Source organism: Tetrao urogallus (assembly GCF_951394365.1).
Source record: "Tetrao urogallus genome assembly, chromosome: 12".
Lineage (NCBI taxonomy): Eukaryota > Metazoa > Chordata > Aves > Galliformes > Phasianidae > Tetrao > Tetrao urogallus.
The window spans coordinates 16,609,170-16,681,258 of record NC_136825.1 but is presented as its reverse complement, the minus strand read 5'-3'; the positions used below and the strand labels follow the sequence as shown (position 1 = coordinate 16,681,258).

The 72,089-nt window shown below is 38.2% G+C and overlaps 2 protein-coding genes across 2 annotated transcripts; one reads left to right on the top strand and one right to left on the bottom strand.

Annotated features, from left to right (window-relative positions):
• Positions 1–26,769: 26,769 nt before the first annotated feature.
• On the bottom strand, positions 26,770–44,344 carry PLA2G15 (phospholipase A2 group XV; the record flags this gene model as incomplete). The annotated part of the gene is made up of 6 exons (XM_079541524.1): positions 26,770–27,281; positions 30,753–30,977; positions 32,344–32,438; positions 33,950–34,072; positions 36,636–36,792; positions 44,209–44,344. 6 exons carry the CDS (start codon positions 44,342–44,344, stop codon positions 26,770–26,772), a joined length of 1,248 nt encoding a protein of 415 aa, XP_079397650.1.
• A 16,210-nt stretch (positions 44,345–60,554) lies between these two features.
• LOC306951113 (leukotriene B4 receptor 1-like) lies at positions 60,555–61,562 on the top strand (the record flags this gene model as incomplete). The annotated part of the gene is made up of 1 exon (XM_079541531.1): positions 60,555–61,562. One exon carries the CDS (start codon positions 60,555–60,557, stop codon positions 61,560–61,562), a length of 1,008 nt encoding a protein of 335 aa, XP_079397657.1.
• Between the last annotated feature and the right edge of the window lie 10,527 nt (positions 61,563–72,089).

The window sequence follows — 72,089 nt, the reverse complement described above, 5'->3', positions numbered from 1 at the left end:
GCATAAAGCTACAAATGAAAAATAATTTCTATATAAAATGTGGTAAAAGCACCATAATACTGTGGCAGCCCCACAGTGAATGTTGCCCTTTCATTACTAACCTTCCAAGCATGACGTACAAAGAAGCTGACCAGTCTTCAAACTTCCATTTGGCTTTCATTTTACAGGAAAAAAAGCATATACTGATCTGTCTGAACAAGGGCATAATTGTGTTGGGAACTGAACCCCGCTGATGGGCAGTACATTGCAGCATGTTTCTCTAAAAATAACAGAACTCAAGCGATTTACACTGGTTATAGCCACAGAATTATGACAGGAGTGTGAGGTTATCTTTAGATGATGTTTTCCCAGATTCTACTTTGTAATTTCAGAGTCTCGTTATGTTTTAATAAGGGTTGTTTTGTTTTAAATACATAGGAAACTTCCTTCTACCAAAATGACAACGTAAATCAGCATGTGTGTATTGAGGGAGAAAAAAGTCTGTATTTTCAGACTGCCACAAAGTTGTTTGCAATGCAAAACCACCTGTAATTTCAACATCAAATACAAGCCTGATTATTGTGTTTGAGGGAAAATTATTTTTGAGTGTTCGTCCTCCTTGAGTGATACAGTAAGATGTGATACCAAAATAGATGTGGTTAGTATGTTAGTTGCCTAACTGTACTTGGAACACCATGGGCTTTTTTGCCTGTGTTAGTGGATAAAAATATGTTGTACTGCTAGAGTATTATTCTAGACTGAGCATCTACCAGAAATAAGAAAATCTAAGTTAAGAAAATGAATGCAGCTTTAACTGTTTAACCACAGTTATTTTTGTATTGCATGTGGAGCGAGGTGTTAAAGTACATGTCAGAAACGAAGATAGGAAAGAATAAAATGTTGAATTGAAATGCTGAACAATGAGATTTGTTATGCCATGACTATCTGGCCTTACCCTGTAGAAGATTAAGCAATCTAAAGAAAAAATGGCTGATATGGCAGAAACAGATAAATTCAGAGTTAGTTCAGAGGTGAGATTAAAATATGAAGAACTGAAAGCATATAAAGGCATTTTGAAGGCAGCCATGGCAACCGTATAACTTCTCTGTCTTGCAATTACAGTGTTATTTAAAACACTGTAGGCTTTGGTCTGGTCTCAGTTTAGATGAAATTGAGTTCTAAACATTTATTTATTTTCTAGTGAGAAAAATAACATTTTGTAGTATGTCCCAACACTTGTTTCCTTGCTTTTATATAAGGTGTCTGTAAAGATTACTTTCCATTGATTGACCAAATTGTTTCCCTACAAGATCTTCCGTTTGGAAAGGAGGGGCTCTTTTGTTCTTGAGGGTAGATTTTAGAAGAAGTACATGGTCAGTTCTTACTCAGTGAGCATCCTGCATAGGATTTATGCATCAGACATAAGGATAGCTTAAAAGTACTCTACCTGCCAGATTCCTGCTCTAGTGATTCCAAGCTGTTCCAGAATCTGTATGAAATACAGATCTAATTTAAGAAGTTTTTTAGGTTGCTTTTTTTTTTTTTTTGCAAGTTTGCATCACAAATACCATACGTAGGTGAATCCTAGGTATTTATGTACAGATCTAAAAATACATTTACTGGGGACCTATGCTAGTAGCCTAGAAAACTCCAAACCTTGAGCAGTAAAGCATTCACAATAAGAACCACTGTACAATTAAAAGTTATGCTTGCAGTACACAGCCACAGCATCTGCAATTGCACAAATAAATTTGCATTTTGGAGGCTGAAATCTCAGCTCCTTCATGGAGAAAGGACGTAAAAAAGAGAAAAGACCAGTAAGTTAAGGAGGTACCAACACTTAATTACTGGGTAGCAGGAATCACTGTGTGTCTGTTATGATACATCTGGTGCATTTAAATGATGTACAAATTATTTCTGGTGCGCTTTCTGTTCTCTAAAGTGAAAAAACTTTCTTAAAGTGCCAAAATTCATGTGTTTACAATGTATATGATATTATACTTGACTTGCAGGCTTTACCTATCAAGAGTTTATGAGTATTTGTATTATATGAGCTAACTGAAGCATCACTTGAAAATAATGCATGCTTAGCTTTTGAGCTTTTCTGATTTATTTTTTTCTGTAAGTAATCTTTCCGTATTTATGAAAAAAATAAATCTAAATATTGCAGCTCGACTTATGGGCTTAATAATTTTTAGTATGAAAAAGTCACAGTGTTGCGATCAGTTTTGAGTTCCAAATTCGGTAGTTATGTTCAGTACTATAAATTGTGAGTTAAAATAATGTTTTGTATAGGCTTGCATCAGCTAATGTAATAGATGTTTAGTGTACCTTCAAGTCTTAGAATCATTTGAGTTGAAGGGACCCCGAAACATCATCTAGTGCAACTCCCCTGCAGTGAGAAAAGACACGCACAGCTCCATCATTGCTCATTCACTGACCTTGGGTGTCTGCAGGGATGGGGCACCACCACCTCTCTGGGCAATGTTTTCCAGTGCCTCACCATACATAAAAAAAAAACTTCTGCATTAAATCCAGCGTAAGTCTCCCCATTTCCCATTGTCCTATCACAGCAGACCCTGTTAAGGAGTCTGTCCCCTTCTTTCTTATTTTCCCTTTAGATACTGGAAGGCTGCTCACAGGTCTCATGGAGCCTTCTCTTCTCCAGGCTGAACAGCCCCAGCTCTCTCAGCCTGTCCTCATAGGGGAGGTGTTCCAACCCAGATTGAATTCATTTAGTGGTAAGCTGAAGAGAGACATCTATCTATGAATATTTTATGACATTCATTCTCCAAGGATGTTTTTCAGAGATTGACCTATTGGATTTTCTACTATTCAGCCACACATGAAAAACAGAAGTATCTTTTAAAAAGAAGAGAAGGAACGAGTACGATAGTATAGCTCTGTTGATTTAAGCTTCTTGAATGACTGCTCTGATATAGTTCGCTTACACTTCATTACACATTCTGTGGTGTGGAATGCCACCTAGTGTTACATCTCCCAAAGGCAGCAAAACTCTGCAAAGTTATGAAAGCAGCTTTATCAACACGGCAGTTGTATAGTTAGTGGATTTTCTGATATGTTAAGTGCTTAGGAATACTGTGTGTACTTACAGGGGAGTGAGGAGATGGTATTTATTTCTGTTTCTGCTGAGCATGTAACGCCTCCTGTTTTGTTATGTTGCCCCACAGTGTCAGAGGTGGGATATTGGTAGGGGTTGAACATTCCCACCAGTATTTCATTACACATTGCTGTGTGACAGATGGCAGCAGAGGGGCAGTCGGATGTGGAATTGTGTGGAATTGAATTCCTCCCTGTGGAAAAAATGGCACCATAAACACTCATTGAAGCTCGCTGAACACTTAAGGAGACCAGGCAGTGGATGGGAGCACACTGAGGTGGTGGAGTAGTGCATTTCAGCAGTGGTGACTGTGGGTCTCCTCTGGTGGTGCAGATTTTTACAAGCACAACATGCAGGGTGTTGTAGATTGCTGGCAAAAATACATAGCTAACTGTGTTCAATATGTTGGTAAATAATGTTTTGTAGCTGAGAGTTTCTCTATCAGATAGTGCCGAATTTCACACTTGCTCAAAGTGGAAGGCTATGCTTTACTTGTAAAGCCCAGGTAGGGGCTGAGAACTGATCACTTCATTGGAGTCTCCGTAAGTCATAGAAAAGTAATTTTGCTGGGACAATTTTGCAGCAGCTATTATTTGCTGCATAGCAAAAAAAAGGAATCATGAATGCTGGTGGCTGTCTCTCTGCCAAACTGGTGCTATTGACCTGTTCAGTGGACAGTCCTGCAGACGTGCTGTTATACTCGTGGTTCTGAAATATTTATTAAGTTAGCATATTAATTTAGTTCTCTCGCATTTAGTTTTGCTGAGATTTAAAACTGTTACCTTACAGAATTAGTTTTTATGAGATCTATAATTGGAGGAACTGTGAAAGAGTGAATTGTTATGTTCTGCCTGTAGATGGTTAGAAAATGTCTGCAGAATTCTAATTTCACAATACTTATTAGTAATGGTGACGTAAGTATTATGTGTAGCAGAAGGAGCTCAGCTTGACTGTTCAGATCGCAGATGGAAGTGTAGCTATTGGCAGTTTAGAAAGTCTATATTTGACTTAAAAATTCCTGGGGATGCTGATGCAGAGAAGTAATTGTGGAACAAGAAGAAATTAGAAAACTGGAAATGTTACCTTCCACTTCAGTTGAAGTTTTCTTGATGCTGCCAATGTCTGACTAACAGTTTGAAATGTCAGATAAACTACAGGATGGCTTCCAGACCTAAGGATGGGATCCTGTTTGTGCTTCAATAAGTATTCAAAAGAAAAAGCAAACGTGAAATATCTACAAAAATCTAGAATAAAATCGTAATGGACAAATGAAAGGAAGGAATTAAGTAAAGAAATTTCTGGAGTACTGCTACACTGTCCCTGTCCTTGGCTACACTGTACTGGGGTGTAAGGGTTATATTGTATCGGTTTATGTACAGCATCAGTTACATAAGGCATCCTGCTGCTGTACGTGGCAGGAAGAAATGAACAGTTGAAATTGCTTAAATATTTTTGAAAGAGCAGATGAGAATGTACCTTTGAAGTTCACTCACTGTATGGGACAAAAAGCAGTGACAATATCTATTTAGAAAAAATGGTAGTGTTGGAGGTAGCTTTATAACTCGTTACTAAGAATGCTGATGCCACGTCAGTGCGTGTTACAAGGGTGTGGGACAGTATCCAGGGCACATCTTGTCATTCATTTTCATTTGACACACCAGTTAAGCTAAGAGAACTGCCTTATGAGTGATATAAACCTATCCCCAACCAACTGTGCATAAGATTATCGTCTTCATACCTAGATCACCTCGGATTATTTCCATACAACACTACATGGCATCTGCTGTTAATGATGAATTGCTGATTTGAGTGATTTGGTTTCCTATGCAGTGGCCTCCTTTCTGCCAGGCATGCTGTACTGAGGATCTGAAAATAAAGCAGGGAGAGTAGAATTGACTTTGAGGGCAAACAGACATTTCTTTTCATGAGGGAAGAGACTGTCTGTTGGCTTTTGAGGAGATAGGAAGAAGAAATTTGCATTCATTTTATTGAATGAAAATACCGATCTTACTGTAGTTCTGAACACATGGAGGCCTCCCTGTTGGAGGAGTTGTGCATAGCTCTGAGGAAAGGTAGGCTGCATAACATACAAAGGAGGACTGAAAGTCATGAAAGAAATTTACACAAAGAGAAGAAAGAGAGGCATTCAATGGAAGGAAGTATTAGCATTAAAAATGCATTTATGTGGAAACAAAGCAGAAAGGGAAGGACTTGATAATAAGACAGGAAATTACAAATGAAAAGTAAACAATATTAAGATGAGGGAAAAAAGTTCTTACGCCCTTGAAAGACTGTAGCCATGAGCAAGTAATACTCTGTAGAGTCCTTTTGAATGCGTAAAGCAAAGTGATCACTGCAAGAATCTTCTGTATCAGTTAGCCTTAAGCTTTGGTGTGTTTGCTCTCCACTCTAACGTGTACAGAAAGGATCAAAAACTGTGCTTTTGTCATGTGTCATTGCTTAGTGATCTACTTCTGTTGAGAGCCTGTTCCCATAGCAACATTGCTATTGTATTACAGGCTGGGTATGTAAGTTTAGCAAGTTGAAATTACATTTGTGTGTACATACTTTATCTGATTTTAAACATTACACCCACATTATGCTGGTATTTTGATGGTGTCCTGTATGTACGTTTAGGAGTCCAGGATATGGGGCTGATATCCTTTCTTACCCTGAATTAAATATGAGGACTGCTCCAAAAGTAATGCTTCTATCTTATGTTGGCCCACAGTGTCAGAGGCAGATGGTGGTGGTATGGCAGTAAAGGATGAGTGTTCCCACCAATATTCCATTACATTTTGTAGCTCTGTGACAGATGGCAGCAGAGGGGCAGTCTGACAGAATGGCAACTGACACAGAAGCCTGTAGGAAGCAAAGGTGTGGAAATGAATTCCTCCATGCAGGACAAGAAATGCACCCATTGACGTTCATTGACAGTTGCTGAGTGTTTGTGGAGATCAGGCAGTGGATGTGAGCACGCTGACGTGGTGGGTGGTGTGTTTCAGCAGTGGTGACAGCAGCAATAGGTCACCTCCATTGGAGCAGATTTTAATGAGTGCAGCATGCTGGCTCTTGTTCATCACTGACAAAAATGCATAGCTAGTGGTGGTGACTGTTGAGAAACAGAATTTTACAGCTGAGAATCTGATCTATCAAATAATGTTATTGTGTACTTTGTATCCTTGTAGGTTCTATGGAAATAAATAGAAGGCATTGCTTTGGAAGCAACCTACATACTGTAACTTCAGGAAGAAATACATTTAAGTAATACCACCAACCCTAAAGTTGGAAGATATACAACTATGGATCAAATTCATAATTAGCTATATATTTTAAGAGGTTTCAAAACATTATTTGAAAAGAAAAAATATTCTGTGGAAGTAGATAATGTATTGCAAATCTGGAATTCTGTCTCTTAAAGATTAACTTCTGGCTTAGGTAGGTATAAGCTGCGTCTGAGCAACTGTTGTGCTAACCTGATTTCAGCTTTGTACAGTACTACACACTGGATTGATTGCTTTAGTGGAGAACTAAGCTGTTCTGTGATTGTGACTTGTAAGCACTGTAATTAAGTTTATTTCTAAGTAATCTGTCCATGCCTCTCTCTGCAGTCAGTGTAAAGACCACTGTCATTTTACCTACTTGAAAAGGTTATATTGGGTATTTCAAAAGGTAAGTATAGTGACTGGGTTTTGAAACTAGAATTCTAATGAAAGGTTCTGGTGGAAATGCAAGGTGTGTGTAACAGTTCCTGGTCTGAATTCTAGGATGCAAAACCAGCAAACAAGAAATTAACATAGTAAACACACAGTGTACATAGAGGGCAAAAACTAAATTTTATACCAACTCTCTTCCTTCATATATTGGTCAAAATGTGACATGCTACTGCTATCTCGTGCTGAATTACTTGAATACACCACAGCTGTAGCTCCACATCTTTTCGAGCTCTTTCAAAAAGCTGAGTGTTTTCATGCAAGTGTAGCAGCTGCCCAGAAACTAGTAATTCTCAATTTTACCCTGCAAAACAGGCAGTTGTTTTTCAGCAGCTGCAGAGAGTGGAGAAACAATCAAACAAAAACAAAAAACCACATTGTTTTCTCCCGGGTGAGTATTGTGAAGTAATTAACTAATCTTTAATGGAGCTTTGCAATTTCCTGCCTTCTAGTTGGTCTTATATAACAGTTTTGGATGCTTTCAGTGTTCTGTACTTCACACAGTACTTTGAAATACGCTCTGTATTACCCTTTTAGAAGGACAAGGTAAAATTGTAAAATCACAGTATATGTCAGTTTATTAAGGCTTAAAGCTTTCTGCACCTAGTCAGTGCAGAGTGTTATGATTGACAGCAGTCATGCTAATGCATATTTAGCAGGTTAAGTGGTTTTCTGACTAGTATTCCTGTACTCATTTCCCCTTCGTCAGTATCAATTAAGGACCTGCATTTCTCACAGGGTAGGAGACTTGCTCTTTGCTTCAAGCTTCAGATGGTGTGGTAATACTCTTTTGGTATGTACAAGGCAATAGTGAGAGATTGTTTTTGTGTACCTACTGGAGAGAGGACAGGACTTTTGTGTACTTTTGTAGCAATTAGGAATTACTTTGGTATAAAGCTTTTTACTTGTAGCTAAATGTGAGACTCTTAAAACAACTGGAATCTATTGAGATAGACCAAACAAATTTAGTAGCTGCTAAATAGTTTAGGATAGTTTAGATGTGTGTGATCTGTGCTCTTTGCCAGCGGAGTCCAGGAGATGTGTGTTTCTTGTCACTTCCCTAGCCCTGTTTTTCTGTTGTTCTGAAGTGTTGTTTTAGACTGTATCCCACCACCATATTTTAGTCCAGGCACAGTAGCTGTGGTGCTTAACAGTGCTGATGCAACGTTTCTCTGTAATAAGTACTTTTCTTTGAATTGGAAAGATTAGCTTTTTCATGAATTTCTTTTTTTCTGTAAAGGATTTTTGTTTTACTAACGAGTGTTATGTGTTGCTGTCTTGGTGCTGTTCTTTCTTTCTTTTTTTTTTTTTAACTGTGTATATACATTCTTTTTTTTAGCCATTGACCAAGAAAGAGAGCCTGAGATGAAGCGCCCCAGAAACAATGAGTGAAGGAAGAACGTGGAGTGCTGCAAAATGTTTTCAAGGTAACTTTTTTAACAACATTTTTTAAAAGATGAGTCAAGTATAGTAGGAGACTCCTATAAATACTCAGTTCCAAGTTGAAGGGTTACAGGGAATTTACTTTTAGAGATAAATCCAACAGATTTTCAATTATGATTACAGTTCTTATTGTAGTTGGGCTGCAAATTGAACATTTGAAACTAGTATTCTAAATAGCATTCAATAGTATTCTGAATTCTAAAAAGAAGTTTTTATTGTACTCCTGTCTAATGCCTTATTTAAAAGGAAAGAAGATGGCTGGCAGGCTTTATTAAAAAGGATCCAGAAAACAATAGATGTGAGAAACTACTCTCATCTCACTAGAATCTTTTTGATTTCATATTGCTCTGAGCAGCCAATGCTCAGGTGACCCTGCAAACCACCTGATATGAATAAACATTGTAAAATATTTTAACTTATTGCCAGTCCAAGCACATCATAAGCCTTATAGTAATGATTAAGACACATAACGAGCAAGTAGTGCTACTTAATATGAAGTGGAAAGTACCTGCTTTGACTTACTGGGTTATCTGTTTGCCATTCTGTGGGGTATCTCAGTGTGTGTCTCAAACATGTACTGCTAATAGCTTAATCGAATTCATAGAAAAATCTTTCAGCAAGTCTGTAAGAAACTTTTTTAAACCTACCATTGAAGTTTGAACACAGAAGTATTAAACTATATTTGAAGGAAGGATCTTTGTTTTAGGATGGTTTAGTTCAAAGCAAACCACACTGACTGCTCATGTTTGAAGAAGGATCACAAAGCAGCATAATTTTTTTGACTCTTAGTATTATTGCAAACTAGATAAGTTATGGGGTCAATTTAAAGGAGTCTATGACTATGTGAAGCAAAACCATCTCTTACTGCATAAATTGTTAGAAATGACTTGGGATTTTGAATAATTTGCTCTACAGACAGATTATGCTACAGAACAAGCATGTGTATGCAAGTTGATTCTAGCAGTGTAAGATGTAGTTATGTGACTGAGGTAATATTTCCATGGGAATCTCTGTATTTGTGCTCCAGCAAAGGAATGAGCCAATTTTGGAAGGAAAAACGTACAATCAAAAAGCACGAATAACACAGTATTGAATATACATAATGCTTACACTTAAGCAAGATTCAATCCTCAGTTTCCAAAACATTAACATTTCAATCTGCATGCATTTTTGAATATTGCAATGCTTGATTTATTAAAAACGTGCAAAGGTTCAAAACTACAGCATACTGCAGTGGAAACCAAGCTTAGTAATGTGTGATGAATTCCTCTAAAGTGTGCCGCATTAGCTGAGAGCTTTTTGCATTGCAATTCTTTATTTTAATCAAATAATAAAGAAAAGAAATTATTGCATATGTAGCAATAGTAATTGAGTAATAACAGACTCAAAGCTGCATAACAGTATTTCTCATGCCAACTTTCTATGTAAAATTGCATAAAACATAACTCTGCACTTCTCTCCCTCTTTGTCCATCTGTATATGCTGTGCTACCTTATGGCTTATCTTATGGCTGACTTGACTGTAGGTCAAAATTGAACAAATCTTTGCTTTTCCTGAAATAAAGGGAGCAGGATCTCTATTGATTCCTAGGGGAACAGCAATTGTATAAATGCTAATTAGGTACCCAGACCAGATTATTTTCATTTACAATTTTCCATACGAGAAACTTGCAGCCAGGGTTTCCTCTTACGTGCCTGGCTGCATTACATACCTGAGAACATTGCTGTAGTAAAGAGCAGGTTGCACAGATCCAGATCAGATAGCTTACCTTGAGGCGTGCACCTTGCATTGTATAACAGTATTACCTTCCTAAAAGAAATGAGATGAAAATCCTATTGAAATCTGGAGCTTTGTATTAAAAGAGTTAGAAGATTATTTCTGCCTTTAAGGTGCCTGCATCAAATCAGCCCTGATCTGACAAGCACACGTTGCTATGGCAATGGAGACTATTGGATGTTAATACCCTGCTTCAGCTTTCTGACAAATATGAGCTCTAAGAACTGTGATTTTCATTTCTTAAGGCACGTGTCTGCTATACTTTCCCCTTAAATAGTTGATGGCAAAGAAACATTTTTTTTCTTACAATACTTTTGGGGGTTGCAGATTAACTTTAGCCTAGCATCAAACTAACACACAATGTGTTTATGAATAGAATTACTGAACAAAAAAAGAAAAGCACTGTAGTACGCAGGATGCTGGTGTATTGACATTCCTGTTAAGCTTCCCCTGTTTAAGTACTCTCATGATCAGAATCCTTTGTATAACTAGTGTTAAAAGGAAGCAAAGTTGGCTTTACAGTAATAATTTTAAGGGTTTTTTTTGTGTTTTCTAAAAACCCACATTTGTAATGTCTGTCTATGTGCATTGTTTAAACATGCAGCAAAATGAAAGCTAGTTAAAGTCAGCTTGTCCTTTTAGCTTTTGCATTTTGTGATAGGTAATTCTCTGCTAAATCAGAAAATGAGTATTCATAGCAACAAAAACAGAAAGTTACCTTCATGTAAAGTAAGCATCTATGTTTTTTGTTTTCCTTGCCAATTTTGCAGGACGTACCTAAAAAGGCAGGAAATTTTGGACAGCAGTTCTCAAGAGTGTAATTCCCCTCAAACATCATATAGGAAATGCTCACAGATAAAAATATCTGCTTCTACAACTGCTCTGCATCCTGCAGTGAGAGGATGCACCTCAAAAGGTCCAAGAGCCATAGGCAGGTTTTTCAGTTCTTACCAGAGATACATTTGTACATCATTATTTATTTAACCTTACTGCATGTCATAAATCTTTGGCAAGTGAGCTGAAGATGAGTTTTCCGCATGTTTTCTCAGGAATTGCTTTGTAAACCATGAAGTACAAAGGTCACAGTGATGTTAGTTACCACGAGCTTGCTGTCAGACCTAATCTAGGGCAACTACAGCTGCAAACAGAAGGGCATCTTGGTTCAAAGATGATATTTATTAAAAAAACAAACAAACAAAGCTATGCTTAAATATGTAAAAGTTAATGGCAATTTCTACAGGTGTTACACTGGTACAGTGTGAAGCATATGGTATGGTGTAATTCCGTTCTCTAACAAAAAAAATTAGATCTGGATTTACACCTAATGTATACACACTGATTTCAGACAACTTTCCTTCTTCCTCCCGCTCCCAGTTCTGCTGCACTGCACAGTTACTCTACAGACTAATGACTTCCTCGATTTCCTTTAGACCTTGTAAACATTTTCTATTGCAAAAATAATGTACCTTTAAATCTCAAAGGGCTTTACTACAGCACACCAATAAGGATTAATATTGCTTTGAAGTTTCTCAGTAACTGCTAGAGGTTTACCTTCATGCCAAAGAAAAAGAAGAATTATATGAAATACGCATTAAAATAGTTACATTTTCTGCTTTCAGTGTTTAGACCACTGCTGAAGTGGAAGTGGCTTTGTAAATGAAATAAAATTTCCCTCCTTACTATTTAAAATTGTTGTAAATGCTTTGTCTTAGAAGTTTAGAGTGTTTTTTAGCAAGTATTTCAAGAAGTATTTGCATAATAGGCAACCAGCTATGCTGAACGGACATCTTCCTGATGCAAAATGTTTTTGCAGGGATCCCCCTTAAGTAACTAAATACCCATTTGAATTGCCTAGTGTTTGTAATGGTATATCTTAAAAATACAAGCCTTCTGAAGATAAGCCTAGCCTGTATCTGATTGAAGGCTGTTTCATATGATGTTCTGAACTTGGGTGTGAATTCAGAGAGAGAGATCCAAGTAAGTCAATCTCAGATGCTTTATTAATCGTTTTTTTGTTTGAGAGTTTTGTGGACGCGGGGCAAAGCAGTTGTTTATTTTCCAGGACATGATTTACTTTTATCTAAAAATGAAGATAAGAATCTGATCATTAGTCAGCCTTGGGAGTCCTAAGTGAACTTGTACAGTGAGTATATAATTAAGAATTTCACAACTCTGCATTCTGTTCTGCAGCAAAAGCAGTGAGCTTGCTTATTTCTTAAGCATGTTTACTGTAATAGAAATCAAATAGGGAATTGGTAGCTTTCTTATTTCACCTTACAACTGCAGAAGCTATTAGTACCACTTAAATATGGAAAATAATTTGTAAAGCAAACTTGAAAAATAGATTGTCTTCATACTCAACATGTCTCAATGAAATGCATTGGCTATGCCAGATCATTTGCTAACTGACAGATTAAAAAAAAAAAATCAGTCCCAAAAGAAATCTTAGTTTCCATGGAGCTACTCTGCTCCTGGTGGATGTGTTGAAGGTTAGAACTGTACTGTAGATCATAAAAGCAGCACTGAAATAAATGGAGGCAGGCTATGTGCAGAGATTTTAGGGAGTTAAAAAAATAATGAAGAATACTTAAATGCTTCTATAATATTTAAGTTATTCTCCCCTCAGCATTGTCAAGTAGATAAGCAGGCATCTGTACACCCTAATGTATTTGGAATAATTGGGTCTCCCTTGTAAATCCAATTATAAACAACATTATCAGGTGCTTATTGAGAGTAATTACTGGTTTTGGAAACATCTGTGACAAAACAGTGCATTCTGGAACTGCTGTTTAAAGCCACAAGCTAATTTTAAAGTATCATGTAAATAATTACTTCTGAGATTTATTAAGGCAGAAATTTTGTCAATTACTAGAAATGGACAATTCAGTATCAAGTTGTGAGTTATGGTTTCTTTTACATATAGCTTATTATTTAAGTGCAAATCTTACTCAATGAACAGAAATCCATAGCAAAGCTAATAAAAACTTAAGTGTAGTAAGCTGAGGTTTCAATTTTGTGTAAAAATAAACACACAGATTTGCAATCAACTGTAACTGCCTGAGGTTGCAGTGATCACTCAGGATATGAATACGAAGGGCTAGGCTTGATGCTTTGCTGCTCTAGAATCACAGCTGTCTTCCCCTTCTATAGCTGCCCAGCATTGGAATTCATATCCTATTTTTCCAGATCTCAGGTGCTTCTAACACACCTTTAGATTCTAGGAAGAAAACTTGTGCCTTGTGGGTTATGCGTGATCTGTAGATTGCATTATAGATTGATATGAATAGATCTTTGATAGGACAAACAGGCAAAAATGACTGTAACAATGCTAGTTGAATGAAGCAAGCTTTTTCATACATTAACGAAGATGATGGGTTGATGCTGCATCTCTAAGCAAGGTGCAGTTTTAAAGCCCTACTCTGCATTTCTGCCTTAATACATTGAATAAACTCTGATAAAATTTTCATAGAATCATAGAATCACCAAGGTTGGAAAAGACCTAAAAGATCATCCAGTCCAACCGTTCACCCATTCCCAATAGCTCCCACTAAACCATGTCCCTCAACACAGCATCCAGCCTTTCCTTGAACACCCCCAGGCTCGGTGACTCCACCACCTCCCTGGGCATCCGTTCCAGTGCCTGACCACCCTTTCTGAAAAGTAATACTTCCTAAATTTGTCACTGTTACCACCTCAAGGCCTAATTGCTATAGTACTCATTTCTACTTTCTTTATGAGAACTGTAGCTTTTCCAGTTATAGTTACTAAAGCTTGCATAAAGCACAAAAGCCATACCCATTTTTTCACCTTTATTTTTTTGTGTTGACCCCTACCTTGTTTTTTTGCTCATGTTTCAAATACATAAGCTCTTCTGCTCTTTATTCTTTCTTCTGTTCCGTGTGATTTCTAGTGATTTCTAGTATGTGCCAGTCTACCATAAAATACAGATGTTTTTCAGCTAAGCTGTAATGGAATTGTACATCTTAATGAATTCTGGATAGCAACTGACAACTGCAAGCTTTGAGTTGCTTTGGGAGCTAGTTCATCATCTTTCAGCAAATTTTGTTTGTTAAATTTAAAGAGAAGAGGAAGTGGGAGTAAAGACAGGTTTGCATCAATAATGTAGCACTTCTATTCAGCCTTGAAATAACTCTGTAAAGAAAGAATGCTTAGGAGGTAATAATTGGAACAAGTAATTGAATACGTAAATAAAGAGCAAGAAAATTTTCAAGTGATTCAGAACCTTCCTCTATTCTAAAGTTTACCCACCCACTCCTACATACCACCTCCTGTGGTCCAGGACATTTTAATGCAATGTGGGAGGCTAGCATGCAAATTCCTACTGATTACATTTGTGCATTGCTTCCTACGCACCTTTTGAAATAGGGTCCCTTATTTAGAAAAGTTAATGAGTGTTGTAGATACGTCCCAAACTACAAATGCAGTCCGTTGACAATGGCATGTTACATCCATTTGTAATTACTTGGCTTTTTTTTTTTTTTTTTTTTTTTTTAAACTTTGTTACTGAGATGTTGGTGCACCAATCAGAAGCAGTCATAACTTGTGCAAAGGTGATGTTGTGCTGAGGACTGGGAAGACAGATGCTGTATCTTGAAACAAGTACCTTGCAAAAGAGCCTGTCCAGTGAAGTTAAACATGTTTGGGTGTTGAACTACTGCCTGCGTGGATCATAGATGGAGCTTAGCAGAAAACAGACATATCTGCAACAACTCCATAACAGTAGCAAAGATGACGTAAGTCCACCCTGAGGAAGCAGTTAACAGTATAGCAGTACAATTTAGTGATGAATCTTAAGAGCATATGTGCTTTGGGCCAATTCAGTTCTTTTTCCGTCGTACGAGATGCTAACCCCTGTTTCCTGGAAGTACCCAGATGTTCTGATCTATATCTGGCAGAATGTATTCCCATGACTCCCATTTATAAGAAAGGTCGTAAGGAGGATCCGGGGAACTACAGGCCTGTCAGCCTGACCTCGGTGCCAGGGAAGGTTATGGAGCAGATCGTCTTGAGGGAGATCATGCGGCATGTGCAGGGTGACCGGGGGATCAGGCCTAGCCAGCATGGGTTCATGAAGGGCAGGTCCTGTTTGACCAACCTGATCTCCTTCTATGATCTAGTGACCCATCTGGTGGATGAAGGAAAGGCTGTTGATGTGGTCTACCTAGACTTCAGCAAAGCCTTTGACACTGTCTCCCACAGCATTCTCCTGCAGAAGCTGGCAGTCAGAGGCTTGGATGGGTACACTCTTGGCTGGGTAAGGAGCTGGCTGGAGGGCCGGGCGCAGAGAGTGGTGGTGAATGGAGTCAAATCCAGCTGGCGACCGGTCGTGAGTGGTGTTCCGCAGGGGTCGGTGCTGGGGCCTGTCCTCTTCAATATCTTTATTGATGACCTCGATGAGGGCATCGAGTGCACCCTCAGTAAATTCGCAGATGACACCAAATTGGCTGGAAGCGTGGATCTGCCTGGGGGTAGCGACGCCCTACAGAGGGATCTGGACAGGCTGGAGAGCTGGGCTGGAGCCAATGGGATGAGTTTCAACAAGGCCAAATGCCGGGTCCTGCACTTCGGCCACAACAACCCCAGGCGACGCTACAGGCTTGGGGCGGTGTGGCTGGAGGACTGCGTAGAGGAAATGGACCTGGGGGTATTGATTGATGCTCGGCTGAACATGAGCAGACAGTGTGCCCAGGTGGCCAAGAAGGCCAATGGCATCCTGGCTTGCATCAGAAACAGTGTTGCAAGCAGGAGCAGAGAGGTGATTGTTCCCCTATATTCAGCACTCGTCAGGCCACACCTCGAGTACTGTGTCCAGTTTTGGGCCCCTCACTGCAAGAAAGATATTGAGGCCCTGGAGCGTGTTCAAAGAAGGGCAACGAAGCTGGTGAGGGGTCTGGAGCACAGGCCATATGAGGAGAGGCTGAAGGAGCTGGGAATGTTCAGCCTGGAGAAGAGGAGGCTCAGGGGAGACCTTATTGCTCTCTATAACTTCCTGAAGGGAGGTTGTAGTGAGCTGGGGGTCGGCCTCTTCTCTCGTGTCATTAGTGATAGGACCAGGGGGAATGGTTTCAAGCTACGCCAGGGGAAATTCAGGCTGGACATGAGGAAGTATTACTTTTCAGAAAGGGTGGTCAGGCACTGGAGTGGACTGCCCAGGGAGGTGGTGGAATCACCGACCCTGGGGGTGTTCAAGGAAAGACTGGATGTTGCGTTGAGGGACATGGTTTAGTAGGAGCTATTGGGAATAGGTGAACGGTTGGACTGGGTGATCTTCTAGGTCTTTTCCAACCTTAGTGATTCTATGATTCTATGATTCTATGATACGCAGTCAGAGCTCAAGGCAGCTAGAGTTTTCAGGACTACTTGTGTAGCAGGTTCCTGGTTCACAACTGGGGCTCGATGCTGTTAAACTGGTAGAATGTAAGGACAGGTTTAAACCCACAGTCTCTCATTATTTATCATAACTTGTTTAATACCAGCAGTTGAAATACAATCCTTCTTGTTTTCACCCTATCACTTTTCTGCAAAAAAGTAGTTTTCATATGTCATGTTAGTGCATTACTAAGAAGTCAGCCTGAGCCTGGCCCTGCCTTCTGCTGATTAGTGAAACTAGAATAGTCAGTTTAATTTCTTAATTTATTAACTGGAGTACAGAAAATAGAAGCAAAGAACAAATGATAGCAAATTAAATTGTTTCCTCCTCTACTGATCTGAAACATTTGAAAAAAAAAATAAAAAAATAAAAAAAAAATCAACACATTTAGCATTTACAAAAATCTTTCCAAAGGGAACATGCTTATGCTGTCTTATTGTAATCCAATGATGTATCCTGCTTCTTATATGCCTGATGCTAAGTATCTATTCCAAAGAACACTCCTAGAGAAATCTGTTTCCATTGTAAAGAAATTTGGTTATGTTACACCTTAAGAAGCATTACAAAAGCAATCTAGTTGAAAAACTAAATACCTGTGTAGTCTACTTACTGGTAGGGAAGGATACAAGTTTTACCATAATTATATACATATAAACTGCAAGCTCTGAAGATAATTCTGGAACTTTGGTTAAGTTTTAGATTCATTTTGATTTATATGGAAATATTTGATAACATAAAGGTTCTCAGACAGCTGCAGGCTTTATGTTAGTCAAGCCAACATCAGTATTTGCTGGCCAGAGTTTTTTAGTTGAGAGCTCAGAGAGCTTTAAATTAGCTTGCTAAGTAAATTTTGGTGTAGTCCAGTCAAATTATAGTAACTGCATTCTAACTAGCTACTAGCTTTTTCCTCATCTCTGGGAGAGTCAGAATTTTCTTTCTGCTTTGATGACATACATTTTAAACACAAATGCATCATACCTGGACAGACATTGCTCGACAGCCCAGCCTCCCATCTCTTCCTCCTGCTTTTCTGACACTAAAATGACATTTCTTTCTCTTCTGGTTTCATAGCATCCTTGAGCTCTGAGCTGAATTCTATCTTTGCATATGCTTTGCTTTTGCAACTCTATATTTCCCTGCTAAGAAAGCATAGGTTTTTTGATCCTTGTTTATCTTTAATAAAACATTTGGTCTCTATCCAAAAAGAAACTGTATAATCTTTGTAATCTATTTGCTTCTGTCTGCGTGGAGGATTTTCAGGTAGTGTTTGTCTTTAGAAGGTTTATTTGAGCTTAAGATGTTGAAATGTTGCTGTGGAGAAAAAAAAGCCAGGGCTCAGTGACAAGAACCAAGTCAGAAGGGCTACAATCAAAGCCAGGGGGAGTGCTCTTGCATGGTAGGATTAGGAACCAAAATTAAATTGAAGGATTTTTAAATGAAGAGATGGTTTTAGCTTTGTCTTTTATATTCTAGTTATACTTTTCTTTATTGCATCATAGCCTGTCATAGAAGTACAAAAGGACATATTGGAAACAAAATACATGAACACATTCTCTACAAAGAAAACTAGATAGAGCTGGGAATTAACATGGAGAATAGGAGGCTCCAGGGAGACCTTATAACTATTGAAAAGCTGCAGTAAATCTCCTCTAAGAAAGATAGAGAAAGACTTTTCACTAGAGCATGTATTGATAGTACAAGGGGTAAAGGTTTTGAACTAAAAGAAAGTAGATGTAGATGACACATAAGGAAGTTCTTCATGTGGAGGTTGGTGAGGCACCAAACAGATTACTGGAAAAATCTGGATGCCCCCTCTCTGGAAAAAGAGGGTGAATGAGGCACTCTGGATGGGTCTTTGGGAAGCCTCGTCAAATGGAAGGTATCCCTACCCATGGCAGAGGAGTTGGAACTAGATAATATTTCAGGTCCCTTCCAACCCAAACAATCCTACGTTTTTATGAAAATGTGAAATGGCATATACAACAATACCTGTAAATAGATGAAAAATCAATGATGTGTTACTTCAGCAAAACAAAATTGCTAACAAGGAACATTATACAGAAAATACATTCATTCATATATTTTCTCACATATTCTTTTCTCAGTTGAAGCAGAGCATACCAGCTTTGCCATTACTCTCTAGCAGATGATTTGTTCTGTAGGCCAAAACTGGTTCAGTGAGAAGACACTAACTTTGGAGTTAAAAGAGCAATTCGATTCTGGCTAGATGAATTTGAGCAAGTTATCTGTGTCTTTGTGTCAGATAGGAACAGCAGCGCTTCTCTGCAACATTGAGAGAAATTGCAGGACCTAAGCATGTACAACTGAAGCGGGGATCTCACCTAGGGAGAATGACGTTAGTTGCTATATTATTTTGCCCTCACTCAAACCTCTTCACGTATAAGTTTCTTCTTCCAAAGATTCTTGCAAAGACCTGAATTGCGTAAAACAGCGGTAACCAGTTCATGTCTTGTGATCTAATTGTACATATTTTTGTTTTGAGCATATTTGGACCGTGGAACTGTCATACAGATAGGAAGAGGTCCCTTACTAGCCTTGTATCCCAGATCCATTTTCAGATTCTGCTGTCATCTTTACTCTGCTAGGGTCATTATCTCAATGAAAAAGACATCTACTAGTCTCCATTTACATTAGAACAAGGGAGATACAACAATAAGCAGCCTCCAAATAATGATACCCACTCAGCTTGGCAACAAATCACGTTTCAGCTATGAAGTGCCTACTTAGAGTTTGTTGACATTCTGTTGGACTGTCACTAGTTTTATTTGCACATTGGAGATACCTCCCACTATTTCTTCAAGCAGGGCATTAAGAAATATATCAGACACCTTAAATCTGTTCCAAGTGTGGCTGTCGGTCTTGCTGGTTCTGCAGTTTGATCGCTTCACAGCAACTGAGCACCCTTCCTTCCTCTTCCATTACTATCCACACACATTTATACATCCATCACCTCCAGGTAGCAGCTAAAAAAAAAATACATCACTTGAACTACAGCAGCCAGAGTCAGAAAAACAAAGCAAAAAAGCTGCTTACCTTAGAAGGACCTCAAGTATGCAGGGATCTCCAGCAAGATACTCTCACCTCCACTGCCAACCCATAAATGAGGTCTGGGAAGGGGTGGATCCTGGCTCCACCCCTTCTGATTATTCAGGTACATTGCTTGCACCTGAGCTGCCTTGGGTTGGCCCTGCCTTCCCATCAGGCAGGTGCTCAGTCACTGTTTCAGACCATGACTCAACATTTCCACTGCACATGCAGAAATAGATTTGGATACACATGTACACAGAGATGCTGTAAAAAAGAAAACAAACAAATTAAAAAAAACCAAAACACCTCAGTTTAGTTGCATCATATGCTTTAAAACAAGAACTGTTGTTACTTATCCAGGATGACAGCTGTTTGTTGAAATGTGCATAACAAATAGCATTGGCTCTCCTGCCGTATCTTGATGCTGTTCGTGTAAAGAAAAACACTGCCAAGTCACTTGTAGAAAAATCTTCTTCTCGTCTGGGCGAAGTTTAAGTATTTAATGAGATTTCTTCTATCTTATGTTTTTTTATATAGGTATAAAGACTGCTATCACAGCTAAGATAGAATAACAGTCTTCTTGGCTCAGCTTGTTTGGACTGCTGAGACCTATACTACAATCATTGTTTGACCACCTCAGATAAAGCAGTTTTAAAAATAATAATAGTGATGAAAATACCTAGCCTGTAAGCCTTTCATGCAGCTGAATTTGATGTCTGGCTTGATGATTACAGATACTTTACTCACATGAAGTGACATTTTTAGTTATATGTGTCAATTACAGTTTGGTCAATAATTCTGCCCTCCCAGAAATGCTGTTAGGTATGAGTCAGTGACTCATAAAGTGAAAAATGTAAGGTACTTAGATCTGTCTGTTTTTCAGCAGCAGAGTAATAAAACAGATCCAGCAGTGTTATTAGATTTATTTATTTTTTAATATATGCTCTCTTTTCTACTTTATACTGAGTATATACACAATTCCATCTAGTTGTTCAAAAGGAATGCATGTTAGGGAAGCACGTGCCCAAATGACAAGATCTTAAAAATTCAGTAGAGTAGCTGCACGCTCTGTTGTTGGCGAATCACATGTTAAATCACACAGTTGTTATTTAATGAGTGTGTAGAAGGGAGTGGACAAAATTCATGCCTCACATTCTTTTAATTCAGTTTGTATCAACTTGAAGGGTCCTGCCTTTCGCATCTAGATGGAATAATGCCAGCCCAGCATTATTAAAGTTCCTCTAAAAGCAAGATGCACACATGGACAAGTATTCAAGGATAGGAAACATTTCACGGATTTCAAATCTACTTTTCATGTGACTCTGAATTTCTCAGGTGAAATGAACATGTAAGCCCTTCAACCAAACTTATGTACTGCCGCCCTCTATCATACTTTTAATATTAACCATAAATGTATGCATGTCATTCTTAAATTTGCAGAGACAAAAGTGTAAATCAGGTAGAGTCCAGAAAAACTGGAAAATTTGAACTTCTCTACGTTTCGTGACGTATTCCCCAGGCTGATTCATGATTTCATTTCGCAGTAATTCACCCACAGATCTACCAGAAAGCTGCCCCAAAGTATAGTAACTAGTAAAATACTATAGTAAATTATAGTATAGTAGATACTGTCAAGTCCAAACTTTTCTAAGGTTCTTTAAACCAGCCCACCTGCACAGCAAAGCTGTAAACCAAAATGTGTTAAAAGATCTGCAAGAAAAATCACAGTGTATCTGAACCAAATTAATCATTAACCAATTCGTATTCATGAATTCTCCCATCTTCCTGCTCCCAACTACATTTAGAAAATTAGATCACATTCATTTTAGAATAGTACATTCCTCAGCTCTAGATGCTTGATCAAACACAAGTCTTTAAGATCAGTAAAAAACATTATAGATTTGAAATATGCACTGTAACTACTATTAATGCCTTGTTATATCAGTGAGGACCAGACATCTCAAATGCTATTGACTTCTAAAAAGCAACAAGTGCAGGGCTGTAAACAACTTTTTTCCATGAAGGTGTCTTACTAGTGAAGCTGACTTACATCCAGGGCAAGTGTCAAAAGAAACTGCTAATCTCAGAAGAAACTAAGCTCTTAATTCAGTTCCCCAGGAACTGAAGTTTTGTTTCAGTGTAGGAAAGATTTCTGGGGGACAGGAAGCATTTCAGACTTGTTGCACCTTCCAATACTTGGAAAGCTTCATGCATACTCCCTTATCATCTTTTTCAGAGAATAGAAGGACGGAAGTTGAAATATAAAGTACTGTGTATTTCTCAGTAAAATTTATTAGATTAAGGTCAGATGATAACTTCCCTTGGTTCTGTCATTTTCACTTACACTAGCACCACCGAGCTTCATCACTGATCGCCAGGATGCTCCAGTAAACGTTTGTGGGGATACTGCTCCCTCTAGAGGCTATACTTAAACCACAACACCAGAGCAAAAGTTTACTAAAAACGGCCTTCTGTTCATCTTGACAGAAACGTGCTTGAAATCTTGTTATTCATTCCCAGAAGAGAAATTAACACTGATTTTTATGGCATAAGAGTCCTTGGCACACTATTTTAATAGAAGCACCAGATGCTGCAATTCTAGATACTGTTGCTGAGGTCTGAATTCTAATCCTAGTTATTTCCACACAGAATTGAAGTATGTTCTCTAAAAATTTCCATGGGAGTCCAATGAAGCAGTTACAGCCTCACAATTATGCTGTCACTGAGTGATAACTCCTTCCCCCCAAACTAAAATCCATTCTAAGCCTTTACAGTAAAACACGAGCCTTAAAAGAACAAACACAAAGAGCTCAAAAGCCATTACCCCCTGGGAATAGCATTTCTTTTGTTGCAAATGCAGTCTTTGCAAGCAAGCTTCATAACTTCACACAGTTGGAAGAGTTGAGAAATTTGTGATTTTTGAACATTCAAGTACACCAGTGTGTTCTGAAGAACAGTGCAAACACTGAGTTAGTGTAGCCTTGATGAACAGATGGCAGGAAAAGTAAAACTGATGGTCAAAATCTGCTCAAAGCATAAAACAAGTACCTGTAATATGCCACATATTCTTGGGTTAAAAACTAAATTTTAAAATTTACTCCTGTACTCAGATTGTTCTAAAAATAACGAAGATCACATTCTGAGCACATAGCTGAGAGCAGCACTCATCTTCATCAAACACCTTTAAGTGCTCACAAAGTGCAAACAGTGCTTTAAGTGGTAAGATGGGCTTGAACTGATAACGCTAACTGCAACCTGCAAAAGTTCTAGAAGTACTGGTGTGATAGCACTGTTTGTTTCTGCTTCCACATCTGCTGGCCCCAGGAGAAGAAATTCAACTGTTTGAAAATTAACGCTAAAGCCTAAAATGAATGGGCCTTGTCAGATCATTTCACACAGAACTAGTGGTCACCAGTTCCGTGAACAGGAAGGGATAGCAGTATTGGGAGAGTCTGTTTAGGTACAAAAGAAAGCAGCCTTAACATTAGCAAACAGTTAAGGCAATCTTAACAGCAGTATTGTGAGTAAAATATTGTATACGAATCTTTGATTTCTTCAGCTCATATTGCAGTTTACTTTTGCCTGAAGAATGTTGAATCAAAATATTTCAGCTTCAGAATGTACACAAGCATGGAGCATTCTGAGAATACTTTCTGCATACAGAACAAGCAGAAAAGAAAGCAAAAAATGAGCTGAGTAATCTCAGCCTCATATCTTCTTGAACAGGAGAGTTTCTAATGTAGAGCAGTGGAAGGGAATAACATCTAAAGACAGTAGATTCATTTGAGTAACGAACTAAGAAACAAGTGTGAGAAAGTGAGACACCTCAGTTTTCTTACCCAGCTGACATTGCATCTGAGGGGCGAGACAGCATTTACAACATAGCAAGTTCTGTTAGATCAACTTTATTATGTTATCAAAGTACGACAGTAAAATATTCAAAATCTATTGACCGCATCCATACACAAAAAGGGCATAGAAAATGCTAGGTCTCAGAACATACGTTTCATACAAAATACTGTTAAACGTAGAGCAGCAAAGTCTTTGCCAAACATTCCCTGAATTTAAGAGGGCCTTGAACACACTGTGTTCCAAGAACTACCTTAATACCAAACATTCCTTCCTTTGGTCTGCTAGTCCTTTGCAATTATTGCTAGTTATTGAAGCCTTTTGTTTTTAAACAGAATCACACAGTGACTCTGAGCCTCCTCAGAAGTATTAGGATAAAAGCCCCTTCAGCGTTTTCTGTACATTTAGTCAAAGTGAAACACATTTGGTCCTCAAGACTAATTTTGGTTTCTAAAAACATTCTAGAAGAATAAAACCAAGTGAACGTTACGGAAAGAAAGAGATGATCCACATGTGTTAGGTACAAAAACATGTCAGTAAATTCAAAGATGTCAACTGTGCAGCATGGCAGAGCAGCCAAGTTACTCCTTGTGAGTAACTGGTGCATGTCCCTCTTTCCTTAAAGATATAATGCATCAGAACACTAACTCCCCACAAGAGTCTTTAGTGCTTGAGCACACGTGGCTCTGGCAGGCCTGTAAAGTAATGCTAAATACTCTTGCCTTTTAGAGGAATGCCTCAGTTACCTGGTAAGCACTTCTCAAGGGGCTGAGTAGAGTGGTTCAGTTTCAGCAACCTGAATAATGTAACTTACTTGCTGCATTCCCTTTACAAGGGGAGCTCCATCCTAATATGCAAGAAATTGAAAATGAAGAGGCTGAAGATGGTCAAGTAGAAAAAAATCTCAAATTGTGGATGTAAAACAAAACTGTAGTCTGTGGAATTATCAGGTCAGACTCTTGCCAGAAGCACTGGTTTGCACTAACACATGCACATTCTCAGACAACATAGTTTTATAGTAACAAACAATAAAAGACAAAACCAAGACCTGAAAAAACTTTGTTTTGTACCAGGATAACAGACAGGTTTAAGTAAACAGACTATCAGACTTATCTCCTCATGGACAGGTAAGGATAAATATAGATTAATTGTTCACAAGCTTTCAAGTAAAAAGATGTAGTTATCTGCTCAGCATGAGGTTCCCAAAATTAGAAAAGAATGTTTCTTTCTGTGCCCCCCCAAAAATACTGAAGTTTTAAAAAGACTCTTTTGTAATGACCTGTTTTGGATCTTCAAGCTAAACTCATTGTCTGAGACTGAGAATGTGACTGACTGAAGTGGTAAGACTCTAAATGAAGCTTAGATACATTCTCCAGATCAGGTTAATAACAGTTTGCATATGCTCTTCTCATCTTTCAGCCCTTTATGTCCATGTTGGTGGCACCAATTAAGCTTTCAGCTCTGTTCATTTGAGTGCTTATTGACAGGCATTCTCTTTCAGCAAGAAAGATTATTGAAAGGCTGTTGTCAGTAGTTTCTTTCTGTTGCAAGCCAGTAGTGTAGCAATTTATTAAAAAAATAGTCAGACCACAGGAAGAGCTTTGTCTTTGAGCAGTCTTGGAACACACAGCTAACAGCCCTGCACATCATAGAACACTTGACTAAAAGACTTGTGTGCTTTCCCTGCGACCCTCTTCATTTCAGCAGTAACCAGTTACAAGTGGCTTGGGACAGCACAGTTATTCTCTAGGAAAGTGTAGACAATATAGGTGCTGAACTGGGCAGCTGATGACATGACAAACAATTCCTTTTTAAACATCAGGAAAATGCAGCATCATTTACAAGACGCAGGGAGAAAGCAAAGCTAAATAAGCAATTACAAACCTAGGAAGACACTTAGCTTATTTAGGACTCCAGCTCAAATTTTTTTTTTTTTTAGATTTACAAATGATTTCTGAATTACAATTTAAAGCTTTAAGGCTACCTCCTGTGCCAAAGTATTTGCATTTTACAAGAGGAGTTCAGACCTGTCATTTAAAAGTACCTTAGTCTTACATGTGATGGCAGCAAGGATTTTACCAAAATAGTTATATAGTTATAGTTTTACCTTTCAGAGAACTTCAGTTCCTTAAGTAATGAATTCTCAGTATTTCTGATGAGTTTCTGAAATTAAGCCATTTTTCCTGGAGGATCTAGCATTTTGAAAGCATTGGAAATTCTCTTCTGAAAAAGTGCAATCTAACTGTGTGACTAGTTTTGAACCAACAACAGAGAATCTTTCAGTGAAGCTATTTCTCCCACAGTTGTACATGCCGTGGCCCTTAGGCTATTATTTCTGTGGAGTCCAAAGCTGAAAGATGTTTTTCTAAACATTGAAAACAGTACTGTAAGAATGTAACATGTTATGTGTTTGATTATCTACACATGTAAGGAACAATACATCTCAACTTCCTGAAAATGCAAACCTTACTTGGCCAGTAATTGAATTAGAGGTTAATTATTTGAGTGCGAATGAGGTTTGTATTTCATACTGAATTACACTGGTTTCCACTCCCTGCCCCAGTTCAGGAAGGTCACTTCATTTTTCATGAATACTCACCGTCCATTTCTACTGATGGTCATTTTCACTCAGAATTGCAATCCTGCACTGTATGCATCGTTTGCCAGTATTCAATTCTATTAGCTTTAATTTACGTGCTACTCCACACAGCAAAGCATTAACCACAGTTCAGCTTCTTTCCCTCATGGAAAATAAAACACTGTGAAAATCCCTTAGGCTACAGATTTTAAGTCATCAGGCTTTCAAGGTCAACAAACAAGCCTTTTTTTCTTTTTTTAAGCTATAAGTTACCTAAAATAAGCTTAAAATAATTCAGACATCATTGTTCCCCCCCCTAAAAACCATAACAAAAGCAAGAGTGGATATGACAAAAAGATAGTACAGTACCAGACAGACCTCACACCCATTTTACCTAGCAGATACAAACATTTAGAAACTAAGTTAATGGGCTGTGGGATCAGAATACACAAGACCTTTTGGGAAGAATTTGTATGGACTTCCCAAATTGTTAATATCCTTCCCTTGTTTTATGGGAGTGAGATTGTAATGCTTTCACCCTCCCACTCCAAACCCTTCAAAGATCACAAAGAAAATTATAAAGTATGTGCACGGGGCTGCGCAGTCTCCAAATGAAAGCTCATATGAATACTGGACAACACTGGAGGCAACAAAACGCGTATTTGACCAAGTTTTCAGAATATGAAAATACTATGAAACTTCATGAACACAAATCAGAGACAAACAACTGTTTAGGACACCAACCAAATCCTTGAACATAGTTTAAAAAACAAAATAAATAATTCAAATATCTAAGTATCAACAGATCAAAAGGCATTCTCCCATACTTAAGGGAAGGCATCACAGGTGAGGAAAACAACTGTCAACAACATCACAAATTAAAAAGCAGCTTTTTCACGTATGAAATAGTAGTATCATTGGATAGCATTTGAATGTGTTCGTTTCCTGAAAGCTCAAATACCACCACTTCCTGTTTCTGCATGTCCACCCATTTTTGACATTGCAAGGCACTCTGTAAGTTCACTGTACCATCCCCATCACTGTAAATAATCTTGGGCTCTTTGTCAGGAAAGCTTTCGTAATGGAAGGAATCAGGTGTTTCCACACCAGTACCATAAAGACAGTGTATGCGTACGCCAGGTGGTATCATCTGGTAGACCAGGGGTTCAGTGTCTTGTCTCATGAGCCAGCCATCTTCAAAGTCAATGTCCCTGTAGAATTTTCTGTAGTCTTGTAGCGTGTAGTTAGCTGTAGGTGTGCTTACAAAGACCTTATCTGGAGGCCACGTGTAGTTGTAGGGGAGCATCCAGTTTGTGGAAACAGCTGATCTCTGCTGGTCTCGAATTTTGAGTGAACTGATGACTGGTATTCTATTGTTGTCACCTTAAAAAAAGGAAGAATGTTATTACACACAAAACAATGCATGGATCTTGTGGCCAGCAGCAATTAGTACCACTCAGCAACAACATGAGTAATCACTTTTTGCTTACAGTGAAAGTTTGAGGAGTTCCTCATTTATGACCACCTTAGTGATCATCTTCTGCAGAGTAATTTCTGATAACTTACAATTTTATATAAAACTTAGTGGATGAACGCCTGACAGACAAACTGAGAGTACTGCTTCTATTCTGATAGACCCATGTAGAAAGGACAAAATACTTCCTGTACTGGTCAAGTGAGAAATCAGCATTTCTTAGGAATTCCAGCATGTGAAAGTTTTATTTTAAATGTTATTCCAGAAGTATGTTTTATAACTATTCCATACCTAGACCATGGTTTCACTGAAAGAAAAGATTACTATTTTAGACATGTAATAACTCTTGAAGAGATCTTGCAGGCTGAACATTTTTAGGTTTGCACATTCAAAACAAGCAGAGTAGTATATCATTCAGAATAGCTATTAACCATACAGTGACTTTTTCTACAAGTTGGTGCAGAGCATTTTAACATGCACGCCCTCTGTAAAGAGATCTACCAGGACATGTCTACAGTTGAAGGAAAACAGGAGATGCTTGTAATATAAAGCAGAGTCAATAATTCTTGCATTAAATACTATTGAGTATACTATTATACTATATTGAGAATACTATTGAGTAAGAATTCTAAGTTCCACAACTAATTCAGTCTCCTTGCCTATCATGAGTCACTGAGTTGATACTTCTTAGCATCTGGGAGAGACCATGGGACACCACCGATACCAGCACCTGAACAATTTTAGACAGTTTAGGCTTAAGACATAACTGTTTGACCAAAAAAATTAAGAACAAAATATCCTGTAGATATGAAGACTGTACATTTTCCTTGGCAGTTAGTGAATAAGTTATAGTTTTTACCCAAGTTCCTTCATATTTTAACTATTCCTCTTTCCCCATAAAAAACAAAGCCATTTATGCATAGCACATACAGTGATTATGGAATTACTTAAGACTGACAGTTGTTCATGGTGACTGGCTGATCAGACTTATTCTCCATAATCACAATTGCTGGCACTCTTCAATTCATTTACTAGCTGAAATTGAATCAGGTTATTTCATTATTAGGTCCAGGGGGCTGCAACAGGTAGCAATTCAAATCAACTATATTAGAAAAACTCAAAGAGTCTCAAAACCAAAACCACTGTTCCTGAAATGGCACTAAAGTATGTATGTTTCAACTCCATAAGGTGGCACTATTGGTTCAGCAAGAGGACCTGAAGTACAGTTTAGTCTTCACTACCATTTTTAGAAGGACTGCATGGAGACATTACAATCATAATCCTGTCAAATGGACAAAGATGAAATTTGAGAGCACAGCAAAAAGGGCAAACATCCTAAGTTTGTTTCACATTACTGTGCTGTATAAGTACCTAACTGTGCACACTCAAATTTAGCAAACACTATTTGCATGTTTTCCTCAAAAAAAAAAAAAAAAAAAAGTAGGGAATCTGCAGCAAGTTCATTTAATTCCTGTGGAACGATAAGTACAAAACCTGACTCTTTTCCAGCCATTTCTTCCAGAACAGCTCATCAATGCTTAAGTCCTGTACTTTTCTCCTGAAGTGCAGAAGTACTGAGGTCGGTATCACACTTCAGTCAGCAGGCACTGACATTGTAGTGTATGAAATACTAGGTCTAAAGAAAAAACACTGTTAGCATCCCAAGCTGGCAACCAGAGAAAAGAATCATTGAACTCTGCATATGTGTCTGCCAGGGAGTGGAAAGAACAACTTTACTATTAGCAATAGAATTGTTATAAGCTCTGATCCTGTGGAGCACTTGAGTACGTAGCAATAAGCAAAACAAGATCCAGAGAGAGTAATTCCACCTCCTTACCACTTTAACAAAAACTGCAGCTTTAACAAGCTCCTGGTCATTTATATACTATAAACAGGAATAGGAGCAGGGAGAACATATTCCTGCTTGAAACCTTGCCTTGTCTTTCTAGCAATGCAGTAGTTTTTGCTCAAGTAACAACCCCTCTACATACTAGCACTCTTATAATTTCACAGCCTATAACTAGACTATCATCATCCGAACATGAACACCTATGGTGATTTTTTACCTATGGATATTTAAGAGACATAACTAGCCTAAAACTGCACATTCTGATACAATATTCTGCCCACTTCAGTTTCCTATATCATTCTTAACTTTCTGCTCCAGAATCTGGAGTAATACCACAGACATGCAGATTAAGATTACATTTTACCCTAAATCTAACTATTCATTGTATATTTGCATAGCTGGCCATCTTGGATGAAACTCATAATGGATAAAATATCAGGCACAAAAATTAAATCCAGAAGAAATCAGACTGGAATTGTGTAGTCTTTTGGAGTTTTATGAAGGCAATTTTAATACTGCTTACTTCCTGCCATTCCCCACAGGCTTCATCTGACAAGTGTGTATGCTACAGAAAAGGTAAACCAATTTTTGACAGTGCCACTGCAATTGAATTAATAATGTATAACTCTGTACAAATGCCCAGTTTAAGTTTTTGGATTTTGCATTAACTGAGTTGTGCACTCCTATTCAGAATCAAATTCCTTTGCTAAGCAAAGCATTCTTTTGATCTGTCCATGCATGTCTGGCAACTGCCACGTGCTCTGCATTTTAATGAAGTCCAGTTGCTGATTTCAGCTTTGGGAAGGAAGACTGATAAACAATGCTAATAAATCAAAAGCAAATCAGAAATCAGACAACACAATTTAAATGCCAAAGCACAAAACATAGTGTTTTGCCATGAAATAATTACGGTATTACATGATCCACGTTATGTGGTAAGCAAGTTTCTGTTATTAGAGTTGCTTGGCAGAACATACTTTTCCCTATTAAAGTCAAAGGCATACCCAGCATTCTAAATGTAAGATCTCAGATTCATTTCCTTTTTCTGCAAACCTTGAACTTCAGCAGGCATCTGTGCTGTGGGCAGCACACCACTTCATCATTGCATCCACACGTTTCCCTTTATGTTCAGCAGCTGTGTGATATTTAATCAAAGGGAACTATTGAATGATCTGCAGTTTGTGTTGGCTCAGCAAAACTGAACGGAGAACAATCATGCTGAAGGCAGAAGTGACAGAAACAGAAGGCACCAGGCCAAACAGCAGCTTGTCTCATCTGCTGTAAAGAAGTTAGGAGAATCAAGAGGAAGCACACAGCTCATCATTAGAGGATGTTAAGGCTTTGTCAATTCCATTCTTGTCCAAGACAGACAGTCAGGTTAAAGGGCTTGAAACCATAAGGTGCGATCACATAAAGACTGCTGTTTTTAACTTCATATTATCTTCAACTTTCATCCTCCATTTTTAGTATCATCCATGTTTAGTATCTTGCACTATTAAGAAAATACATTGCAAACCCTCACATTACATACCTGAAGCCAGCACACGGAGAGTTTTGGCCACTCCTCCCCATGGAGCACCTAATGACACGTAGTCTTTTATGTATTTGTCTTTCCATTCCTGAGTCTGATGATTGAGGAAGTACAGGGTATACATATTACCCATGCTGTGGGCAATTAAGACAACAGGACTTCCATACTGCTCATACATCAACTCTATCATCTTGCGAAGGGCCACAAAATAATCTCCATTCTCATCTAAATAAAATACACATTACATGGTTATAATCACTAAAGGTCAATGTTGTCCTTCAACACAATTCTTTACAAGGTTATATTCTGAAGATTCAAAAAAACCCAATGCTTCTTTACATCATTAGTTTACAAAAGGGTGAGTCTTTAAACCCCTTTTGTTTCCCACGTCTCTGAAACAAGTATATTTGAAAAAGATCTCCAATTTCTCCCACTTCTAAAAATAAATTTAAGCCCAGATTTTTCTCAGAAATATTCCATGCTAATGGAATAATGCTAATATTCTCCCACAAAAATCCATCCATATTCTCTAGAATCTACATTTTTTTCACCCCAAAAAAGATAGGAAGTTGACAAGTCCAGAAAGACTTCTGAGTTGATGGAAAACAGAAATAAAACTTGTTAGATCTAATAAAGGGTACATAAACCAGTTACCAGCTTATGTTAGACAATTTCTATAGGCAAGGTTAACTCTAAGCGAGAATTCCAACAGATTCCTGCTGGCACAATATGCTTTATCTCTATTACACATAATTAAATGAGCTTTAAAAGTAAAGAATAAAGAAAAAAAAAAAAAAAAAAAAAAAAAAATCAATAAAATGCATTTCTGTAGCCCTGTAATAAGATACCAATTCAGTGTAACAACTGCAATATAACTTTGAAGTAGTCACATCAATAGCAGAAGTCAGCATTATTGATTTTCTTCAAGCAATGTTCCTGGATGCCAAGACCACATGCTTCATTTCTGTGGGCCAAGGCAAACTTGATACTAGAATATTGTCATTAATAGTAGATACATTGTTTCTTCAGTACAAGCTCACAAACTGTATGAAGAGTCTACAAATCACTTGTGCTCCTACGGAATATAATGAGATGAAGAATACAGAGGTCTAATACTTGAATAGATTTAGGAAAACGTAGAAAGCCTTCTTCATTTTTGAGGACAAAATAATTTATTCCTCAGGATGTAATCACAGCAGTTGTTGGATTTGGTGTGACATTAGAACCAGGAAAACTATGGTCTTACTGAAGTTCTGTCTGCAGAACTGGTACATGCTGTGGTCAGAGATTGTGCCTCTGATGCACAGTGAGGTATGTGGAGGGTGTTCTCATGGAATTTTATAGGTTTCACTGGTTTGGGTTTTTTAGGCAAATCTTAAGTAGCAAATTGTTTAAAGCAAAAAAAAAAATAAAATAAAATAAAAAAAATCACAGCAGAGCTTTTATGTGGATTTAGGATATCGAGTCCTCAAGAGCTAATTAAAAATTGATGTTTTAATAAAATTGTATGGCTGGAATGGGGGAAGAGACCCAAAACTATCTGCTTACTGGAAGTGTCAAGAAAGTTTTGTTCAAATAAGACATTATTTACTTGGTGCCTTTCGCCAGTCATAAGGTGCTCCTCTTACATCTTCATCACGCTTGTAGCCCCAATCTACTAAACTCTGCACCAGCATGTAGAAGTAACTGCCTGGAGAAATCAGATAAAAGAAACATAACAGCAAAATATTAGTGCTATGAAAGGAGGCCTGGATGCATTACATCTGATTCCATATATACAGATACTGAAGTCCTAATGTTATGAATCTGACAGTCTAGGATCCTGCATATTAAGCAAAATGAATTATGCTGACTGTCTGCCAAAATTATTAAAGCTTCTTAACTGCTGTCCTATTAATCCACAACAAAACTTGTTAAACACAGCATTACTGGAAAAAAAAAAGTTACCCCTTCTACGTCAGACCATTGAACTGTTTAAAGTAACTACCATAGAGTCATAGTTTATATTGATTGCAGATGAATTTCAGTTATGAGACATAATATATTTGTAAAGACTATCCCTGGTTTTGCCAACATTCAAATGAATTAAGCAACAAAAGCTGAAGGTATACGAAAGGGCAAAGTTCTGGAACCACTAGAAATCCTTTTTCCATCAGTTCAGACAGACTGAAGTGAGAGGCTTTTGTAGCAAAGGGAAACACTTGCAGACTGGCTGCAAGAATCTGTTAATATGTTGTATGTTACATGTTTTGAAACAGGATGCAAGTATTACCACAATTAAATTGCATCTAGTAACAGCATAAGAAGTGAAGCATCAAAACATCTTGTTTATTATCACAGCCATTTCAACATTTTGAACAATGCCTCATTTGTTAGTCTTGATTGCTTATATAGTCCCTGACACAAACAGAAGCAAGTTTTAAATATGACTCTGTTCTTACAAGGATTATCAAGTGCAGGTCACAAAACACAGTAGTGCCCTTTTAAAGGCTGCCTCTAAGGAAAAGAAATATATGCAGTGCAAGAGGGCCCATTCTACAGTGAAGCTTAGCACCTAGCTGGCTATAAAATTACATCAGCCACAGCTAACAGTTCCTGGCAAGGTTATCAGCATTTTCTGAAAGATGACTTCTGCAAAAGCAACACTAAAAAGCCTACAAACAAAATAACGCAGAAATACTTTTCAGCACAAATTTAACTATGTAAATATTCTGACACCAACGAGAGGTGAGCTGTTGGAACTAGATTTTCTTTAAGGTCCTTTCCAAGCCAAGCCACTCTAGGCTCCCATTTCCACCCAAATCCTTCAACTCATACTTGACACCAAATAACACTGCTCGAAACTAAGCAGAAAGTGTTAGCATTTGGTATTTTGCTTGTCAAGCTTAAGTCATAGGATTTTTTACTCCATCTCATTTTCTAGAGCATCTTCAAGGTGCCCTTCAAGTTTCATCCAAAGGTCTTCAATCCCGCACAAGAATGAGCAGTTTTCCTGTCTCAGTTCAGACTAAGAGACAAAATGACATACAATAGAAAAAGCAAATGAAAAGCAAAGTGAGCCACGTGCTGCTCTTCTACAAAAAAACTATTGCTACTTACAAACAAAACTATGCAACAAGCTACAGAAATGTGATTTCAAATTAAAGGACATACCATAAAATCCTACAAGTGACAAAGATTTCAGACACAGCTTCTACATACCAACGCTCCTTTTACTTGGATCAAGGAATTCCAAGGAAAATGTCTGCCCAAAACCTGGAACTCTGATATCCACTCCATCTGGTGGTTCTGTTACTTTGCTTGTTCTATTATATACCAGCCTAGAGGAGAGGAGACAAACCATGAAACGTCATACAACCATATGACAGCTTTTAGCTGTGTTGGGCCTTACATTCTGACTGCAGAAACAAAAACTTCAAGTGCAGTTACCAAGAAGTAAAAGAAAACAGAGTACTCTATTGGCTAAGCAGTTACACAAACAACTATTTTAATTTTAAGTTTTTATGCCTTGCATGCTGAAGACTTATCTTCCTTGTAGAACAGGGCATATAGCATTACAACTGGACTTCAGTTTTGGAACAGTACAAGCTACTTAGTGTAGTTCTACACCATTTCACTGTGCATCAAGCCACAGGTTGGAGAAAGTTGTTTAGAATGTAAAAATGGAGGTGAGGCTGTAGAAAACATACCTCCAAAAAGTCAGGTAGTAGACAGAGTCCCCTATTAAAAATAATTCATTTATGTTTAAATGCACACTTCTGTTTAAATAGACCCCATGAAGTACTAAGGAAGCTCTTGAAATTTCTTGACTAGTAACAACTAGTGTCTCAGGAAGCAGAGGTATGGAGTGTGCTGTATTTTAAAAATCCTCTTGAAATAGGAAGAACATGGAGGGTCTGGAGCATTTTGCTTGTTTGTTTTAATGCTTCATCAATGCAACTGCAGTTCCTTAGCACTTTTACCCCCACATGAAGGTCTGACAACCTGAATTGATGCTCAAATCATCACTCACACACACACACACAGTAAAGCAGAGGTATTATTACACACCCTTCCTCCCCACAAACTGCAGGCTGTGAGAAATGGAATTTAAAACTTAAGATCTATTTTACAGCAGCCCACAAATTTGAAGATCTTTAATTACCATTCATCCATCTTCCTCCTCCCTGCCCTTGGTTATTTTATTTGATCAATCTGTTCATTCTTTCAACAGAAAGCACTAAGCTGCTACGAAATAGCAACATAGAATCAGTTTCCTATATGCATAGTCATGTGATGAAAGCTAGTTATGAAAGCTACAAGATGTTACCTTCAAGATGTTACCTTTAACAGAAGGAACATGGATAATCTAAAATATTTTCAGCCAAAAAAACCAAATGACATCCCTCTGGCATTCTATTTATATTACAAAATATATTTGGGTCCATATGTTTATGTTTCTCAGAAAGCTACAGGCAGAGATTTGCTCAAGACATAGCATTACTCAGAAGAGGCTAGGATCAAAAATTACTTTGAAGCCACACAAAGTTGAAATTGGAAAATGAGTAGCATGAGATTATTTTTAGAGGTTTCTAGTGGTAGAACTACCTTCCCCCCGTTCCAGAAAAACAATTGCTTATTGCAGAAATATTACTTGCACACGTGTCAAAACACACAGACTAAGGGGGAAAAGCAGCCTCTAGATCAATTTATGCTATATGTCTTTATAAAAGAAATGCATCCTTTCATGTCATAGTTAATACTGCAGTGCCTGCAACCTGGGACCTCCAGCAAGTACTCGTGTTTATCAGTTCTAGCTACAGGCAGAGACATGCTTTGACTCCTGAATTTCCAACTTTGTTGGAACTCATTCACATAGCTGCATTGTTGAATGTGTTCATGCACTACTCTTGAAAGTATTTCTGTTTTTCACATTCTGCTTTCCTTGAATGCTCAATATGGTTGTCCATAAACCAGAAAAGAGTTGCAGGGGATTTTGCCTAACCAGGAGGAGCAAAAGTGTTTTTGAGGAGGCGCTGTTACACTGTCTTTCCGCACTACAGAAGGTTATAGCAATTTAATTTCATTATTGAAAGAGTCTTTTAATTGATAGTTGCTATACTGTGATTTTCATTATCACCCCAAAAAAGAGAAAGGGATTTAGGACTTCAGTCTCATGTCAGTGCCTTTTGTGTGCTATGAGTTTGTCAAATCCATAACCACATTATCAAAAACTGTGGGAGTCTGTAAAGATATGTTAAAATTAAACTGCCACCAAGCTCAATACATTCAAACAAAAGAACAACATGCTGGTGCTGTGTTTTTCCAATTGCACAGGCTAAACATTTCTTGTCTTAAATATGTTTACGATTTTTACAATAAAATAGTCCAGAAGCTTTTAATTAGACAATTTGTATAACAAAATAATTAAGGAAAGACTTCTAAACTGCACTTAAAGGATTCCACACCTCAGCTGCCTATTGAAATTGCTCTCTAATGACAGTCTGGGGAAGTACAAGTTCTCATTCCTCCAGTCTCTCCTCCGAGCTACCCATTGCACCTCCTTCCCACTTACCTCATCAAAACTTAAGTAACTCATCAAAGCAACAGAAAAAGTTCTGCTTTAGATAAGCCTACGGAAGCCTGCTAAGTGCCCAAACCAACACACAGTAACTGGTAGCAGAGGGAGGTGGAGGAAATGAAGAATCTGATTTTCATCACTGATGGCAAGTACCACAGTTGCAAAAGCCACATCCTTCAGTTCAGCCTGCTAGTCTACCCAGCAGAACTCCCTAGTCATTTCTCACTGATCTTGAACATGAAATTTCAAGGTGGAAGCTGTGTACCATCTATGTCAGTCTAAGGGAAGGAGAAAACTGCAGAGAGCAACAGATGCAGTCTTACCTGATATTGTCAATCCAACAGTCAATGATGACAGGTAGGAGCAATTCTAAGTTCAGCCACAGTGTAAAGTAACTGTCAGTCTTCTTAGAGCAGAGATAGTGCACTACTGATGGCTTATCTAATTTTGCTTCCAACTGATTACCTAAGTCCCCTGGAACTGAAAAACATGAAAAGACACTAAAATATAAGAGTATAACAAATTGCATCACTGCGTTCCTCATATGCAACATTGCAGTGCTCAGAGATAGTTTTGTAACTGGATAAAAATATTACCTAAGAACATATTGCATTTTTATTTTTCACTGAAAAGATTTCAGTTTATAGAAGCATGACCTGCAGAACCCCTGTGTAAAATAACCCTAGATCAATAGTTCCCAGCTTCAAAGAACAGATAGTATAAGATCAGGTCAGGTTAAGGCACAGATATGAAAAACATCTCAGCTCTTATCAGAATTACCTATGTTTTAAAACAAAGTATTTCTGAAATATTTTTTTCTGGGTACTACAACTGATTGTTGTTCTGTACTTCAAGAGATGCCTACAAACTATTAATCTGACAAAAGTGTGAAAGCAAAGTAGATACAAAAAGTTACATGAAGTTATCACCTCTTATTACACTTTGATTACACAAAATTTTGTTGGTTACTAATATGGCATACTAATCCAAATACAACATTTATCACTTACGTTCAAGTTTGGATGCAACAGTTTGTATCATATATTTTTAATACATTATTGATGTAATGGAAGAGTACTTGGAAGGAAAGGTCTTCTACTTGCACCTTCTCTCAAGTGTACTGTTTTTAATTTAGCATTCGATAAATGCCAGGGTTCCTTTAAGTTTTATTGTCTCTTATTTTAAACAGAAAATACAGACATGAAATTCTTATTTCCGAATTCAAACTAAACTTCTGAGAAAGTTTTAGGAGCGTTTCTTATCTCCAGAGGAGCTTCCTGCATTTCATTGTTAAATCATTTTCAACTCTCAAGAACCAGGAGAGCGAAGATGCTTCAGTAACTGAAAGCTTTCTCTGCGGTAGGAAGAATTAGAAGATGGGCACTTTAGTGTTCCCACCCCCCAGCTCTCTTCCCCTACCTTTCAAGATGCTCCTCCCTCCGCCCAATTTTTTTTCTTTGCATGTGCACAACTGCATGCTGTTGAAGTTTGTAGATGCAGGCCCACCCATACAGTTGCTTTTTTCCCCCCCTCGCTTTGCTAAGTTGAATCAAAGCAATTTAAGTTTTCTATACCCCTTAAAGCAAGAGCTTTAAGGAAGATGCTGCCTTTCAGCGAAACAGCTAATTTAGCTGAAAAGCCAGATATGGTTTCAGGAAAGTATTTACTGCAGAACTGAAAAAGAACAGAACTTGGGGCTAAACAGAGAGTGACAATCAGACTCTTCCCACTTCAGCGCCCGTCACAGAAAATATACTTCCGGAGTTCCTCACTGCCTACCCCACCTTCTCATTAGGTTTTTAGTATTTTTATTTCTGTAGTCTTAAGTGAAATGTCAAAAGCTCCAGTAGCTGACCACAGTTTATTTTAGGTCATATTTCAAGGACACTGATATACTGGAAAGCATAATAAGGAAGATTATAGCATTGCATCACACTCTAGAAGAAGTTTACTGAAGTTCAGTCTTGTAACCTCAGAAAAAGCTGTTTAGTTATTGGTTATAGAACTATAAGGCAACAGCTTGTTCCACAATCTTGTGCCTGTTCTGGCTGCTGTATCAGCACTCTCAATTACAGGAAGAACAGAATGTAATTCTATTTATATCAATCATTCATGGCTGACCAGCTTCAGCAGCAGACCTGCCAAGGACAAACAGGTTGATTTTGTGTTCAGTTCCAGTGCAAAGTGAGGTATACAGGTGATTGTTTGTTTTACCTTGGAACTCATTGCATACTCCTTTCAGTAAAAATCAAATTCTTTCAGCAAAGACATTTCAAAAGCTTAAATAAGCACCTGCAATATTATTTAGAGTTTTAAGAACATAAGTTTCCAAACAACACAAATAATTGTAAGCACGCTTGCCTGGAGTAGGAAGGCTCCCAGCCCTGAAGATCATTACAAATATACATTTATAAACAAGAACACTGAAAGCAGGAAACTGCACAGAGTCTCCCTTGGACCTATAGGAGTGGTTTTAGATTAACTGCAAGTTTAATTTGGTTTGCATATTTTCTCCTCAGGCTTCAAGGAAAGAGGCTGTATTCATGTATTCAATGCAAAAAAGAGAAACATCATGTCCTAATTTTTAACTCAGGGAATGACAACTGAGGTTGGTTAACAGAAGTGGTACTTCTATGTAATGCTAAACAAAAGCTAAGAAACAAGTTCCACCTGCACAAAGATATGATACTTCAGTTCAAGTGTCATGTAAAGGTATGATGTCTGTTTATAAAGCAGATATTAACACCAGCGTCTTTGTCATGTTCACGTGTTCATATTGACAGTGAAGCTACTAATCAGTGTAAACTCACAAGTAGTGAGTTATTTTCAAATCTATATGCTGCAAGCTAAAAAGGATTGGTGATGAAGCTATAGGGAACAAAGTACAAGTTTTGATTTTCCAAATTATGTAAAGAGCAAGCAAGATCTTCAGTCCTCACCCCATGCAACTTGAGGGTGTTAATGATTTACATTTTGGCTACAGAGCTACTTAATCACTTTTTGATAAGTAACAGGTTAGAAAAGATCACACTGAAGATGAATTCTGTAGGACAAGGACTCACCTTTTTTAATTTTCTGTGATAGAATTCGCAAGCTGTAGAAAAGAACATTTCCCTCTGCTTTTAGTCCATACACACAAAACTCCAGTTTTTCTCCTCATCCTCACATCTCCTAGTACCTACGGTTTCTAGGTGGTCTTAGAAAAATATTACAGGAGTTCCTTACTTTTTAAAACCTGCAGACTGACTCCATACCTTTACAAAATAACTACCATATGAAATGCTGCAAAATACAGCATCACAAGTTAAAAAAAAACATCAAGCATCCAAGGAAAGATCTCTCAGTACCCTTGCTTCCCTAAATTGCAACTTGAAATGCATGTGTTAACTAACGAACTGCTACACTTGGAAACAAAACAGTTTCCTATTGAGCATTTCCATCAGATTTGATGATCACTTTCTGCATATTCTATTTTTCAGAAAGATTAATCCCAACAGAACCCATCCTGATACACTGACAAACCCAGTTCACTTTAATGTTACAAAGTCTCATTTCTGTGTCACTTTTTTCTTTGCCTCAACTGCACTAATAATACTACCAGATCTCCTTCTAGAATGCATTTTTGTTTAAGCTTTATAGAAAACATATTTACAGATTTGAAAGCCTAGAAGAGGCTACAACTTCTCCAAATTCAGAAATTAAAACAATTAGCTTTAGGATACATTGATACCCCTACTGAAGAATTAATGACTGACTAACAGTTCCCATTAGGGAGCAATAAGCAAATTGCAATCTGGGAAGCAACTTCCCTGAAGAGTCCTCTGGAAACTTAAAAACAAACAAACAAACAAAGAACTAAAAAGTACCAATATAATATTAACTGAAAAATAGCAAGTCTATGTCTGTAGAGCAAATAATCCACTGTATATTTTTATTACATTTATCTGAAGCACAAATTCCTTTGGATAAAAAACAACTATCAAATATTTCTCACAGATTAAAACTTCCCTCAAATAACTGTCAAGTTTTTAGTTCCAGACATTAGCCCCCCTCCAAACCAAACTACACTTCCTTAAAAACTGATTCAGAATACTGACTGCTGTTCTTCAGGTTGAATGCCTCAGTTGCTAATGGAGTCAGCAACACAGTGCTGTAGAAAAGGCTTGTGTTTAAAATTAGGAACAAGAAAGCAAACAAGATCTCACATGATACTTCTAGATACCTCAGATCACATGAGGCATAAACAGTTAAATCACTGCTGACATCCAGCCAGCTGACCACACAAACACACACTCCTCAATTAGCAGTCAGCAGGAATTCAGACAAACCTCTTTTGCATGTAAATCAATTATTAACACACTTCATTTAGGCATCTTTCTAGAAAACTTTAGCCAAGTACCTAACAAATTGTTTGCAGAAGATATCAGAACATTGATATAGTAATTGTGTTGAGTCAGCTCTAAAAGGTAAAGAGTTCAGTGAATCCACTGCTGATCTTATAAGGACAGGTTATCAGCCCCCAAAATTGATAAGGCATAAGATAGGCCATCTACCATCACTGCATACCATGTGAGAAAACGAGGTGAGAACAGCCACAGAACACAGGAATTTCTTATTAGAAGACAAGTGGAATAAGTATATAACTGAACTGATAAGAAGAGTGCAAGATTAATTCTAGTAGTGTGTAAACATGAGGCAGGTCTCTCAAAGCACTCGTACAGAGATTGGTTTTGGTTTTTTTGAGATCGATACTGTCAATAGAGCAAGGTGTTGGATAGGTTATCTTGTTGCTTTCAGATTTCCCAGTATGAACACATTGTCCTGGAAGAATACAAAGTCAGAGAAAGCGTGAAAACAATTCAGTATTTTTTTTTTCAATTAAGTAGCCCTGCCTTCCCTAAAAAACCTGAGGGAAGGACTCTAAAACTATCAGCTTAGATTTTAATCAACCTTGTCCTGAATACAAAGCTTTTAGGCAAGACTCTGGAAGTAAGGTTTTGACTTTTATCGTGTTTATTCTCTATTCCACTACAATGTGAATAACCTTTGATGCTTTATTTAAATATCAGAGAAAGTGAGCAATTGCCCTAGAGTATTTTGCTTTCTACTTGTGTCATTTTAGTCCTCGTTCTTTCTACCTTTGTATGTACAAGCATGCTCAGCAGACATTAGCTCCTGCTACTAAGGCACCATTTGATGGTGCACAGACCAGCATTTCCCAAAGGAAACAGCTTCACTGCTGTCCACATGCCTCCACATGTGCCAGCTTCTTTTCCATTAAGGCAGTTCAAGTGCAAAACTGCTCACTTCTTCCTCAGCAGATTAGTTTTCTAGTGCTGTAGCAGACAGATGACTCCACAAAATGACCAGTAACTTTGCACAACGAAAGCAGGGAGAGCACTAATGAGCTATTAGCTTGGCTTAGCTATTTTACAGAAGCTCACTTCAGCTAGTTAGACAGCTCTACATAGAGCTGTGATCTGTTGGCAATTCAGGAACTAATGTGTCAGTAGCTACAGCCAATTGTTACAGGGTTATATTCAAGCAGCTTATCTGCTTTCAGATTAGAGAGGCTCAGAGGTGTTTGTTGTTGTTGTTTTTGGGTTTTTTTAGTATATTGCCTAGAGAGCAAAACATTACCCATATAATAACAGTGCCCCATATTTACAAGCTGTGGCTGAACTTCCTTCTCCATTACTTGAGTAAGCACAGGTTGCAGCTGCAAGTAGGGTCATTACAGGAAAATGTTGAGAACAAGTTACACTGGGTCTTATGACCATCATTGGTCTAAAATATTTATGAAACAATCATTATGTTAACAACATTCCTTTAAAAAGCATTCCTTCCTTCTTTTAGTCCATAAGACCAGATGGCTAACTTGCCACAGACTACGGTAAGATCTCAACTCCTTTTTCTGCTTAAAGGAGTTCAAAACATCCAAGCAGACCAAGAGGGAATACTCAGATCATGAGACCACATTTACTACAAATCACATATAAAACTGAAGGCATATGAAGAACTGAGAGTCTAGATGCCAGCCTGATAAATTGAGAGGATCAACTCCACATACCCACCTCACAGTGACTCCAGAAACACCTCAGGCCTGCACTGCTCACATAATGCAGCCTGCAGGTACCTCAGCCTCCTCTGCATTTGGCACTCTAGTGCAATGTGTGTTTTTCACCCCTCTCCCAAACACCTCTGTTAAGCCAGCACTTAGAATGCCTCCCTAAAAAATGATTTCTCTTAAACCTTTCTACCATCCTCATCACAGTAATTCCTAAAAAGCTTATCTCAACATAACATGTCACAGACACAAGAAAGGTGAAGAAAAGGTCATGAAAAGCAAACTAGAAGCAAGATGGAAACATGACCGACAGTCACTCCTTCTCCTCCTTTATTTGCTTGACCTTCACTTGCCATGTCATGTCCAATTGAAGCTAAGCTCCTGGTGCAGGTGTTTTTTTTTGTTTGTTTTTACAAAGACATTAATTTATACGCATCAAAAACTTCATGGGATTTTGCAACAGCAAATTATAGCAGGTCAATGCCTAAGAGTGCCTATGCTCTCCGACAGAGAAGCCTGAAAAAATGATGCTGGTTGGAAACACTGAATCTTCACTTTCTGGACAGGCCAGGACCAGACAGCAAAGAAGAGCATATTTTAAGACACAGGAGTAGAAGATGCAAGTTACATACTGTGTGATAAAAACTCAACTATAAGAGCAAGAAAATCTGTTTTTTTTAATCCATTCACTGATGTATCTGTACTCAGCCACACAGCATTAACCAGAACTTCTCTTATGAATACATAGATCAGTCACTGCTTTTAAAACCACTCTTAAGTAACGTATAAGCTTACAATTCATCCATCAGTAGTAACTTCATGCTGCTATATTCAGTATTCCCTTATCCCAATTGCTTCTAAATCTTCTTTGATCCCTTCATAGCTAGAGCAGAATATCGGATCAGCAACAAAAACACTCTCACCTCTGTCAGGAAGAAGCTTGCCACCGAAGTAAGCACCAAGGCTTATTGCTAAACCCAGCATTACGCAGCAGAGAGATGGGATAAAAGATTGCTTCCAGCCTTCAGGGACAGCACTTAGAGAACTTCTGCTCACATTTCAACTCCAGCCTCCAAGGAAATCCTGATTTCTTCTTCTGAGTCTGCATTCTCTCAGCTAGCTCAGCCATCTACTATAGCTGTGAGCTCACACACAGCACGTTTGGCACACACACAGTGCCTCGTGAAGAATTCTTGGTCAGCAGTTAGTCTTCCCTGACAGAAGTTTGTAGCAGCACTAACAACAGAATCTAAACTACTGTATACAAACAGAGCTTAATGCTAACAGCATTCTTAATGTTCTTCTATTTTCTTACCTTTTTTTCCTCTCTTTATCATTGCTGTTATTCATGCAGTGAGAACACAGAGCATACAGAACATGGCTACAGGACTGACCGTTCACATCAGTGAACCTGAGCAGTACGTGGGAATGCTTGGGGACTACAGCTTCAGCAGACAAGTTGTTCAAACAATTAAGATTTATTTATGAGCTTATCAATGGACGCAGAGAGCAGCTGACATTTAACTCCGTAGGACCTATCAGACAGACAGGTTCTGCGTATTTGCTGTGAGCTACCGCGCGTTCCCGGCAGCACAGGCCGGTGACACTCGTTGCCTGCGCAGCGCTCTGAGCCAAGCGCGTTGTTTGCAGCCGCTCGCAGTGAGCGCGGTGACACGCAGCCGCTGCTCCCCACGGACCCCCCGGAGCGACGCTCCGCGGGACCGGGGCGGCCGGCGCCTCCCGAGCCCGCCGTGCCTCGCGGCATAAACACGGGCACGGCTCCGCTCCGCTCCGCGCCCGCCCCGCGCCTCCCCCCGCCCGGCTCTTACCCAGCACCACGGGCGGCCCCGCGGGCCGGCGGCGCGGCACGCACCCACCGCCGGAGCAGAGCAGTAGCAGCAGCACGCCGAGGAGGGGGCCCCTTCCCGGGCGCGGGAGGAGCCTAGCGCCGGCCGGCGGCACCATCGCCCCCAGCGCATAACCACGCGGCCGCCTCCGCTCCCCTCCCGTCGCTCCGCCGGGGCCGCCGCCGGAGTGCGGCCCCGCCGCCCGGCCCGGCCTGAAAAGGGCTCGCCCCGCCCCGGCCGCGGCCGGTCCCGCCCCGCAGGCGTCACCAGCCGAGCGCGGAGCCGAGCGGGGATCGTCGAGCCGGGCTGCCGCTCCTCCGACTCCGCTGGTAGCGAGGTGCGGCTCCGCGGCGGCCCCTCGGTTCCGGGCCGCGAGATGAGAGAGGTGCTGCGGGGCGGTGGGTTCGAGTCGCGCCGCTGCGTGCGCACTTGTGTGGTCGTGGTGGGTCCTGGAGGTGAAGTGAGGGGCGTTTCGTGTCAGACTCGTGCATAAACTTAGCGCAGACGTGCGGTCTGCGTGTTTTGAGGAAAAGCAAATAAACCTTAGGATAGCTGCAGCTTTTCTCGTTGCAAAGTCACGGGCTGAGTGCCAGTACAAAAGCAATGCAGTGCTTCAGGCGACGCCTGGCTAATGCAGCAGCTAATTGGTTCACGGTATCGTTGAGGCCAGAAATTTGGCAACACTCAAAAAAAATCGTTAGACCTTCACACCTATAACAAGAACAGGTGGACTTGTAATTACAGGGTTTTAAAGCCAGAAGGATGTAAGCCTTTGTGGTTGGTCCACAGCAGTTAGTGGAAGCTGCCCATTCAGAGTGAGGTGCGTGTTGGTTGCTGGTGGAGAGGAACAAGGGTACCCATAGAAGCAGAAACTGAACAGAGGAAAGAAAAAATGGTGCCCAGAGTCACTGTGATCGCAACTCATAGCCAACTGTGATCCTGAATGAACAAGATGAAACTTCCTTGCTTCACTCACACATCCACTCCACATTCTGAGCCAGGTGTTCTTGCTTCACGTTCAGGGAAAAGCTGCTGGGGTCTTTTTGCAAAAAGGGCTCTACAGTCTGTATTCCTGTGTAATGCTAAATTGCAGAAATATGCCTTGAATGGTTTACGTACTGATGTGAACAGTATCTCAAACCAAGAAATCAGTGGGAGATACCAGAAATCTGTAGATGTGGAATGTAGAAATGCAATGTAGAAAATTACTTTTCATTGGCTTATGTAATTCAACCAGCTACATGCATTATAAGGTAGAAAAAATAAAACTGTTCTTGCCTCATTGAACCAGCATTCAATGTTTGTAGCTGCTGCAAAAAGAGGCATCAAAAAGATGCACATGAAAAACAGGCACACAGCCTATTGACTGGAATTGAGAAAAATGGGGTGGGGTTGGGGATGGTGTGGCATTAACATGGAATGAGGACGACATCTTTCCTCCTGAAATAAGACAGGGGAAGAAAATGCAACGAATCACTCGAGGAAGCTAAGGCCAAGTCTAAATCTAGGATCATGTTTTTCCTGGCATCTGCCACACCTGTTGTATTTGTGCTAAGGGAAGAGATGACAACATCCAATACAAGCAGAGGCCTTGGTCTGTCCAGAGGCAGGTGCTTAGTCACCACACAAGTGGTGACTTGAAATGACCTCCTACTAAAACAAACTACAGGGTGTGTAAGTATTACAGACTGTAAAACTGGTTGCAACACTGATCCTGGTGTAGGAATTAAATGTTACAAAATGCAGTGCAAGACCTTATGGAAAGGCAGAGCAGTGTTTAAAGAAAGCTGATCTCAATCACTTGGTCCTTCTGTCCTTCTCCCGTATTGTTATGTTCAGTCCAAACCACCAAAATGCACATGACTAAGTAGTCAGGCCGAGATCACTTGTGTTGTAATATGAGGTTCAAATAATGCCACCTGTCAAATCCTCTCTTACCCCTCTTGGTTTCCCCTGGGTAGAAGCAGAGGCAGTTGCTGAACAGATTTGCTGTGCCCTTTAGGAATGCAGATATTTTGGTGTGCTTCTGTTTGTTAATTTGTTTTGTCTTAGTTTTTTATTTCAACTTCTAAGTGTTGAGCAAGCTCACTGTCTGTTGTATATCTGACTTATTGTAACCTTGTTGCCTCGTTGCCATGTAGCTTTTCTGCTGTAAGCCTCTGAGAGCACAGGCCTTTTGATTTTTACTATGAGAGTGGTGAGGTGCTGGAACAGGATGTGGATGCCACATCCCTGGAGGTGTTCAAGGCCAGGTTGGATGGGGCCCTGGGCAGCCTGGTCTGGTATGAAATGTGGTGGTTGGTGGCCCTGCCTGTGGCAGGGGGGTTGGAGCTTCGTGATCCTTGAGGTCTCTTCCATCTGGGCCATTCTGTGATTCTGTGATCCTGAACACCTCATTTCTCAGTGTTTACCAATGTGGCATTATTTATGGCCTTGATTATCAAATGTGTCATGTTTGTAACCCTTATTTTATTAATTCTGTACAGATGTTTCTGTACTCAATTCAGACAAGTCTTGATATTTCTGTTATGAATCCCTGCACTCTTCTAACAGTAGGGAGTATCCTCACCTTTTCCTCTTATTTTTCTCCAGGAAAAGCCTCCTAAGCACATAATTGCTATTCCTTCTGTGCAAGCCCTGGTTCTTTAGATAACAGTCTCTCAGTTGATGAATCAAGTACCATTACAATTGCTGCTTTTTTGTTGCTTCCTTTTGAGAGATCGGTACTATTAACATTGGAAAACAAAGCAAACAAAGCTTCTTGTCTTTATAAGGTTGTTTAAATACTAACAGCAAGTTTCTGTTTTCACACTGAATGCCCGGTTCCTTTGACGAAGAACCAAGACAATCTGCGAAGCCTCTTAACGTTTCTTTCCAGTTAGCTGATGCTCTGCAAATAAGTGATGCAGTGTATTTCCTAGAAGAGTAGTGCTCCTCTGCCTCTACAAAGAACGACTTGACAGCAGGACATTCACAGAGAACAGTTCAGGACCATGATCGTGTACACTCACGCAACAGAATTCTACTTGTCATAATTCAAGGAAAATGTAATAAATATAGAACCAACTACAAGTCTGAACTGACTGAAGTGCCAGCAGGCTTATTTTTGGAAATGGTACGCTATACACTGCTTCCTTCATGTGCCTCATATTAAAAACTGTCTGGACATGAAAAAGGAAGTTGTTAGAATTGAAAATATTTGTGAAAGCAGTAAGACGCCTTTATCACCTTTATATAAGAAAAAATGTATATTCCAAAGACCACTTTATTTTTTTTTTTAATCACTGTTTTTTTTAAATCACATTCTTTTTGATGTGTATAATCAGTATGCAAAATATTCTTCTTTCCAAACAAACAGCAGAATTAAACTAAATTAAGCGCAGAAAATGAGAATATCAGTACCATTATATTTGTTTAAGATACTTTGAGGGCTTAGACTGGCAGCTTGGCAAAAAGGGTGAACTGAATATGAGTTTGCAGACTAGTCATTTAAAATAAACGATCCTTTCCAGAAACGTAGTATTTACTTACACACCTTTTATTTGACTGAGCAGAATTCCCTGTTTGCCTCTGATCCTTAGCATTTAAACAGTGCTTGTATTGGCTCAGATATTCCCAAGCATGATTGCACTGTGCTAGACACACCACTGGAAAAGCAGCTTTATCCCAAAGATACACGTTCATACCAAATAAAGATAATGCACAATAGGAGAAGGAATACACAAAATAAATGATTAACATAATAAGAAACTTCATTATAAACTGTCTACAACTGAGGTGATTTTAAAAGAAAGATGTAAAGGTGACCAAGACACTGGCCCAGGTCTGCCCTGTAGGCAGAGACCTGTGTCAGTGCCTTCTCCATTATTACTGTGTTTCATTGAGAAATGTATCAAGTTCAGAATATGTTAACAAAATCCTCACCATTCAGGTCTTTCAGAAACATGCTATTGCTTCACAAGATTTCACCAGCCACCCTAGTTTTTGCATTTGAATTTGCAGCAGTAAAAATTACCCTGGGATGCAGAGTCTCACCTTAATGGAAATGTGAGTAGTAGAATTTGAACATTCTCAAAAGTCTCATAGACAAGAAGGAAGGTAAAAGATTTAATTATATTTACAAAAAAAAACCAATATTGTGGTGTGCTGCAGTGGTTTGCTTTAGTCATCTTCCTCATTGCTGAATGTACAGAAAACATCTGCTGCTCATCTCATTTTTTCCTGCAGACTTTACTATAACATCCCTTCCTGAATTCCCCCACATGTTCTTTGGAAAATACTGTGATAGGATCTGTGATGTCTCTTTTCCCCTACACAACTAAACATCGTAGACTAGCTCAGGTGTTCTGCTTTATAAACAAGCTATATTCATTCTCACAAGTTTGAACTCATTCCTGAGTCCTGGAAGGAATCAAGATCGCTAGGGAGAAGCCAGGCCTGTAACCCATGCACCCTATGAACCAAACATATATACTGGACTTAGGAAGATTGGTACATTTAATTAGTTTGCCACAAGTATTCAGATTCCATAGGGTTCACTTTCAGAATGTCCACACATGTCCACTTTCAAACGTCATTAGAAAATAGAGCTTTTCTTAAGGAGGTTGCCAAGTTTCTCCCCCTAATAATTCTGTCTGTAGTGCGAAGATTTCTAGAGCTCCTTGGCGCAACAGATTTACCCTCCTACATTGTTCTGCATTGGTAGGAATCCTGAACGTTGTTTAAACATGACTTTAGTTTGAAAAAGAAGCCCAAAAATTGCATTACACAAAACTGATATGGTCTTTCTTCACTTTCTGTGAAGCAAGATAATTGTCTTTTTCTTGAAACAAATATCAGGCCTTTAAACTCGGCTCAGGAAGCTTGCTCTCTCCTTGTCAAGAATAGTTTGAGGTTCAGTTGAAGTCAGTCACACTGGGACAATGTATTCTGGTTTCCGTGCAGGTTTGGCTGACCTGTGGCAACACATTTTGCGGATGACCTCAGTGGGGGACAGTCATAAACATGTATTTTCTCAAGAGCTTATAGAATGCACTGTAGGAGGCTGCTACTGTGGTTTTTAATTTGCTATTAAATAACTATTCTATGCACACTGTACATCTATGCTGGTCTATATATGTTGCAATATGTTTAGCACCACGGGGTTTTTTAATAACATTTCTTCAGAGTGAAGCTATGCGTAGAAGAATCCGTAAATATCCCAGACATTCAGTTCAACTCTTGGCCCTCCCTTGTTAAATCAGCCAGAGGTGGGTTCCATTTCTCCTCTTACTGAAGAGACTGTTGTTTCCTTACCTTTAACAACTTGTTTAGTTTTTTATACGTTGTTACACAAGTTAGCGCACATTTTAGAATGCCGTTCCCAACTAAATGCAACAGTTTTTAAACCCAAGCTCTACATACAGTCACAGTAATCCCGGGACACTATCTGACATGCATTTGAACCAGGTCTGCAAGGCTATTTTCCCTTCCTTTTCTTTTCCCCTGCTTCCTCAGCACTTTACATTCACTTCCATATTGTTCTTCATGCTGCTACTCATTAGCATCAGGATAGGAAATAAAACTTGAGATCAGTTCCTCAGTCTCTTTATGATGAGTTTACAGTGCAGAATGTGGACAGAAAAAAAGAGAGGAGGCAGCTGGGCAGTGTGGGTGCAGAAGTACAGGCTTACCTGAATATCAGTGTAGAACATCAGAGCTTAGCCTTCAGCCAAGGTAGGATGTACACAATTAATATATCTTGTCACTGTCATCTCTCCCATCTTCAAACCTTTAATCTGTAGAAAGGTGATCATATTACTCTTTCTAAAGCTCATCAATTAGTGTTTGCAAACAATCCATGTAATTGAGCTTCACAGTTCATTGTGAGCACCCAATGACGAGTAAGCCTGCCATGATCCAAATTTTGAGCAGCCTGCTGTTAAGACAGCATAAAGCCATGCAAAGATGTGTTACTAATCAGGAAATGTTAATAAACAATTTAAAACAAACTTTTAAGGTAGAAAGTGACAGAGAACTTTATTAATACATTCAGTAATCCAGGCCTAGTATAGTTGCCTTGCACTTGTGAGGATTTAGAGGCTTTCCAGTGTAATCCCAGTATTTGGCCCAGTGTAGCAGGTACTCCTTAACAATAGTTCTACTCAAAAAATTGCATTTAGAATGGAAACATTTTAAACTTGAACTACCTATTCCCTGTATTCACTGAGTTACACAGCATATTTTGTTTGGGAAGAAAAATAAGTATTGTTGATTTGAGTGATTTACAGATCTCTCGTAGCCATCATATCAGATAAAAGATTACAATTCATTTTTTGGGTATTTTAATTACAATATTGCTTACTCAATTTCAGCAATAAGGAAAAATTATATTTGTAAAATTCATGTATCTGTGAAAGCAAATGAACTTCAGAACTTCTATTTCTAGTTAGTACCTTGGGGGAACTCACATACCCATCATTTAAAGCAACGACTGAACAGAACAATCAAGCTTGCATTCCAATTTGATTTGACTCCTCTTTGGGATCAACAAGAAATTATAGTCCTGGAAACCCACATCTATAAAGTAGTTTTGCAAAGTAGACAGATAGTAAATATCTCCTTGATCTTTGGACCTTTTAGTGTTACAAACTATGAGATGTTCATTTACTGGCAGGACCCAGAGATTACACTTTCTTGAAAAATGCTCCAAATTTGCTGAAATCCAATGAATCTTTGTAAATTGTGTTTGCTCCAGGTAGGACCACTGAAGAGTTTTGAAATTGGAGGACAGTTATGTGTAGGAGGAATGTATGATAAAAAGTTGAAAATATGATCTACAGTGTGATGAAAACTGAGTAGGTTGAACCCTCAGGGACAGCTTATGGCTTGCACAAGTTCTAAGTTACAGCAATTTCCCAGCACGTTGCATGAATGATAGAGTCTGACATTTTGTACAGTGCAGAGAAACTCTTTCTGCTCTCTGAGATGAAAAGCTAAGGAGTCTAACAAGGCAGTATTAATCTGCAAGCAAGATAATCTGCAGGCAAGATTATTTCAGATAAGTAGAGGAATTGGAGAAAAAATAGAGCGGAAGTTCAACATGCTGCTATTATAAGGCTAGCATGTCTTAAAAGACTGTAAGAATGACTAGGACATAGTGACATTCTTGCCAAAGAATTGCAAAAGAATTTCTATTTGCTTGTTATGTGGCATGAGTCAAACAGCAGCGTTTCAGGATTCTAGCTCATGTGTAATGAAAAGACACGGAGACCATTCTTCCATTTCATAAGCAATTTCACGTGGTGTCACACCTTGATTGATGTTCCACGTGGTCTGGGAGTCAGGGAACCTGCTGAGAAATACAGGGCTTCAGAAATTTGCTAACTCAAAGTTGCTTCTAAAAAGATAAAGCACTGCTTCTACTAGATCCAGCTGATTACTGACAGAAGTTATTCCATTTCTGGAAGTACAAGTGTATCCAGAAGAACTGAAAGTGGTGTCCATTAGTCATTTAGTGATTTACTGAGGGGCATGTTGATCTGTATCTAACCTCACTAAGGTTTCACTTACTCATTTTTGATGCTGATCATACCTTTTGAGAATTCCGTATGTCCTATAGAAAATAATTTGAGAGTTCCTCTTTAGTGAGTGCTTTAAAATGTAAGAGAGGTTTTTTTAACTGAGTTTTTAAGGGACGCTTTAAAGATACCTATTTTTTAATCTTAATTTTATGTTATGGCTCTTTGAGTTTGAAACACATACACCCATGAAAGATGCATCTGTAAAACAGCCTTAGATATGGAGATGTAACATGGACTACCCATGTATTTTCTATTCTTTTAGTCCAGTTTATCACATAAACATGAAACAGGAGTAGGAAAACTGGCTACAGTTAAGAATTAAATAAAAAAGATTCAAATTTTACTGAGGTACCGTAAGTAACATTAAAACAAACAGGATAACAAAATGATCAGGATAGGAACAAAATGTTCAGATCTGTGTATGGACTGTCAATCTGTAAAAATAAATGCCTGATCTGTTATGTTTTGCTTAAACCACTTTCCTGGGAAAGAGATAGCCCATAAACATATCTAAATTACGCACAGGCACCTGCCCTCCCATCCCTTGGGCATGCTAAGTTAAAAAGCGTTGCTTGATGATTCCTGTAAGACCACAGTTCTCTTCTGGACTGAGGGACATAGGCACCTAGGAATGATTAGTCATGGGAAACTGGTTTAAGCAGCAGCACAGTGAGTACCATTGTGTCAGAGGCTGTTAGGTGTGTCAGTGCAAAAATAGAGTCAGAACAAAATTAAGTCCTGGTAGACTTTTGAAGTCACTGTTCTAATCCTTCTGCTCAAACCATAGCTGGCATCAAAATTAGATTGGGACAGTTATCCTGCTGGCCCTGTTAATCAAATGGCCAAGAACAACGATCAAAGAATATAGAATGACCCAATCTTACAACCTGCTATTGCACAAAGGCTTAGCATCTCACAAGTTTTGACAGCAGCGATTAGCATCAAACACAAGTGGAAATGTAGGTTAAATTTATATCACTGAATGCTCTATATGCACAAATGTTGGAAGCCAAAGCACAGATATTTCACATCGCAGTGCCATTTTATCCTCAGACTAACATCATCGCTTCCCACTGATCTCTTCAGCATAGGAAAGATTATAGCCACAAACGCACGGTTCCAAATATGAGCTGGAGTTTTACAGTGCTGTTCAGCATCTGAAACATTCAACAACTTCAGCAGCAGACAATTTTAGTAACTTTCCACCATTTAATCTCCCTTTTGATCAAGAGAGGGGTCAGTGAACTACACTGTCAGGTTTTAAACTGCAAAATGATACTTTGGATCCCTTTGTGGACATGTTTAGAAAAGGGGGGGAACCTTGCCAAAGACTGCCTTGACAGAGTGCTTTGAGAACTGATGCAGTAGAGTGATTTTTAATGAATATGCTATAAATGGCTTGAGAAGCTTTAAATATTGCTGTTATGCCAGGTTTCAAATATGTTACTAGAATAACACTCTGAAAGGTTTCTTCATGGTATAGTCATTTAGCTATTGGTGTTTGACAGCTGAAAGTGAAGAAACCAAAGAATTCAAATTACAGGCTGAAGCAGTGATAGAAAAGGGATACTGCTATCATGTGACATAAAAACACATTTTCTGCTGAAAGCAAGAAATATAGGAGCTTTCACATGGCAGATGAATTGGTCTCATGATTTCCTGTTAAAAAATACTGTTCTGAGGGGATTTGAACTCCTCTGCTTGAACCTTATCCTAACATAGCTCACAAACAGTTTTGCTGCATTTGTGGGCTGCAGAGATGTATTGATTAGCTGGAGAAAATGGTTTTCTCAAAGTTTATTACTGTCTTGTCTTGGGTATTTCCTCATTTTGGCTAGCTGCTAAACTATACTGAATTCATTCTTTGCTCAGATAAATGACTCTTCTCAGATAACATAGGCTAGCAATTTTAAAATTTTAAATTCTTGTTAAATGTCTATTTAAATCCTGTTTTTATATTCTTTACAGTCAACTTCTTGATGTCTGTATAATCTTTTGTGGAATATAGTATTACATAATTATCAACAAGACTTCAGTCAGTCTCCTGAGCTATAGATTCAGCCTAACATTGTTCAAGTTCTGAATCTGATAGCTAGAACTTGGATAATATTTCTGACTGGATCTGCGATTTGCAATTTAAAACTGTCCTGGTGGGGACAACTCTCATCAGGCAGAACTTTGTCAGCTGTAGCTGATATGCAGTAGCAGTGTCTAGGATGGCTTCCTACCCATGATTTCCCCATTATGTACTCTATTCACCCAGTAACAGCCCTCAAAATGTACTAAGAACCAAGATTTTATATCAGATGTGTTGCACATAGTGAACATTTTGCTATGCTGTTGTGCAGTACATCCAGCTAATAGAGAAAAGAACCAAGGCATCAGAGCTATAGCAATAGATTTGGTAATAATGTGGTCAGATACCACATATCTTGGTTAATATGCAGCAACTCAAAAGACAGGAAAGCAGCAATCATAATAAAAGTAGTCATACATCATTTGTTGTGTAGGAAAAAAAGCAGACATTAAAGAGGTACCATTCAATGCCATTATGGACTAAATGCATCCTGCACAGGCATGACTTGAAACACAAAGCCAAGAAAAATAGCTTACAAAATTAAAACTGACTGTCATTCAATACAAAATAAATTAAATGACACATGACTTTTACTGATTTAAGCACAGAACAGGAGATACAGCAAAGTAAGTTACAAAACTCTACTAGGCAGAGGACAGTCTGTGATATAAAGATGGGATGACAAGGTAGAGGATCTCTATGACCATAGAGCTTATAGCTTAAATGGGGAAAGAATGAGTTACCTTTGGAATGAAGAAGTTACAGATAAGGGGTTTAATCGAATTAAGACTATAGAGAGGGTGAATAGGATCAACTATTCACTGTTCCTTCCAGTATACGAATGGTGACTAACCAGATGAAGCTGATAGGAGACTAACAAACGAAAAGATGTGTTTCTTCACACAGTGTATTAAAGCTGCAGAACATCTTGCTGCAGTAACTTTTGCTGCCAGATGTGTTCATGAGTTCAAGCGTGGTCTTCACAGGTCTACAGAGCAGTTGACCACTAAACATTTTAAAATGCACAAGCTGTGTGGGACAAGTATAGTCAGACTTGGCTTGTTCTTACCTGCTTTCCTGGGTACCTGCTTTTTCATGTCACTACAGATAAAATACTGGGCTAAGAGGACCTTTTGATCTGACCCAAAACTGGAACATATGAAATAAGAATGCCTAAATCCAGGTCATATTATTAGGCTCATGTCAAATGTAATTAGCATGAGATCAGATGACCTTAGAATATGCTATAGCCTTACATTCCATTACAGTCTATAAATTAGTAAATAGAAAATAGTAAATAGAAAATCCCCTCCATTCTACTGAGAGTAAGTTTTAAGTGCCAGCACTTTCTGCCAGTGAAAACACTGGAAAAGTTATCATTATTCACAGCCATTTCTAGTATTAAATGAAAATCCTGTAGAAGCAATAGGTCACATTACAGAATGATGATAACAGATCACTAGTGTGTAAAGATGGCATATCTTACATGCTTTCCATACAGAATGTTATGTATGTGTTTGGTAAAAGCTGTAAATGCACCTGTGTGGCATCTCAGAATCAATCTTGACTACTTTTTATTTCAGAATAAGAATGCTTGGACAAGATCTTTTTGATCAGTGGCACAGTAGGACACTGGCTTCTTTCTGGCCATGCAGAGCAATATGCCAGGTGTGCTAATTACTAAGTGACTGAGGGAGTTCAGTATTGCTCTACAAGTGTCTTTTGCATACCCAAGGGTGGCTGCTACAGAGCATGAGAGTAGCTTCGTGTTTGTCATGAGTATAGTCTTTCTACTTTCAGCACAGTTAGCAAGATTCCTGACAAAAGGCTGTGAAACCAGGGCTTCATATCTAGCCTGGTGGCTCAGTGTTTATGTATTAAATGACTCTTAATCTGCTCAAATCTGCTGAACAGGGTCGAGAGCACGACTTAGTCTGCTTTTCAAAGACTAGGAACATAATCATGTAAATTGCACTAAAGGAAGTGTTCATATTGCTAACCTTTCCAAGTTTGTTGCTTCAGACACATGGAGAAATAATTCAGATGCTATTTTTTTCATGGCAGAGCTGTCCTTTTATTCGTTATATATTACAGCATTGGAATTGATCATGTACCAAAACAGTACTAACCTAAAATTATGAGAATATCTAGAAAATAAAATTATCTGCAAGGTAGAAACAGCAGTGATTTCTATCGAGGAAGTTTATCTAGAAAATGTTATCTGCAGTAATTAAATTTAAGTTGCAGTCATCTAACCTTTTTATGAAAGGAAATAGGTTTTGTAGTCTCAGCCTTGAACTGTGTGTACCACACATAGACAGTGGCTATGCCTTCCTCATCTGCAGTTTTATGTGAGGAAACAATAAATGGTTCCCCAATGCTGCCCTCTGTTGAAAATACGTAACTGCATGGACGGATCCTTGTCACAAGGGCAATGCATGTACACCAAAATGTGGCAGATTCTTGATAAAGAGTCTTTCTCTAAGAGGCTCTAAAGACTCTCATTGCATTTCAGAATTATACAGTATCTACATGAAACTCTGAACAAGGTAAAAATGACAGTAGGTTTAGAAAAAGAAAAAATTGAGTAACTTTTGGCAGCAAATCATCCAAGCTGTATTTGTTGTCAGTAATTTATTACTCACAAAAGGAAGAGTGTGTAAACAATTCATGTTTGTTTGATTTATCCAGTAGTAATTATGATGCCAGATATGCCTAGGTAAAGGTTTTGGATAGCAATGCTTTGTGTACATACAAATAGCAACTTACTGACAGCTAATGTAAATACAAGCCAAATTCTCACCTTCAGCTGTAGGAAATTTATACATTTACTGTTTGAAAGCTTGTACTCTGAATAATGTACTATTTCATAATGTTGAAAAAAGAAATTCTTAAAGTTTTTCAAAAATCTCTACATAGTTTTTATTCATATTCCTGCTTGTATTCAGAATTATAAATATAGATCTCCACTATCTTAATTAGCACCTCTGCTCTCACAGGTCTAGTATGTCTGGTTGTACGAGGACAGTGTTTCAACATATACTTTAATAGTTTCACAACTGCTGATCTGATTGTTCACAGTCATTCTGTTACAATAAGAAAGGTATCAGATGTAAGCATGTGTGGCTGCACGTACAGTGTGCCTTTGTAAGCACTCCTCCTATCACGAGTTCTAAAGCAGCTTTCCTGAGTACAATACACAGGAATTCTTTTCTCTGTCCAGTCTTACAAAATTAATGCTATTGGCTACTGAGCTAGATAGGGGCATATTATTTTGTAATATCATTGTTAGAAGTCCAGTTAACAACAACACAGCAGGGAATGTTGCTAACTTTCTATTAATAGTGCAAAGTACAAACCTTTTATTACGTTCTGGAGTTGATCCCTGGGTAGCTCTTCATTGAGATACTTTTCCCAGTGATGAAGAAGCACTGAGAGTATTCTCAGTTGTATTTGCTACATCACAGGTTATTGCAGATAGTGTTTGCAAGAATTTAGAAATGTCTAGTATATGTCTTTCCCTAGACTGTGCTTTCCTTTGTAGTAGTTACAGAGCAAAGGCATTATTAGCTGCTGTGTGCATTATTTATATAGGAGACCAAGGAAAGCAAGAAAGCAATGTTTACAGCAGCTTTTCACTAGCAAATATCAACTTACCCTAGCTTAGGAGATGGACTAGCCCATGATTTTCTGATCAAGTAATGTGTGAGTTTCACACAGCCATTTATAACACCATTTATCAGAGTTTGTTGTGAGACAGCCATGTCAATCGTGCAAATACTATCTTCTTTCAATGGCTGAAGAACTAAAAGATTTAGACTACTAACTTCCTTCAGGATCAGCAGGCAAACAAGATTACTGACGTCGCTTTCCAGCATTTCAGCAGATACATGATAGTTGGCATTGATTAATGATCAGGTACTCTAAAGCTGAATATCCAGTGGATCGTTCTGAAGAAAACAGTTGGAGAGAATTGTAAAAGTCTTTCTGGGACAGTTATTCATACCTGTTACATGTGATACGAATTTCCCATGCATCAGCTATTCTGCAAGCTGTTCAGAGATGCTTTTACTGGATGGGAGGATGGATGTGCTTTGAGAAGAAGCTGTTAGCCCAAAGTTAAAAAGTTCTGGGAATGAAATTCTAAGGAGAAGCATACTAAAGATGGAAATATAAATTATCATTTACCTTTATTGATCCAAAACCATTAGCTGTCTGAAAATGCTCAGTGGTGGTAACTCAGCAAATTGCAAACTGTCCACCAGAGGGAAACACACGCTTAGAAAGAAAACCAGACAGTTTGAAAGATGAATGAAGCATCCCCCTTATACTAAAAACACTGCAAATTCAATTCAGAATTTTTCATAGTAATAGCACAGACTTTCTTGATTCTCATGTTTTCAGAATGTTTTCAGAAGTTATTTTCAAACCAAAAGGTAAATTTTCACACTTAAAGTTTCCCATGCTGATGACTCTGCTGTTGCACCACATATAGAAATAATATATAATATGCATGCACACACACAAAATTATATTTAGAGTTGTTTTTTAGACACAGAAAATGCAGCCTAAATTCACTGCTGTTAAAACAGACCAAGTTTATGAGGGCAGAAGTCCAGCTCTGTGTTCAGACATTAAAAACCCCTCCACGTTTGGACACTAGATGGCTACACTTGTGATGTGTTTAGTACGTTGTTAAGCATATTATGCTGCTATTGGAAATACCTGTTACATTTCCCAAGGGTTTGTGTCCTACTAGGGTAAATTTCAAAAATAACAGTTGTCTTTTAGAGAACATTTGGAGACATCTTAAAGTGTGTCTGAAATTTTTGTAGTGATCCAACAATCACAGAGGGCTCTTAAAAAACAATGATCCTCATCTAATGTTAACTCTAATATCTACATTACTTCATCTAAAAGCCTGCCTTCAGAATGATACTCAGGAAATCTCAGCATTTCACCTGTCTGAGATCTTTTTTGAAAGAGAAATCTCAGACTTTTGCTGCAATTCCAAGATCCATCTGGTTTCTTGTTTAAATTAAAGATACAAATGAAGGCAAAGACCTCCTGGAAAGCATGGTTCAAATGAAGTGGAAGAAACGTGTTTCTGAAAAATGTAAGGACAAGTGGTTCAGAAGTAGAACCAGATCCACACATCACTGAATAGGAGCTATCCCAATGTTGATACGAGTCAATATCTGTGCAAACAGTGGGAATTTATGAAGAGGAAGATCTTATTCAGCATATATTCAGCATCTCACCTTGAATGTTTTTTTAAATAATAAGTGTCTGCAGTGTAGTACAGAATAGATACAACGCTGGCAATAAGAAAATGCTTCCAAAGCAACTTCTGGAGAAATAATGACATGCATAACAGTGATTTCATTAGAAGATGAGACACTGCCCAGCACTTCCTTTCATTGATGGATTTTTAAGCACGGTTTTCAGAAATTCCCTTTAGAACACAATCAGTTGCTTTGCATTTTTCTCTGCCCAGTGCGTAATAAATGCAATTAAAAATAAAAGGAAGCGGCGTTATGTATCAGATGAAATCCAAATTAAAATCTCACACAGTGTTTTGATAAAGTAATTCTTGACTTCAGTGGAGTTACTCTTGGATTTGCTGTTGATCTCATTATACTCTTAGGAGATCGAAAACAGCTAAGCCGATTGGCGCTGGGAGGAGGTATTGCAATCCTTTTTCCATTCTGGTTATGTTGGACGCTATATTTGCCAGGTTTGTGCAATTCTACCTCAGTATTTAAGGAAATAATCTGTATCACAGTCTTAAGCAGAGCACAGTATGCATAATTCCTTCTTTCAGTGCTTATTTTACAGAAAATCCCATTCTAGTTTCACTTCTGTGACTTGCCTCTTTTTGTTGGTGCTGTTCTTTTAGTTCCTCTTTTAATTATTTGGAACCAGACTCCAAAATAAAATGTTCTGACATCATAGTAACAAAGTAGTACTTATATATTCTTTGGGTAGACAGTGAAGAACTTCTGATTCACAAAAGATACTGCATTAACTACCGAATTTTCTAGGGGTTTATGTGATAGCATATTGATGGCACAGCAGGACAATGGAAATATATGTTTTCTGAGAAAGACTGTTTCCTCCTAAGCTTACATGCAGACCATTCTGGTGGTTTTGTTTGATTGAAGAACATTAGAAAAACAACTCCCTCTCACTTTATTGCACTTGTCACTGCAAAAGCTGGTTTCTTTATGTCAGCATGTTTCTAAGGCACAATCAACAGACCTCTCCTGAATTTTTAGAAAAGAGATTACTTGAAGACTGAGCATACAATAATTCCTCACTCTCCTCACAGGCAGTTTTAACCAAGTAGCAGGCTATTTTAAAAAAAGAGACTTCTGAAAAACTATCTTCATGCTGTAAAATCTGCTAGGTGTGATGGATATGCAATTAAGAGGAAAGCCAGGCACAACACAACACTGTATTTCTATTTTTGCTTTGCATGCAAAGATGCATACTGTTTTCCTAAGCAACAGGAACGTATGCGGTCAGATGTTTGTGAGCATTAGGATGTGAGGTCACATGCCTTACTAGACTACATGATATCAGTAAGGGAAGTTTCTCTGAGATTGCTTGCTTGCACTGTCAGAATAAAAGCAGAACGCAAAGTGCCAAGGATATTACCTTTCGAAAACATCTGAAAAATATCCAGAATGAGTCAAGCTGAGGAAACCAGTACCCATGTGACATGGAACACTGTGAAGCTGGTAGTTTGCGTGATACTGAGCTTGTCATTTATTATTGGGACTCCTGGAAATTGCATTGTCATCTGGACTGTTTGTACTAAAATGAAGCAAGTGTCTCCTTCAGTCCTGCTGATCTTGAACCTGGCCATTGCAGATATCCTCGTACTGATCACTTTGCCTATCTGGATTTACTCCTTTGCTGACTCATGGGTTTTTGGAATCATCTTCTGCAAAATACTGGTCTTCATTATTTACTGCAGCATGTATGCTAGTATATTTCTGATTACAGCACTGAGCTTGGAGAGATTAATGGCTGTGTTTTACCCTTTTGCTGTTCAGAGATACAGAACAAAGGAAAAGACTTCTATAATCATGGTCTTCATTTGGTTCCTGTCTATAGCTCTTGGTATTTCTATCATTCCATTTCAAGAGACAGACGAAATCAATGGTGGGCAGCAATGCACGTGTCGCAACTACTCCTCTATTAAACAGAAAGTGTCGTATCTTTTGCTGGAAACTCTTGCAGGTTTTGTAATTCCTTTTCTAATTATATGCACCTCTTATGTGTGTGTTGCAAAAAGAATAAGCAAAATGACTTACCGGTCAAAGCAGCGATCAGAACGGCTCATTACCAGCATTGTGGTGGCATTCATTTTGTGCTGGTTTCCTCATCATCTTTTCAACATCCTAGATATCATTTCAATTGAGATAGAGCACTCTGAGGAAATGTATTTGACTCTGGAAAAAATTGTAGACATAGGAGAGTATATCTCTGGAGCACTTGTGTTTGTCAGTAGCTGCATTAACCCTCTACTTTATGCTTTTGCTGCACGAAAATTTCAGAATCACCTGAGAATTGCCAAGATATCCAAGCTCTTTGAACAGATGAGTCAGACTGTAACAGACGAAGACAAGAAGAAGAGTCATTCTGTAGTCAAACAAGAGACTGCTTCAGTAGGCATGGAAAATCTCTAACAAAGAACATAAACTTAGTTAATAATGGGGTCCTGGGGCATCCACTCAGTAGTTCTTACACGTAGGGACAAGTAAATGTTATTACAGTTTTGTATGTTTTAAAAGAGTTGTCAGTACAGCCTTGTTTGGTTCCTAAGCTGGTATCCACATCACAGAATTGGGCACTTCAGCGATGCTGAGAACCTCATCAAGGTGGCTGGAGGTTTGAAGTAAGGAATGCAATATTTTTACTCTGCAGTAGAGTTGTGATTTTTAGAAAAAAATGTGGAAAACAACATTTACATGGAAAACAAAATTTGGAAATTTAAAACTTGTTTTTGTGGAGCAAAACCTGAAGTGGTCAAAAAATCCCCATATATATAATCTGAAGTTCTAAGTGAGCAAGCTTGGATTCTCATTATGGGTAAGAATGGATTTCAAGATGATTAATGGCACATAAAATTTTTATACAGGACTTCACTTAGGCTTAAAAGTAACAACTTTTACACAACTTCATTTACAGAAGAATCTTATGTTAATGTGAAGTAAAGTATTAGGTATGGCATGCATCTTCAGAAAAAGGTACAAGAAATCTGTGTTTCATGACAGTTACAGACCTCAAGCTATACTTGGTTTATATACATAACGCAGTGGCAACTGAACTATTGATATATCTAATATTCATAATATGAGTATTCTCAAATGGTTTGACTCAGTTGAGCTCTCAAGATGTCTATTAAAGTTCTGGAGGAATTTAATCAAAGCCTACAGTGAGGGAAGGAGACATCGGTGAGATTCTTTTACATGTAAGAATGTTATGGCAGTAGTATGAAGTGCCTGCTATCCTAAGAATTTCACCTTGCACATAGAAGCATTTTTTTTTCTCTTGTAAAATAGAGTAGAACTTGCTTTAAAGAAGCAAATACATTTAGGACTTGCAAGGAATTTATTTTTCTTTTGTGAATGCAAACTCACTGTGAAAAAACTGCATGGCACCAAATGTTTGCTTTCAATGGGTATTTTTAATTTCTGTTTGTGCTTGACATTTTTTATACTTTCTTTTGCTTATTTTTTTAATCATTGATTTGTAATAAGATGAAGATAACTACTGACTACTAAGACTTACTGTTACTATCTTTCTATTGTAATATCCTGCAGATTGTGTTTTGGACAGCTGCAAATAGTTTTGTAACTCGTATTACAGAGAAATTGTGAAGGACTAACTAGAACTTAATTTTGAAGAGCTTATTATTTAAGACAAGGAAATTTGAGTTACATCAATTTAGCTTGTGAAGTGGAATAACACAGAGAAATAAATCCTTATATATTAATAGAATATTTCTAACCATTTTGCATACGTATTTGTTATTCCTGCTTTCTATGAAAAAAACATTTTTTCTTCTCATTGAAAAGGAAGCTCACACCATACTTTCCCTCATTGACTTTCCATCAATTGGACTCCTTCACTGAGATTAAAAGAGAGAAAACTTCAGCAGGACCTTGTTTACAGCAGAGTAAGAAGCAGATGAAATCCTTTAAATTTAATCCAATAAAACTACCACTTTTTTCACCCCAATAATTATACCTTAATTGCTGCTAGCATATTAAATATAGCAGTACCTTCTAATAATGGTAGCAACTTTATTATCTACTGTATAAAAAAGCAAAGATATTTCCTAGTACGTTTTTGAGATAACAGTCATTCTATTCAATAACAACGGAACTGATGAAGGGATAATAAACACAAAAATAGTGTAACTTAGTTAGGGTCCTAGGCCACAGGAAACCTTCACAACTTGAGTGGAATTTTCTATCAGTCTGTCCTGTACCTAGTTATCATCAATCCTAGGAGGTCAGCTAAGCCGTTTAATCATGTGTGTGTGTGAGGCATCCATCTCTTCTGGTGCTGTTTGCTGTTCAAGAAGCCTTCCAGGGGCATTTCTTGCATTTTAATGCCTAATGCCCAACCCAGGATGAACTATAAAGAGCTTAGGGACCAGATACATAGTCTGTGCAGTATTGCCTACTGCAGTAAAGGATGCTAAACCAGCAGCCTTGACTAATTTCACCTTTCTTCAAAGCAGATGGAGCTAATTCTTGCAAATGCTGGTTTGCACTGATAGGAGCCACTGATGTAATATTTTGGCAGCAGGGCTGTAACATAAGCAGATCCACAAGAGTTAATGTAGACGTATAAGCTGATGACATGGTTGACTGCTCCTTCCTTTTAAATGTATACAACACACCTGTCAATGCTGCAACATTTACCACTCCATTTATACTAACCTGAGGTCTGACAGTACTACAGGCTAAAACAGGCCATTCAGCCAGCAGACATTGGATATTCTTGCCTTAAATACTGAATCCCAGCCAAACCTAAAACCTGGCATAGATCTGGTGCAAAATGCTGCATCTTATGATGGTGATACTTCATGACTGCTGTTGACTACATTTTATGTTCATTCTGTAGATTGTATTGGAATGTTAATAGCAAACACTTCCCTTGATCCCAAGCAGTTCCAAGCAGTGACCCGGAGACAAAAGCAGTCTTACTAATAAACTCAGATAACTCAGTGATATCTCAGGTATTCCAAATTCTGTCTGAGAAAAATGAGGTTTCATCTTGCTTAAGTTCCTCTTGTTTTTCTTACTTCCCAATTCTGTGGTCCTTGTTTATGAAGCCTGTCTCTGTGGCTTCAGTGTCTAGCTATTTCTCATGACACAGCAAGAAGAAAGGCTGAGCTAAGTGGGGGTGACTTCAGTCACCTGAGTCAAATCACCTCAGCTTACACTGAAGTGCACGGAACATTACGTGGAATCAATGCAACACTGCTCAGAACACTGTGTACTGGGAGGTAAAAAGAAAAAAAAAAAGATTCCAGGTGCTTTGAACTTCTCATTTGTTTCTAAAAAATGAGAATCTTCTAACATCAAGCTCTAACTTAAATCTTATCAGCCTGATGAACATTCTGTGGGCATACAGCAGGAATTTATTACATATGCTGTAGTAGAGTCGTGCTGCATAAAGGGAATTCATCATGTACTAACAGGATTGAAGCCAATATTCAACAAGCATTCAAAAAAAAACTAACAAAGGAAAAATACGGGTCTCAAAGGCCTTACTTTTATTGCCTTTTACTGTTTTCTGTAAACATCATGGTAAAATAGTTGTTACAGAGTTGCGGATTAAAAGAGTGGAGTTTTGTGGAGTTTTGTGACAAAAGAAATGGAAGATCCTTGTTTGGAGGTAGAAAACAGGCAGCTGCATTATTCTAAATAAAGAATTTTGTTTCTTTAATCAAATCAGCAGAACATTCACCAGGAAGAAGCAGAGCAAAAGTTAAGAGATATCTGAAAGACAGTTGAGAGTACAGTTACGGAACTTTATTAGGGTTACTATTAACAAGATTTAAAAGAGAAAGATTGTAGGCAGGACTTGAGTGAAAGGAGTAAAAGAACCTAGAAGAGGACAAGTATGATGTACAATGTGCAAATTCTCCCATATACAAGCATGTGAGAGAATAACAAGTACTTGAGAAGATGCAAAATTAGAGAATATTAACAGGGGTGAAGTTTGTCTTTATTTCCTGCAACTACGACTCTTGCATTGCTTCCTTTCCTGCATGTATGGGTAAGGGAAGAAGAGTAAGAAAGTTTTGCATCTACTTGGAGAGGAAAAGCGAAAGAGGTATGTCAATTCAGATTAAAGAAACAAATGTTCTTAGAATGAAAATGAGAAGTTTGACTGTGGAAGCTAAGCATACAGGAACAGAGAAGGAAGTGAAGTAACTTCTGTTGCAAGGCAGTTCTAGGTTTTTCTAAATGCTTTCTTGTCTGGTCAAGTAATCACTAAAAATGTTCTTTATCTGGAAACTCAGTTTGATCTCCACTGTTAATAGGTTAAAGAAAAATATTGCTGTAAAATGCAGTATGAAGTCGTAATGCTCTCTGCTGAGAGGCTGAGTGGCTTACACTGCTCCGGCTAACATAACAAGTTGGGTATGACAAGGATGTGATGGCATCTAAGATTTCTGAAGCTTTATAACACATTTACTAAGAAAAGTACAAAAAAATTTCTTGTACTGATAGGTTGAGAGATAATAGACTTCTATCTTCTTTCATTCTTTAATGTTTTCTTTTGCTTTATAAAGTATAGTTATTTTTAAAGTTATGGTTGTTGTTCTTAGGAAGGATTCAATATTTTTAACTGCATTCATTTAGGTTAAAATAAATGGAAAGTTTCGGATAAAAAAAAAGCTATTTTTATGTAATGTGTGAAGTGTCAGTCATTTAAGTGATAGAATTAATGGAAAGGATGCTATAAGGATTTCCAGTACAGATTAAATAGTCATAACTGTAAGAGTTAAGATTATGTCTTCTAGAACTGCAAAATTCACTGTATGGTCAATTGAGTAGAAATTAAGAATGGCAATTGGAAAACAGCTATCAGACACCTCATACTGTGATAAGGTGAGGGAGTATGGACAATCTACAAACACAGTGCATGTTCCATGTCCTAACTGTACCACATAACCTGAACTGTTATTGCAATATTAGCATTCACTGTAGAATTGCCTTCAGAAACTTCAAAGCTGAGACTGTTTTTAAAACATAGTCACTAATGAATTATATTCACGTCCATTCGATTTTAAAATAGAGCCAGGAACCTTCAGCTGTGCTTTAGAATTGAGGAGTGTTATATATTCAGAAGCATTCAGCATAACAATCTTTTCACGTTTCCTGTTCTCTTCTGCCATCTTGTGGCTCTTATTTTGAAAACTGGGTTTAATTTTATATTGAATTTTATATTGAAAAGTCTCTGATAGAACTGGTGAGGGACTCTGTCTGTTGTTTCAGGACTTTTTTTCAGTTATAAATTGTATTTTTAGACTCAGGTCACTGAGGCAGAAAGGTTTGCAAAATCCACAATGCTGTGTTAAGCATCCAAGTCCCATTCGTTTCAGAGTGATGTAGTTGTTTCATCTCTTACTGTCCAGGAACTCAAGCCCATGCTTATTTCAAGCACTGCACAAGTTAAGCTGGCTAAGAACTTTTGACAGAATACTATTTCCTCAAGAAATGCCAGTTTGAAAAACCTGTGTTGAAAATAAGAAATTAATAAGCATGTTGAGCTAGAACCAAGCTCTTGAATTCAAGTAGGTCACATTTCATCCCAACATGGGCATTGATTTCTAAACTGTGTGTTATTCTAAGGTGTTCCCTTAGCATCCAAAAAGTATGAAAAGGTCTTTAGTTTACTGTGCTAAAATTAGGAATCGTTTTTGCAGTCTTGAAGGCGTCCATAACAAGAAAAACCACAAAAGTTTCACCCTTAAGAAAAAGGATGAAGCATTATGAGTAAAGTGGAAACAATCAAGATTTAATTTCACATTCCTTTTTCCTCTGTTGTAGTGTTTGAATATAATGATTTTAGAATGTCTATTAACAAGTCTTTGCTTCATCCTCTTAACATTTGTCACATTGAGTAGCATTGCACTAATAAGCTGATTCTACTTTTTAAAAGATCAAAATCTTATGAAGCTGGTTTTGCTGAAGAACTTCTTATGGCTGTTTGAGGAAAAAGATTTCATACATTCAAGGGTTCTACCCATGTCCTCCTTAAATACATACTTCACCCCAAGACTTGCCTTGTACATTACAGTAATGAAATAGCATTGTTACCATTCTGTACTGCACAACTTAATTTCACTCGAACTGTGAAGGCAAAACTAAGACTGGAAACCAAGATGTTCAGTCTCTGTGGGTTCCCTTGTTGCTCCTGTTATCCATTGTTATCCAGACAGGGTCAGTTCAAAGGTCAAGCTAGAAAGTCAATATATATACATAAGGTTCAGGGTCAGGTCTATCAAGGGTCAAATACAGCCCAGTAATCACAAAGCAGAATTGCAGTGATTAGTCGGGGCCAAGGCCAAGCCAAGAAGCCTATGCATGGGTCAGAGCCTGGATCAACAAGGTACACAGCCAAACACAAGCATAGCTGTATCAGAGCTGAAAAACAGTCACTCTGACAGCAGAGCTCAGACAGGGAGTGAATGCCCAGGCCTGAGTTTGTATGGGCTCCTGGGCCTGCAGGCAGGGTCTGTGGGACTGAGCTCTCAGTTGGAGACTAATTAAGGTCATAAAGACTTTATATGTACTCATGGCAGAGTCTCAGCAGCAATGAAGACATCAAAGAAGAAATATAGAATAATGCCTATAAGCCTCAATTACTATTTTAAGTAATGGTTGAAGTTGGGCAGATTTTTTAGACAGAGGATACACCAAGAATTTTGTTATTTTTGCTCTTTAATATTTTAAGATATGTGCTGTTTGCTGGTGTTTGTGTTCCTTGTAAAGTTAATATTGCAGCTTTCAAATGGGCACAAACACTAACGGGAAAAGAAAAGAAACATTTTTATTCAGTTTTTGCATATAAACAGTGAAGGTCAGCTTATAGTACTTAATTCATTGGTTGTATGCTTCAGCTGGCTAATAAGGGTATATTGATACAGCTGAGAGATGGCAACTTTAGACCCTCACTGCAGGAGAGCCTGCACTTTAAATTGTAAGATATCATCCACTGCATTATAGTTAACTATAGTTATGTATAGTTATATATATAATATATGTTATATATACATATATGTTATACATATAGCTACAGATAAGCTGTATTTCATTAAATATATATATATTAGAAACAGAAAATACTGTGACCAAACTAACTCCTTTTATTATACACAAACAAAACAAAAGACAAGTAAATGGCTTTTAGAAGTATAAATGATTCTTAGAAGTATATGTGCAAGTTTACAGAAATTTGAGCTGGTTTTCTCTGGTTGACCTCAAACAATATTTGTTTCAGGAAATTGTGAAGCTGTATCTGATGCTCCTCTGTTGGGATGACAGCAAATCATGCATTCAGTGGTTTGATCTTTTTTTTTTTTTCTCAGGGATGGAATTAGATCCTATTTGATTTTCAGGTTTTGCACCTAATGCTGACAGTATAATGAATGAGAAAGGAAATTTGTCTTACAGTTTTTTTAATCTACACATGGTCTGAGTCAAACTTGTAAAGTGCTTGGTGTTGACTTAAGGCAACACTGCTAAGAAAGCAGAACTGAACTGCCAGGCACATCTAGGTCAACATTTGTTATTTTTAGAGTAATATCTCTAGATACTTTTAAATATTTCATTATCCACTTGTGAATTTTAACATAAGAACTCTGTAGACTTCTTCCTGCATGTAATGCCCTTTTTTCCTTATGTCTTCAAGCCTTGCCGCAGTTTCTTTTCATTTCAAACACAGGAAGATATTTTGCTTCCTCAGACATAAACATACAGAAAATTAAGTCTAATGTTTTCACCATTGACAATACATAGTAACTGTGTAAGAGAAGGAGCTAAAAAAGTATACACTGTTCTGATCATAAAGATTTTATCGCAGACTGCATGAAGAATTTCACCTGTTTTGGATCACTGAACTTCAGCCGGAGTTAGCCAGATAATTAAATAACCTAAGCTAAATCTCGAATTGGCCAAGTGATACAATCTGTCATTTCATTTCATTTAGATGAATGCCATTGATAGGATAAGGTTAAGTATTTAGTGTCCTGAGCATACTAACAAAAAAGAAAAAATGCTTGATATGTGCTTAAAAGCATAATGACACATTTCCCAAGCATCAAATTCATATTATGTTATCTATAAAGTGCTTGTTTCCTTTTTTCTGTACAGTTTTACACACACACATATTTTTAGCCACATAGTTTTACAGAGAGATAGATGTTTACTAGTATTATTTGTGAGTATTAAGTTACATCAAAGGAAGTTAAACTCTTCAATAGCCCACAGAGTGTTTTCCTGCCTCTCTTTACAAACTGTTGAGGGAGCTACAGGGGATGAACAGGCCCCTAGCTGGAGCTGATGTGACCACATCATCTGTTTCAGCTTTCCCTCCTTACGTTCATTGCATTGAATCTGTTTGTGTGCTTCAGCTGCTGTAACAGTACTTAGTTCCTACATGCTTTTGGCAGCTTGGAAGCACCAGTTCTGAAGGACCTTGGCAGCCTATGCCAGGGAGCTGCCCACGCGGCTCCATCCTTTGTCAGACCTGCCTTCTCTGCTGAGATATACTTGATCCTCATTGTACACATTTTTAGTTCTTTTTTTTTAAAATGTTTGAGTGGAATAATGTGATACCACATACACACTCACATATCCCACGTTGCCAATATTTTCTGTATGGCAAGGAAGTTTCTTCTCTTGTTTCCTACACTTAGAGGAAAAATTGAACCCACAGGAGATGGCATTTATAAGCATGGAAAATGAAGTTTCATACTTGGAGGCTGCATGTAAAAATAAGCTTACTTTTCTCCTGTGCTGCTTTAGCCAAAACCACTTCCTTTTCTTTTCACTTCTTCCCATTTCCACATGCAAAATAGCTCACTGTCATTCCTGGTTAAGAAGAAATGGAGTGATGTCTCTGGTTCCTGGGTATAGGCTTCAACTGTAGTGTGGAAATGTCTGAGATCATTATTCTCTTGTAAAGTAGGCCACCAAAAAAGGAATTTGATTTGTCTGAATCAGACAAGAAAGATTGACCTCTTAAGTAGCAGTTTCCTATATTTTAATTAGCATTATAGCTTATTCAATTTTTCAGACAGATTAAGGGAATACTAATTACTAAAGAATGCAATGACAGCAAAACCTAAGGGTTTGCCTCTTTTTCTATAAAACTGCTTCAAACAATTCTTTGTCTCTCTCTGGAGTATGTGGTTTAAACACTAACTGAAGATGTGTAATTAATGCGTACATGATAGGAAATAATCTATTACAACAATATATTTTCTTTCTTTTAAGACAGAGAAATTTTAACCTGTATAAAAAGAATCTCAGGAAATGGAAAACTGCCTCTTTTCTGCTGTAATAATTAGAACGTAGGAGATTCCATTATATTCCACAAAGAAAATATGAGGATGTAATACTAAAAAAAGGGAAAATAAATAAATATTTCTATGCTCAGTTTACAACTGGCCTGTGGAGGCCAGGGCTACATGTGAGCATGGGAACAGGAGGTGTGGCAGGAGTTTTAAGATGCTGTAATTTTATGACCAGTTTTACAAGCTAAGGCAGTGACACAAAGCAACCCAAAGCCTTAAGATGTGGGGCAGGAGGGCACTTCTTTTACACCCCACCACTGCATGCATCCAGAAGGACGTCGTCATCTGTGTTTTTTTCATGTTCATTTTCCCAGAAAAATGTTGATGATTCTGGACAAAGCGATCAGTTTTTTATTTAATATAAAACATTTCTTAGAAATTCCGTTGTGCTTCAAAATACAGTCAGAAGAGACCTCAGATGCTGCCTTGAAGGCCTGCAGGCATGCAGAAACTCTCTGAACAGCTGGCAGAAGCTGTGCTCCTGGTGATACTAGTCAGTGTTATTATTTATTACTCCCAGTTTAAAAATAGGAAAATGGAAGGTGAATTAAGAGGTTAATTAAAAAAAAAGATGCATATTCTTTCTACAGGTATCTAAAAGTTGTAATGTTCCTATTGGTTAAAATAGTATCATAAAGTCAGCTTTTATGTAGTAATAGCTCATAATAACCTAAGGAAAGGGCAGGCTGCAGACAGTTTCTGTCGAGCATACGATGTGCTGCGCGTTCACACCTTCGCTTGCCCTGCAGTAGCTTGTTTGTACATCTACCTACAGGCAGTAGAAGCCTTGTTTCACCTATTTGCTCAAACTTAATTTAGCAGGTGTGAGCAGCCAGAACAGTAGAAAGAGAAATAATTGAGAGTGAAATTAGGCTGAATTTAATCTGAATACCAAACAGACCCTTCCTGATTTACATCTATTAAGTATACATAGAACATATCAGAAAAGTAGGGAAATTTCTTACACATAAAGAGTTTTTATAAGCAAGAGAACTGTGAACACCAAGGAAAAATGAATTATTGAAAACAGATTTTAGTTTACTTGCATAATTTAAGGCTTTAAGGCTGAAAAATGAAACTCAACAGTCATAATGAGATTTGCAATGAAAAATACAGGTGTGAAAATCTAATGTGATTTTCCACTTTAAAGCATGTAATGTTTCTGATAGTATAATACCAAAGCAATGCTGTGGAGCAAAGTAGGAAAGGGGAGGCTGGGAGTTCAGGACATTACAGATGTTCTTTTAGTCCAACTTTTGGTGGAATGATGTGGTTAATATGGCACTAAAGACATGAGAATCTGAAGATATCTGCTTGAAAAGTGTGCGAGACTTCTAACAGCCCCTCTTCTGTATACGAAAGTGATGGCAGCAGCACCATTCTCACCATCTAACTTAGAGTGTTTAATTAAGGTGGTTAAGTTACAAAACCAGCTTCCTGTGACCTCAGGAGATGTTTTGAGTTTGATACTTCCTAAGTGGATTTCTCTCATCCTTTCCTGCCCTTCTGGATCCCACTCTGTTCCGGGCTATGTGATTTCACTGTTTATCTTGAGTCACCTCTGAACTCAATTCTGTAGCTTCTTCAGCCCTATAAAACAGTAAAA